Raw genomic sequence first — 71,398 nt, forward strand, 5'->3', positions numbered from 1 at the left:
GTCACCCAGGTGCCCCTGGAAAATAGTGTTCAACTTTTCAGCCTTGACAGTAGAAGAGACTGGAATGGATACTGACGGCCAATTCACCATATCTACTCTAATTTACCATTTGACCTTTTAGGGATCTAAACATGCTCCCTAAATGGTGTATTCAAAGTCTCATTAGTTATGTATTCTTCCTGGGTGATGTTCATCCTCGTTCAGTCACAGTTCTACCTCAACAACCTAAGGCTTACGTGACTACCATGTTAGCAACAGTAACACACCTTATCATTCTGGGGGAAATGTGGGAGGAAGAGAAGAAATGGATTGATATTTATAAATGTATATATACTAGAGCAAGGAAAAATATGAAATGCTAAGATAGTCCTCAACTTTTCTCAACTTTTCATGAATTAGTTATTTATATTCATACATTTGTTTTAGAACTTTGCCTCTTGAATATGGTAGGGCTGGAATTAGCCCTGGAGGGTCCTTCAGGTTCCAGACATACCCCTTTTTGCCCCCCCCCCCCGAGCAAACCTATCACCCTCAATAATCAAGATCCATCTACCTAGCACAATCGCCCCCTTTTGGGCTGTTGGTTCAGTGGATGAGGATCCCAAATTGGTCAGAAAGTTCTCTGTTGAATGGACTCATTGTTGTGTGATCTGGTGGAAGTCTTTCTCCTCTGGGTACTGAGACTTCTAAACTAACAGACCAAAGTCACAGGGACAAGCAGCAAAACTTGTGAGTGGCTTATATATATTGGTCACTGTTTCAGAACATATACCTCATCCTCATCCTCAGCGACAGGACTTCAACCCCACAAGATGGTGTTTTCCAGTAGTCTTCAGTAAGCCACTGACTGTTGTCTAAGGCCATGGGTCTCAGGCCATTGGCCTTAGCGTACTTAGCTCACTTGATGAGAAGTGGTGTGCAGAAAACTACACGATGAGTAAGGCATTCAGTAAGTTCATGGATGATGATGATGGTGATAAGTGGAAACATTAGCCAATACATAGAGCTCTTACTACAGCCTGGGCACTATTCTATATATTCATGTAATCCTCAAGTCCCAAATCAAGAAATTGAGACAGAGAGGTTAAATGATTTGCCCAGGGTCATAAGCTACTTATGGTAGAGTTAGAAATTCCCATCCAGGCATTCTGCCTCTGGAGTCTATCCTCTTAACCACTATGTTTGTGAGAGTACAAGGGGGGAATGTCTTTGGTTTTGTAATAATTTAAATTTTATTTGAAGTTTCTTTGTGAATATTTTAGGTTTGACATTCATGGAAACAAGCCATATCTTGATTTTCCATTGAGGAAAATCCCTGTGTTCTCTGTGATGGAAGGGATCTGCTATTAAATGTGCAGCTTGTCTTCCCAGACCGTGAAGCAGGGCTCAGTAGTAAGCTAATAGCAGCTTCTCAAAAGAATGGGCGTTGCCCAAATTAGCACAACTGGACTCCAACATCTTAAGGCCTTGCACTGTGATTCTCTTATGGAAGTCTGCTGGTGTATATGTATACCATGTCATTTACCAAGGAATTTGCACACCAGTGGATTTACTGAAACATAAAACCCACACTGCTTACACTGCAGCCTATACCAACTGGTGACCATTCGTTTTTTTCTTGGCCCATTGAAGTTGGTCCCCATTTACTTGGTAAACAGGTCAGCACGGCATAACCAAATGGGATATATTACCTCTGATATCAAAAGGGATCAAATTCTCAGGGTATTTCTCAGTGGTGGCAGGTGTACAAGGCAATAGCTTATCTTTCACTGTAGATATCCTACCATGTTCCACGCTACTGCTCTAGTTTCCTAAAAACTTCATGGAGGTGGAAGCGCCCTTAATCTCCACAGGGATTATCTCCTAGCCTCTAGAACACATGTGCTTTACCAAGGCATTTAGACACCTGCTACTTCCTATTCGGTCCCAAACCATGATTTTATCACATGTAGAGTGGTGTTTGGGGAAATGAGATGATTTAAATGCCTACAGATTGGATCTCAACAGAGCTGGCAGGGTGATACAACCCAGATGTGGGCCAGTTGACCCTGACAGGGGAAAGTAATCTACTTTTGATGTTTTCTGCTCAAAGGGCTAGAAGAGAAGCAAGCATCTTTCAGGTCAACAGTTGCATGTCTTCGGGTGCTGCGGCGGGTGCAGACTTGCTTCATGAAGAGATTATATCTGAAATAACAGCTGCAAGTCAAGTCCCGGGCAAGCAAATAACTTTAAATGTGGGAAAGATAGAGATCAGCCAGCACTCCTCGACTTCTCCGTCTTTGGCGGTGGCGGCAGTATCTGTCATGCCCTCAGGGATGTACTACTGCTTTTGAATTATGATTCTGGTAGGGAGGGACAATTCCAGGGACTTTATCCTGCTCTTCTTACCACAACAGCTTTAGCTCTATGGGGCGATGTGAAGATTCTGCCAGTTGCCAAGTATGTCTATAATACCTGTGTCTACTGGAACTGGGAAGCAACCACAGGACTTTAAGTTACTTGATCCCCAGGATGCCTGGGTGGCTCAGTCAGTTAAGTGTCTGACTCTTGATTTCTGTTCAGGTCGTGGTCTCAGGTTGTGAGGTCGACCCCCGTGTCTGGCTCTGCGTTGTTAGCAAAGAGCCTGCTTGAAATTCTCTCTCTCCCTTTTTTTCTGCCTCCCTTTCTCTCAAAATAGACATTAAAAAATTATTTGATCCCCATATATTAATTTGCTAGATATGCTATAACAAGTACTACAAACTGGGTGGCTTAAACAACACAATTTTATTGGGCTGGAAGTCTGAGATCAAGGTGTGGGCAGGCTTGGCTCCTCTGAGGGCTGAGGGAGAGCCTCTCCCAGGCCTCTCCCCTGGTCTCTGGTAGTTTGCTGACAGTCTTTGCAATTCCTTTGCTTCTGCTGCATCATCTCGATCTCTGGCTTCATCTTCACATGACGTTCCGGTTTTGGATCTCTGTGTCCAAATTTTTCCTTTTCATAGGACACCAATCAGATTGGATTAGGGGCCTACCTACTCCAGAATGACCTCATTTTATGTAATTATATCTGCAATAGCCCTATTTCCAAATAAGGTCATATTCTGAGGTATTAGGGGTTAGGGCTCCAGCACATAAATTTTGGAGGACACAATTCAACCCTAATATCCCATAAACTTCTATTCTAACTAGTGAACCACAGGCCTTTTAGGTCCCTTAGGATTAGTTAGCATAGGGCTAGTTTTTAAGTACTCCCTAAAGGCCTGTGTATTTCCATTCCCCTAAGCACAGGAACATAGATCAATGGCTTAAGATTCCCTTGGGGAACACTGAGAGATTTACAAGTACATTGACGGTGATATTGTTGGGTACTCCACACCCAAGGGCCTTGGGTCTGAGAATTTAGTGAGAGTTTATAACTTTCCATTTTGGTGACTCAAAACAGGTCTCTTTTGGCCAGATCTGGAGTCTTGCTTTGGGTTATATAAACCAAACAGGACCTTGGAAGGTTGTATTTCATCACTCTGGCTCTGTTGCCTTGGTACTACCCCTTGGCTCCTCACTCCAGGACCCCATCATCCCTACTGGGGATTCCATTTCAATGGCAGCATCTCAGCTTCATTCCCAGCCTATGGAGGATATAAACTACCACACTTTTCACGATAAGGTGTTCCCCTTATCTATGTGCTTTCCAGTTCCTTGGTGAAAGGAATATCCTCTGAGCACTTCTGGAGGACAAAATTAAATGAGTAAGTCACACAGATGACAATCTGCATCATTTCTATCTTCATGTTTTTGGATTTATCTTTTAATGCTATGCTATTTTTTGCTTTTCAATTTGAGTGTTCACCGTGTTCGGTCCAGGTTTCATTTAACCAATCAGCTAAGAGCCACTCTTAGCTGCTAAAGCCAATATGTTGAATCCAGAATCTCTAGAATTCCCATATCAATAAATTCAACCCAAATGAAAATAAAATTATGCTCTTTTCTTCCTGGTCTAATTTAAACCTTTAAAATCCAGTTTTCTGCTGATTTAAATTAATCAAATCTTGTAATTCTTCTGTAAGCCTTCCCTCAGATCAGACTTTGTGTTCGCCTTCCAGAAGCATACTGGGATGTAACTCTAGTTACAGATCGGGTGGCAATACGGGGTAGTGGGTTGGACATGAGCATTGGCATTCCCTTTCAAGGCAACTACCCAAGGGTCTCCAAGTAAGGCAGGACCAGCCACATGGGTGAGAGGAAGAAAGGCTGTTTCCGCTGGTAAGAGACACTAAATGGAATTTACCTAAATCCACTCAAATGTCCCCATTTCTCATTTCAGGGTCCTACTCTCTCCCAAACAATGCTCTAATTTTCACATAAGAGACATGGTAAGGCTAAGAATTTAACTTACACTGTAATCCTGTGACCCAGAATCTCCTCCTGATTTTCATGCACATCAGCCTTGCAGTTGCAAGAGATGAAATTCTTCTGGGGCTCTCCTATACATGCCTTGAGCTGAAAATTTAAAGCTCTGGAGTCTCTTTTTGTTTTTGTTTTTTCCTTTACTTCTTTAGCATAGCCATCACCATCTAGGCCCTCATTTCTTACATGATGGTCTGTAGTGGCAGCCATTTGGTCTGCCTAAGTCTTCCGAAAGACATTCCATTTCAAGTGAAACACGGATACAAGTAATCTTCATCTACTATTTTCCAATGGCAAGTTTATCCTCATTTCCTTCAAATCCAACATAATCATAACTAATCTAAGAGTGCCATCTTTGAGGGCTTACTGCTATCTATAACCACTTTCGGAACCAAATAGGGTTATCAGAGTTTAGTAGTTGCAAGAAACAAAACCCTTCCACTTCAGTAGAAAAGGATTCAAAACAAGTACATTTGGTGCTTGCAAGAACTGGAAAGCCTGAGCCGTGGGCTCTAGACTGGATCTCCAGGTCCACCCTGGTAGCGTTCCCTCTGCCACCATCAAGATGAGGAATCATCAGGACACCACAGGCGGACTACGAGAACATACATCACAGTTGTTTACGGATCAGGAAGCCCTTCAACACTCACAAAACTAAGGATGGGTATTGGATACTGTTGAACAGAAACTCAAGGTCTCTATATCCTTGCAGCAGCAACAAAGTAGCTGAAGATGGCCCCACAATCACTTCCTCCTTCCACATCTTGTTTGCACATTTAATTGGCACAATTTAAATTATATTCAGAACCTTGGTTTAAGGAAGTTTAAAACACGCAGCTTTTAGCTTTCCTGCCTCTAGAGTACAGGTATACTAGAAAGGGTGAGAATGAATGAGTACCCATTTACCGTATCCACGCGTTTCTTTCCATTAGCCCATTCAAGTGGGACTGGAGACCAGGTACACTCTCCCAGTTTTAGCCCCTTTGAAAGTGGACTGCAAGCCTCCCATCTGTCTAGCTTTGAAGCTCGCTAACCTCTCTTCCTGGACTCAGAGAAACTTAAGATTTCCTGGTCTTCAGAGTTGTTTTGTTAATCTATACAATCTCATCCCCAGCTACCTCTTCAACCTCCTTGGTCCACATAGTTCCAGCCAAATAGGTCTCTAAAGTTGTGTATGTGTATGTGTGTGTGTGTGTGTGTGTGTGTGAGAGAGAGAGAGAGAGAGAGAAACAGGCTAAGGATGCTCCACCAAAGGGCTTTTGTACTTTATTCCTAATAAAGTCTGTGTCTGTGTTCTTCCCCTAGATATCCACTTGGGTCTTTCTCACACCCCTTAGGATTCTGGTACCTTTATCAAAGACACCTACACTGCCCATCTGAAGTAGCACCATCTACCACTCTGTCTTTACTCCCCCTACTTTGTTTTCTCCAGTGCACTTCTCCTCATCCAGATTACCTATCTGATCGTCTTTCCCCACTAGAGCGGAAGTTCCACGGGGACGATTTTGTTTCCTTCATTGCTGCTTTCTACACTTGAAGTGTAGCAGCATTTCAAAACGAATGAATGCGTGTGCACAGAGGAAGTTAAACGGTCCCCATTTAAAGGCAGAACCAACTTTTCCAATGCTTTACTCCTGGTCTCCTCCAGGTGGTGCTGAAGGGCCTTTTCATCCGCTAATATCTAGGATCTACAACAGCGGTGTTGTAAAGGATTAGAATAAGCTTAGTGTTTCATAGCCTCTGGTCTAGAGTTCTGGGCTTTTCTTAGATGACTCCCATAATCTCCCATAACTTATTTCTTCTTATTCCTGCAGGAGGAAAACACAGGAGTCTTTACCAAAAGCATTCCAGTACACCATCTCACTTAATTTTTACAACCCCATAATTAAGGATTATTTTCCCCATTTTGGCTAACTGAAAGCAGACTCAGAGGCAACTGCCCAAGTCTCACAGCGGGAAGAAGCAGAGCTTAGAGAAGAACACGGGTCTTGCTGCCAGTTCTTGCCTCTGCAAAAGACTTCTTTCAGTTTATCAAAGTTAACTGTTGTCCTGGTAAGGCTTCAAGGGAATTGCCATCTTGAGCTGATGGTTTGCAATTTCGCAGATCTGCAGGCTGTTTGCCCCCTTTCCCAACAGGTCCCCTTTTTCACATGAGGACACCCTCTAGGGCATTTCTTCCAGAGACCCAAAGTCCACTAAGAGCATTTCCTGTCTCAGGTGCAGGGAAATGTGCTCAGTCTGGCTGCAGTGCCCAAGAGATACGAGTCTTCCAAGTGGTCTGTTGTCCAGACTCATCCTCCTCATTGCGGTAAAGCACAGGCCAGGAAGATAAGGAGCAGGTGCATCTGTGAAAGGAAACAGAAAACCATCTGGTCCTTAGGGAAAGGATGTTTTCAATTCTTCCTCTGAGCCCAGGGCTAAGGTGGGGAAATTAAGGGCACGAGAGAGAAACGGACTCACAGTCACACAGTAAGTTACTGCCAGATTTAGAATCTTACATCAGGTTTCATGAATCTTTCAGTTTTTCTGCTACACTATGTATGAGCTCTCATTTCTAAGGCCAAAACCCAAAGTAGTACTAATAGCTCAATTCTGACAAATTTTTAAGAGCAGATAAAATCAAACGTTGAGATTTTGATGGCATGTCTCATCTCTTTTCATTACGAGTTTTAGTCACAGTCCTTAGTCCCTCTTCCTTAAACTACATTGGCAAAACTAAGAAAGCTTTTCAGAACAGGGAATGCACGCCTGGGAATGTTAACAAACACGCGGGTTATTGCTTGGTAATTATGCAAAACCGGTCCCTTTCCTCCTTCAGTAAGAATACTCTGTCCCCGACTCATAACCCCTCACCGTTCACTGGGACTCGCTGAAGAGTCACTTGAACAGCCGCCCCTTCCCCTCCTCTGAAGCACATTTCCACTGGTGACTATAATGCAGAAAAGCAGAAGTAAGGCTTGAACAGAAAAACTGCAGAGCTGCCTCTAGAGGGCAAACAAGATTCATTTTAATCTACAGCTTCTCCATACGGCTGACTCAGCTAATTCTTCAGTCTGACTACACAGTCCAAAACAAGCCAAGCTTTGCTTCCTGTCAGGCTAGGAGTCGGTGGTTTATAGAGGACTCCATTGCAGTCTAACTAGAATACAATCTTTCTTCCCTGGGATTAGGAAAACTCCTATCTAGAGACTGTTAAAGACGTTAAGTGGTCTATTCAATCAAACACTTGGCTCTGTAGCACTACCCAAGCCAAGGAAAATGAGAGGAGCTGAATTACGACAGAAATCTTTATTAAAATGTGTTTCTTTCAGTAATATGTTAGCATACGTACAATATACACACATACATCTGTACACTCTTTGACACACCTCATGGATTGCCACTTTCAGTTTAACCAATAAATTAAAACTAAAACAAGGAGGGAAGGGGTTGGGGGTAGGACTAAGGGCAAAAATTTCCATGTTTTACCTGGTAAGAAATTGCAAATTTCTCAGAATTTCCCTGGGGAAAACCTGTGACCAGAGAATCTTTGAAATGAAATACATAAATTCCCACCCACCCCTCCACAAAAAAAATTCCAAAAGATGCAGTTACAAGTGTGCTTCTCAGAACAGGATCATTCATTCCACTTCATACTCTGTCTTCTGCACCTTCTGGCTTCAAGACAGTCTTCCCCTCGGCTGGGGCAGAAAGGTTCATATGGGCACTTGGGCTCGGTGCACCGTGGGCTCTGGGAGTGGAGGGGCAGGCTGCTGTATGGGAGCGAGGGGAGCCACACTCATCTGAGGTGATGTCCGGCACATCGTCCGACTGCGTGTCAGAGCTCTCCAGGTCACTGCGGATGCTCTCGGGCTGGGCCAGGCTGATGTCCCAAGGTTTGCTGGCCAGACAGTCTTTCTGTTCACAGCTTTGGTGTTTGCAGGAGGGGTCCTCTTCAGTGCTGACGCTGCCGCCGCCGCCGCCGCCACCACTCCCTTCTTCTTAATTCTCTGCCATCTGAGCATGAACATGGAGCGAGTCCTCTGTGCTGCTTCCACTCACCAGCTGATAGTGGCTTGGTTTGGCTTCAATGTCCACCTGGATTTCCATATTGTTGCATTCTCTGTGGAGACAAAATCCACGTTGCTGAGTCATGCATGGGTCATGCTACACCTGTTGGTACAAGCAGTTTGTGGGTTCAGGATTAGGAAGTCCAAAGCATAGTAGTCAGTAGACAAAAGCTCACTTTTAGTAAAATAAAAACTTAACCTAACTCTCAAGTTAGATGGAGAAGAACTAGATCTCTTTTGATGATTAAAAACACATACACACCTCCGCCAATTTCATTATACAACTAAAAAAGAGCTTTCAAAATTCAACTAAGGGTCGGACCCTCACACTATCTTACTCAAAATATGAAAGTGAAAGAAGATTCATAGTGTTTTGCTATGGTGTCACAATTGGAAGGAACCAGAACCTCTCCAGCAGGGGGTGCTGCAATCACACCATATCATTTACACTAGTTCCTCAAAAATAGAGAGAAATAGGCAACAGGAGTCACATCAAGCAAAGAGCATATGAGAACAGAAACCACAGACCCACAGACATCAGTGAACAGCAATCTAGCGCCTTAAGTTTCATATGAATAATTATACAATAGCCAAAATGACCCAAAAGGGGTGGGGGGGGGAGAAAAGGGGGAAAGAAAGAAATCCCTAAAAATCAAGTGCTAACAAGAAGAATCAATCAAGAGATCCCAAAGACTCCTAAACCAAGAACCTGCCTGGTGAACTCCTAGGGCGCACACTATACATCCCATCAATAGCACACGGGGCCCTAACACGAGGCGTTGAGCTTCTGAAGGCCTAGTACCCGACCACAAACTGCAACCTGTCCTGGGCATCTCTGACTGTTCACATACCTGTCCTGTGGGTTGTAGGAACTGATTATGGAACCGGCCATAGCACGAGTGCTTGCGTTGTCACTAATTGCACCAAGACTGGCTGTGTCTTTGGGGAAAATTTCCTTTTGGACATCGGCTTGAACTTCTAACCTGTGTAAAGAGGGGACGTTCATGTTAATATGAGACCTGGGTATTCCAAGACAGTCTGCTTCCTGGCACACATCTCTTCTATTTTTCCCTTGCAAACTGAGTTGGTCTGATCTTCTCCAATTGTCAAATAGCTCAAATAGATGCCCACATATTTTCTCTCTTGAATATCTACTGAAATCGTCCCCTCCTTTCTATCCCCACTGCTATTCCTTAACTGAAGGTGCTCAACATCTCCTCCTTGGAAAACTGCAGTTGGATTCTCTCTCCACCAGCCCTAAGTCCAAGTCCAACACCTTCCAGATCAGTGCCAGTGTGAACAAAGACCCGATCACTCAAAAGTCCTCTCTTGGTTCTCTACTGCCAATAGGCATGTGAGGTCTTCCTGGTCTGCCTCCAAGCTCTCTCTCCAGTTCCGTCTCTCACCATAGGTCCTAAATCATAATCACTCTGAATCTTTCTTTCCTTACACACCTATATACGTTGTATACTCCATGACTTGGCACATACTATTCCCTCACTCTGGAAGTTTCCTTTCTTTATGTGACAAACTCATATTCAGTCCTTAACAGCAAAGGAGGTATCATCTCCCTTCACTCTCCCAGCAAACCAGTCATTTCCTGTTAAATGCTCCCACAGCACCTACCTACTTATTAAATCAATCTGTGCATCTCTCCTCCAATCATCTGTGAGCTCCAAAAAAAGGAGAGACCACTTCTCATTTACATTACATCTTGTACATAGGAACTCAAACTTAGCCATCAAATTACCTCCAGGCTATGAGATTAAAAGACACAGAGGATCCGATCTCCCATAAGAGCAGCAAACTTTCCCAATGGTGTCTCAAAGTTGAGAACCCATAACTATTTCCCTTCTTGGCTTTAACACCAGTTTGCTGTACACCTAAGTATTTCCTCTTAATAGGTTTCACAGTCAAACCCATCTGACTCATTCACTTCCTATAAAAGGCTTTCACAGAACTGGAACAGCTAGACTGGCTAAGCAGCAGTTTCAGCAAGTCTGTCTCCAATGAGGTCTGTCTGCTTATTCACAAGGGTGAAGGTTTTAAGAAAGCCCAGCAGTGAATTCTCTGGCATGTGGGGGCGGGATCCCCTAACAAGAGACGACCAGAGTCATGAGACACAGACAGGTCAGCAGCAGCCTTCAGCTGCACATTCAAGCAACCTCCATCCTGCTGCCTATGCCTTTGCTCTGTGGCTCCAGCCTCGGATACCCTTCAAGCATGTGCCACAGCCCAGGAAAATGAAGCAGTGCGATGTAAAGTGTGTCGAATCACAGACCTAGGTTCTATTTTTAGCTCTTCCACAGATTCTAAGAACCGGAAGAGACTTTCCACAAGCACCATCCACTTAGGTGCTTCCCAGATAGCAGCTTGTACAGTGACTGTGCTGGAATCACCTACGGAGCCTTTGCAAAACATAGATCCCCAGGTTCTACGCCAGGAGATTCAATTTATTCATGTTGGGATAGGGCCCCGAAATCTATTTTTAAGAGGCTCCCAGGTGACTGACAGGCACTCAGGTGTGGGATCCAGTCCATCTGTCATCTGTTGCTTGACTCTTTAGCCAAAAGGCCTAATAGCCAAATGGCCATTTGGTCTTACTTTAAACAGTTCCAGGGATAGGCAGCTCAGTATTTTCAAGGTAATCCAATCCAAGCCTTCTTTGGATTTCTATACAGATTTTTCCTATATTCTCTAAACAAAATTAGTTTCCCTCTAGCTTCTGCTAAGTTGCCTTAATCTACCTCTTGGCATGAGCCAGAATCCTTTTTTCCAATTCAAGGCCCTTCAGACATCTGAAGGCGACCATTTCTCCTACCTCCTCACCTTGTTCTGTCCCACCCACAGGCCTCTCTTCTCCAGTGCACTCAACTAACTGCTTCTCATATAACATCTGTAATGTTTCTCAGAATATGTTCTGGCTTATCTAACTGGTAAAATGACTGAACAGGTCAAAACATTTTTACTCATAAAGCTTTACGTATTCTCAACACATGTTCATAGAATTGATTTTCCTTATCTATCAAATGGGAATAAGAATAAGAATGTAATAAGGATCACAGCACCAATAAGCCAACAACAGACAGCATGAACGTTGTTCAACTGAAAGTCAGTGACAACCCTAATGGGGAGTGCAGTCTAGGGATTTCCACAAAAATGTGTGCTTTCCCTTCCAGAAGCAGGCAGCCTAATGTAGCAGAGCGAAGACCTGAAGTCAGGATTGCTCTTTAGGTGGAGCCACTATGGTGCAGTGGAAAGAACATCAAACTCTGTAAGTCACTTAACATTTCTGAGCCTGTTTTCTCACTGCAAAGTAAAAAAAGAAAACAACCCCTCCCACACACACTGATGATTACATCAAAATGAGATGATACATGAGATGTGCCTAGCACAGAGAAATGACTCAATACAGGTATTTTACTTCTTATAATTCCAACTGGTTCTGTCAGCAATTATCTATTTGCTCACCTGCTATATTTTCCCTTGCCACTGGAAAGAATGCCACCACTCAGCGTGCCCCCTGAGAGGGCTGCAAAGCTGGCTGTTTCGCTGTATGGACCCTGCATAACACTGAGTCCATCTGTAGGGCTTCCGCTGGTGCTCAACACACTAGTCAGACCTTCAATGCTGCTTTCCCCAATGCTGGGGTTCTTAAGGGCTCTCCAGGCATCTGCCACTGGGGAAGGAACCAAACATCTCAATTTAAGATAACACAGCATCAAAACAGAGTCTGTTATTTTCCTGTAATGACCCTTCAGAGTAATAGAGTCTATTCCTGTAGAAGAATACCCATATATCCACCTAATGAACATCTACTCCATGTAGCCACTACACGTCAAGTGCTTGAACATATATTAATAGTTAATCTTCCCAATAACTAGGCAATAAGAGGCCCAGTTTCAGATGAGGCTTAGAACTAAATGACTTGTCCCAGTCATGGCTGGTCGCACAAAACTACACTTTGAATTCTAAGTCCACTATTCTGTCCATTATACCATAGATGCCGTCTAATCAAATATGCAGATTTCAAAATATGTTCAGGTCACATGTTGATTCTAGTAGGAAGCTTAAAAAACTTGTGGGATTCTCTGTGCCTTAGCTTAGTTAATATGGTAAAGTGAATGGGCGCCGGGGTGGCTCAGTCAGTTAAGTGTCCGACTTCAGCTCAGGTCATGATCTCATGGTTCGTGGGTTCGAGCCCTGCGTCGGGCTCTGTGCTGACGGCTAGCTCAGAGCCTGGAGCCTGTTTCAGATTCTGTGTCTCCCTCTCTCTCTGATCCTCCCCTGCTCACTCTCTCTCTCTCTTAGAAATAAATAAAACATTAAAAAATGTTTAAAAATATGGTAAAGTGAAAACATCAAAGTAGAAGTTGGGGGATGGGGTGGGCGGGGAAGAAGTCGAAAGACTTGCTCTAGTCCCAGCTCTGCAGAAGCTCTTAAACCCATTTAACAGATGTCGAGACAAAAGTTTAAAGAGTTCCCATTAAATGGGGATGATAATAGCACCTGCTTTTCCTATTCAGAGAGCTGCTATAAAAACCAGGTGAGATAATAACTGCGTAAAGTCCTCTGAAAATTATAAAGTACTGTGCAGATGTAAGACTTTATTATAATCACTACTATTACCAGCATACTTGGAGTTACTTGGAATCCTACTAGTTTGTACCTGTCACACAGAGCCAAGTACCAGAGGAATTAACCTAATAACTCTGGAACAAAGAAATGAAAAGCTAAAAATACTTTACCCCCTACAAAGCTCATTATCCAAAGTAATCCAATGACAATCTCTCTGTAAAATGTACTGAATTCTGATTTTTATCTTCTGTCCCATAAATTCAAAGGGAAATTAAAATTCTCCTTTTACCTGTGATTGGACCATCGTCTTCATCAAACTCAATTTTCACCCCCTTTCCATTGGCTGTGCTAACTCCACAGCCACCTCCACGACAGAGAGAAATGGGCACAACCCCATAGACATAAGCCAGCATAATGGGGACACCAATACCTGGGGGAGGAGGAAACAAGTCAGCAGGCCGTCAGGTTTCAGCCGCCCTAATTCTCCTTCCCGGCCCGAGCACAGACAAACCACTTTATAAAGGCCAAAGAAAGACAGAAGATGGTTATCCTAAAGAGGTAGCTGGGTCTAACAGATGATAACTGGACTTGGAATTAGGTCTGGATTAGAATTCTGGCTCCAATTTACTAGCTGTATAACCTTGGACATAGCTTCCTGGGGTTGTCAATGACCGTAAGAAAAGTATGTACAGCGCCCAGCACAGTGAGTACATGTTGCTTTCATTTTCCCTCTTCCATCACTGCTGACACGCTAGTCCAAGAAACAATCAATAATCAAACATAAAATAAGTGGGGGTTGAGGATCCCCACCCCCACAGAGTGTTAATTCCAAAATCTTACTGCTGTGTGAGGCAGAATGGCTTAGATAAGAGCACAGGCTCTGAGGTCAGACTGCCTTGATTCATGTCCCAGCTAAGTGACCTTGGCAAATTACTGCACCTTTCTATTACAAGTGTGCTGCTGTGAGGATCAAATGAATTTATACATGCAAATCACTTGGAACTGCTCCTGGCACATGGAGAGCCGTAATAAATGTCGGTTATATATTTTTATTCTAAAACAAACCCTCATGCCTCCTAAAATACTGTGAGGCATTAAGCAAATCAAAATAAAAGTAATTTTATTTTGCGGGTTCCCTGGCAGAGAGGAAAGGTGTAAAACTAGGCCTTAAAGTAAGATTGTTTAATTCAACCTTTCCCATGTGCCAGATGGGAGTTCTAAGCATGAACTCCCATGAAAGATTAAAGATTAAGAATGAAAGATTCCAAAGTCTGACAATTTAGTGCAGCTGATAATAATAATAGTGATTAATAGAGGTAACGCTCAGGTTGGGTTTGGCATAAAATGTAGGAGCCTCCAAGGTGAAGCATCAGGCCAGCGGGCTAAACTGCTATAGTTGGAAAGCTAGAGGTGGGGAGGGGGGTGGTGGAAGAAAAGAGAGCGGGGGAAGGAGAAGAATCGCGGTCTTGGCTAGCTTACCCACACTAACTGCAGCAATGACTGGGGATGCAATGACTGACAAAGTCACTCCTCCTGTGATAGCCAAATTCCTCTTGTGTTTGGAGGTTTTCCTTCCCTCATATCTGCTGTGAATCTAAGAATAAGAAATAAAATTCAGGTCAGCAGGTTAGGATATCAATCTTTTTGCCAGGGTGAAAGAAGACCAAGTGAATATTCTAACTATATTAAAATATATCCCCCACCCACCAAGAGGCCATCTTTCTCAAATTTTAACCTAATTCAGACCAGGGTGACATAAACTAACACAGAAAAAGTTAATCCAAGAAGAGACAAAATAACTCAGGAGAGTGAGGCAAAGTATTTCACCTTTAAGTCCCCGAGATGAACCAGGCCCAGGATGCTAATAAGAACTTCCAGATCTCTTGGGGTTTATGAAAATCCATTTAAGAAATTAAGGTTATTTTTATCCAAGAACCAGCTGGTTTTCAGGAAGCTCTAAAATATAAGCTCCTCCCTATTTCCTTCAAATCTTTACCAACAAACCTGGGTATGGAACATACACAGAACTCCGTGTGTCTTACCTTCCTGCCAACATAAACAGGAATGCCGATGACCATGGCAGGAATGGCAATGCCAGCAATGAGGGATATCCCCACTGGAGCACCAATCAGTGTGCCCAGCTGCCAAAGAATTTTCTTCTTACGGCTCCACGGCTTCTTGCCCCAGAATGTGCAGCCAGAGGGGCTGCAGAGAAAACATGCTAAAGTTAATGGTAATATTACAAATGCAGCTATTGTTACCAGAGGGCTTAATAAGAGCAAGAGCCTTCTTTTTCAACAGGAATGATTAACAGTTACAAGAGGTTACAGGAAATGAATATACTATATGAGGGGGAGTAAAAGACAAGGTCAGATTCCTAGAGCTCTGCGCTCTTTACTTTTTGTAAAGGTATCCTTCCAGACTTGAAACCTCTTTTCCTTTCTTTTCTGTTGAACTCTGTCCTCCCTAACCTGCCAACACTGATCCAGCTTCCTTGACTGATATACTACTTCAGATCCTGCACAACCTACACACTGGACACTGTATCCGAAAGCACTGTGCCCTGCTAATAAACACTGATTTGCATAGTTGTCGTGGCATCTGCCCTACCCATATCCAATAGATAGTGTAAACCACGTTCCTGGGAAAAAAATAAGACTTTGTTCACACCCTGTACGTCAGTTTCATATTCTGAGCTTGGGTACTTTTACATTCAATTCTTATTTGTTCAACCATTTTTGCTCACTCCCTTTGTCTCATCTTCTTGACTAGATACGATAAGCAATTCCGAAAGTAGGGATCATGTCTTACACACTCGTGTTCCTGGTAATCGGTATAGTGTAAGTACTCAATGTTTGTCATATTGGAGATGAAAATGGTTCATGCACACCACAATGAATATGAAGTTGGTAAATATTAACTCCTTCAGGATAATATTTTAATATTTACTCTGAATCTTTTAGAAAATCATTACATGTAAGAAACTGTAAAAAGGTAACTTTGACCTTAATAAATTTATGCTGTTCAGCAAAATTAGACTTGTATATGAAGCAAAAGTAGTGACTTTGATAAAGAAACATTTAAGGAATGCCAATACAGAAGAATGAGGCAGAAAAAGCTGGGGAAGGCATCATAGACGAAATGGCATTTAAGTGACCCCTGAAGGATGAATAAAAACTGAACAGGTCGAGATAAAAAGAGGTTGCTAAGAGGGTGATGTGATCAGAAAGCATTCTGAGCAAAGCAAAGAACATAAACAATTATGAAAGAATACCAGCAAGTAAGACAGCACAGAGAAGACACAGGGAATAGCAAGCCCAGGTCACTTGTAATATAGCGTGTATAAAAGCAACATGGAAAAAGCCAGAAAAGTAGATGAGGGCCAAACAGTGGAAAGACTTAAAAGCCATTCTAGGGAAACTGAACTCTATTTGGAAGGTAACGAAGACAGTCCCTGGAAGTTGCTGAACTCGAAAAAAACATGGTCACAGGAGTGCTTCAGAAGATCTTTTTATAGCCTCCTTATTCTATATTGAGAGGACAGACAACTATGTCTCTTTGGCCTCCTTTCCCCTAAATCAGTAACAGAATAAGATTATGAAATAATGGACACATTTGCCATCTCACCTGAGGTAATGCAAGTCTGAGATCTCTTTCATACAAAGCCAACAGAATTCACAGCCACACACCGCACAGGTCATATGATTACAGCTCCCATCATTCATCTTGATAATGTAAGCACTGCATCGTGGGCATGGCTTGATGTCATCTGAGGGGGGAGGGGTGGGGGGAAGAAGATTGGGTAGAAAAATACCTCCAGTTAAACCTAGTTTGATTTATTATTCCTAGGAATATATATATAAAAAGTGAGGAGGCAGTCAAAAATTCTTGACTAAGAATTCCAAATTGTGCAACCCACTTCACTGGAAGGTTGGCTATGTCTATACCTAAGGAATTTTCATAAAATGGATCCTGTCTCATACTGAGCTGCCTAGCCCTCAAACTGGCATCTTATACAGCACTTAAGCCGCACTCTGAGCAAGAATACTTCCCTAGAGAGGAAGATCGTTCCAAGAAAAATGGAATGCCATCAGCCAATAGGCAGGCAGAATTCAAAGCAGAGTCCTGCAGGAGAAACAGTCTGCAAAAAAACTTTAGCTCAGGAAACTCATTTCTCAGTCTCAGTAAGTATCACTGTGATTTGCTGTTAACGCAACCCACAGACCCTTCCCATGATACTTTCAAACTCGAAACCTAAAAATAAGTGGGTATGCTATGTAGCATACACCTAGTAATTTTCACAGCAAGCTAGGAACTATCCTATTAAAATGACAATTTAGGAGATTATGCTGTGCCAGGAAAAAGTAATGGTAAAATCTTTCCTACCAGCCTCTCCCAAATGACATCAGTGAAATAAAATACATTTATAAAAGGCAATAAACCCACTGACATTTTTAAGTAGGTTTACTCTGACTTGCCAAGGTTCCTCCTTTTAAGGTTAATCATTAATCCATACTAATATCATTTCCTATTCGTAACTCTGTACCCTACTTCCAAAAGTGGTGATACATTTAAAGCTGGCAGGAAAATAATAGAGGTTTAATACTAATTAAATGTGTTTCTGCTCACAGTGAAGGTTTCGAAAAAGTCCCTAGCAAAAGGACCTAATTACTTTCCAATACAAGACATATTACTAAGAAGGCTGAATCTAGAGAATTATAATTTTGTTGCATCCCAAGTTTACCAATTTATAGGTTGGAGAGAAGCTACATATCAAATAACAATACTGAAGGTGTAACCAAATATTTTCTGTTCTCTGATCCTAGGAAATACTTGGTTGTACAGTAAGATAATCTCTCCCAGCTTTAGGCTCACATTATGAAATATCAAATAAAGAGAAAAATGAGAAAATGCCAATGTATACCTGGTCCAGATTCTTGCCCATAACTGAGACCTGACGTGTGCTTGGTCCGTACCCGCAAAGTCTGTGCCCTCTGCTGCCGGGCCATATCGCATGTCTGATTTGGATGCCATATTTGCTTGCAGTGGTAGCAAAACTCCGTTTGGCAGCCTTCCCTCTCACAGGTCAGCTTTGGGCAGCTGGCACAGCCATAGGCAATAACAGCATAACTGGATGAGGACACAGGAAGAGATATATCAGTAAGGTAAGAAAGATCAGAACAAGACAGACATTATTCATCAGTGTTGTGGGGAGGGGGGAGGGGGACACTGACACTCCTCACCACTACACATGACACAGAGAGAAAAGAGTACACACATAACACATAACACACACACACACAAGCCTGCCGATCAAACTGTAAAATATATTCTGTGTAAGAAAGTAAATTTCTTCTTGAGATTCTAAAAAAACACAAATCACTTATTTGCTGAAAAAAAGAAGGAAAAATACCACAGTTAGACTGAATTCTAGCACATCTTCAGTCACAGTTCAAGCTGCTTTGGAAGCAGTTTCCCACAGCAAGTTTCATAAATAACAGGGTACAAAACTATATCCTTTTGATGGCTTACTATATTTAGAGAGATTAGAATTTGTTTACATTAAAGGACAGAACATTTGTAAAACAAGGCATAGCAAAAACTAAAGAAAACTTTTTCATTCTTAAGTTCCACAGTGAAGCTGGCCTGACCACACACAGCCTGAGACAAGGGCCATAGATGGATTCATGACCGGCTTCTCCTATTGAAAGCTCATTTTATCTTTCAAACTTTTTTTTTTTTAAACTCAAATCTATACCTTGAAACATCTACTTCCTTGACAGTCTCCAGAGTCCAAGAATATCATTCCTCTACCTTAGTAATTAATACAGAATAAGGTTATAATCTCCCTCCCTTTCCTTCTCTCTTCTGACACATAGGTCTTAGTAAAGATCGGCAATTCAGAATCTATCTGCACCAACATCAACTGTTTCTTGTAATTCACATTTATTTTCCAGGAATTCTCTCTCTCAAACAATCCAAAATATTTATAACTATTAGCCCGAAACTAAATGTTCAGATTACCCTAACAAGTGAAGGCTTGTTTAAAGTAAAAAAAATTTTTAAAGTAATTTAAAGAAACAAAGAAGGGGAAATGGCAGTTGTGAAAGTTCAAACAATTTTTAAGCAGGTCAATGACTGCAGGCTTAGGTGTTGCCATCGGGCTTTGCTGTCCTCTATTCCACTTTCCCCTCCAATTGCCAAAGACCTCAAACAACTTTTACAGAAGGCTAATAAGGTTTTCTTGGATTTCTTCTAGTTTGTAAATTTGAATGGATGTTCATAAAAGCAACCCAAGTTCTCAGGTTTATTTGAGAATGACACTGAAAGTATCGATGTCATATCATCCGTTATATAACACAGTCTGTATTAAATCTCTTCTCAGAAACAGCAAAGTGGGAATAGGTCAATGCATGAATGCAAATGATTCATATCCTGTAGGAGTTCTGAGCAAATTTACCCCACCTAGCTGCAAAATAACTGTTATAGATAAACAATGTTTCTCCTGAAGAAAGTGACTTCCTTACTATTCTGTTTTAGGAAAGGTACTGGATGGCCTCTGAAAAGTAGTCAACTTCTGATGATACAAATTACACAGTCAGTCAGGAAGCCCTGATCATTTCCTGATCCATTCCTACCTCTCACAAGGTGGGAGTAAATATTTACTAACATTTTTTTCTTTTCTTTTTTCAAAGAACATTTGACAAGATTGATAATGTCAATCTTGGGTGTGGAATTTGGTTCCAAGGAAGTAAAATCACCCCAAATACTCACACGAACGCACAGCAATCTATTACCATGACACAGAATTACTCAGGGCACGAGACTTGGCATTCCTGTTTTTGGGCGCCTGGTCTGGGCTCCTTGCCTCTGACTCATACTGCATGACACTGAGGTAATTTAAATCTCCAAGCCTTAACCTCTACCCCAAAAATGGAGGTATAGGTGCCTGCCACCTTTAAGTGGAACTACATATATTCTAAAATTGTATTGGAGATCATCCCCTGAAAGGTATGGTATAAAAATAGAGCACATTTTATCCTATCCTTCGCATAATCTACTTCTCCTGCCTAGAAATGTTCTTTCCTTTCTTCTTCTTGCCCTGGCAAGTACTTTATCCATTTAAGAACCAGCTCAGGGGCGCCTGGGTGGCTCAGTCGGTTAGGTGTCCGACTTCAGCTCAGGTTATGATTACAGTTTGTGGGTTTGAGCCCCACATCGGGTCCTGTGCTGATGGCTAGCTCAGAGCCTGAAGCCTGCTTCGGATTCTGTATCTCCCTCTCTCTCGGACCCTCCCCTGCTCACGCTGTCTCTCTTTCTCTTTCAGAAATCAATAAAACATTAAAAAAAAAAAAAAAAGAACCAGCTCCAATTTCATCTCCCCTATAAAACCCACTTAATCTCTCCAGGCGGCTGGTTGCCTACTTTATGCCTATGTACAATTACTTCATATTGCTTTTCACATTATGTTATAATTATTTGTTTATACATGTGCTTCCCCAACCAGACTATACTCAAGGAAAAGGATCATCCACTTTTTAACCTTTAGGGTCTAGCATACTGATTCATGCTTAAAATGTTTAATGTTCAATGAATGATAGAGACCCTTTCCTGCTTAGTTTCTTTACTTTCCCCAGGCCATCCTAATTCTTCTCTTGGACCATTACTCTGTCCTAAAGCAATCTTTAAACTTTATCCATGTATCTATTGGTTTACTATATGCCAGGTACTATCACTTAGTCCTAAAACTCTGTCGAAGCCCATTTTAGGAGTAAACTCCTAAATTCTGGAGGGTAATCTTTTTTTCCCCAGGTGTTGAAAAATACGTCATCCTTGAGACCAAGTCCACCTTGACGATCTTGTTCCTTCTCTTCCATGTCCCACACTGGAGCCTCTCTCCCAGCCTGCTCTTAGCTTAACCAAGCTAATTAGAAGCTAAATGGGGGTGGAGAAGGAGAAGCAGCAGCTAAATAGAAGGTGTTGGAAATTACATACTGCTAAGAAAACAGATGTATCCTTCTCTCTCCTCTTAATTTCATACAAATTTACTAATTTTGTTCATTTCCTAAGTCTTCAGAAATACAATGTGTGACAAGCTGGACCACAGCATTACCTAACTTCAGCCCAGGAGGAAAAAAAAAATCCCACTATTACTAGATTATGCTCCAACAGACCCCAGTAGTTAAAGAAACGCGTTCCTATGTTATGTCTGCACTTTCTAGCTCCAGGCCACTAGACCTGAGCATGTGCAAGAGTAGCAGACAGGCGACAAGTTGTCATGAGTTGTACTCTATCTTTCCCCCTCCCTTTTTTTCTCCCCTTGTTTAAACTCATGTCACCTCTAGGCCAGACAACTGCAAAAGAGTCTACTATCTAGTCTCCTTATTCCCCACTCCAATCCAAATTCCAATTCCAGAAAAGTTATCTATCATGATGTTACTCTTTTACGTAAAAATCCTTCAACAAAAAAAGTCTTTCTTTCTTTTTTAAATATTAAATTATTTTTGAGAGAGAGCGTGAGCGGGGAAGAGGTAGAGAGAGGGAGACACAGAATCCAAAGCAGGCTCACAGGCTCTGAGCCGTCAGCACAGAGCCCAACTCGGGGCTCAAATTCACAAACTGCAAGACCATGACCTGAGCCAAAAGTCAGATGCTTAAGCAACGGAGCCACTCAGGTGCCCCCTGAGTCTTTCAAACCTAAACTTTGCCTGGCTTAGATAGGGCTATCAACTTGAATCCAGTCTACGTTTTTCAGACTGACCTCTAGTTACTTTCCAGATCATGCTTTCCATGTTGTGCATCCAGAGGCTTACCAAACTAGCCTCCAGACTTAGTATTGCATTTTTATACCTCTATGTATTTGCTCATAACTCTCTGATTTAAGATGCTTTTTTTCCTACTTGCATCTTTGTTCACCCTGTATGAATTTCTACTCATACTCTTCAAGGCCCAGATCAACTATTAGCTGCTCTGCGAAGTCTTTTTTTTAATAACAATTTTTTAATGTTTATTTATTTTTGAGAGAGTGAGCACGCAGGGGAGGGGTAGAGAGAGAGGGAGACAGAGGATCTGAAGCCCCTGATGTGGGGCTCGAACCCATGAACTGTTAAGATCACAACCTGAGCTGAAGTCAGATACTTAACTGAGTGAGCCACCCAGGCGCCCCTTTCTTGATACCCTCACACAGAAATCTTTCATCTATCCTCTAGAAACATTTGTATTTTCTTTAGTATGTATTACACTGCGTTTTCTTTCTTCTTCCTTCTCTTTTTTCTTTTTCTTTCCTTCCTTCCTTCCTTTCTATCTACCTCCCTCCCTCCCTCCTTTATCAATTCTAACAGGCCAAACTCCCCGTCAAGAGGATCATGTCTAAGTCCTTTTTGTCATACCCAATACTTACCTAAGGTTCAGCACTTTATAATTCTCCAAAGTGTCTACTGCGTGATCATCTGTCCTCTTCTTACTACCCCCTCATTATCGGCTTCTTTTCCAAAAACTGTGCTATTCATGATCTTTATCTATCACTATCTAAATCCAACTATCCCATTCTTCTAGGATCTAATTGAAAAATTTTGTTCATAGAGTTGTGGAAAAAGTTGGAATATAGATATCCTAGTCCAGAGGAGCTCTCAATCTATTCAGAGTAGAAGGTTCATTGTTAAATAAGGACACTAAGAGAAGACAGAGTAACTATTAAAGGAGTTTGGAAAACTGCAAATAGTTACGGAAAGTCTGAGTTAAGGATGCCATTGAAAAAACAAAAACATGGGGAAATTACACCAGACTGAAGGTTCACATTGTTTATTACCATTAGCAAAATTCACAGTGTATATTAGCATGTTTAACAGGTCTAAAAAGCTCAGAAATAAATTTGTTTTGCTCAAGCCAATACTTCCCAAGCTTATTTGATCAAAAAAATTTTCCTTTCCAGTAATACATATAATATACATTGGGAAATACTGTTGTACGTGAAAAATAGAAAGTAAGATGAAAAGATGGTAGGAGACTATAATGGGGCTTACATTATAAGGGTAAATCATATAAATGATCAGTTCTTAAAGACATACGAAGTCATCTTATATGTCAGGTGAACAGGTTTATTTTAAATTTTTTAAGTTTACTTATTTAGAGAGAGACAGAGATAGTGTGAGTGGGGGAAGGGCAGAGAGGGAGGGAGACAGAGAATCCTAAGCAGACTGTGCTGCCAACACAGAGCCCTATGTGGGGCTCAAACCCAGGAAACCTTGAGATCATTCATGACTTGAGTTGAAACCAAGAATCAGAGGCTTAACCGACTGAGCCACCCAGGTGCCCCAGGTATGAAGAATTTTAAGCAGTGGAGTGATATAAGATGTTCTACTTTATAATGAGTACTTTGGCAAATGTGGGAAAGATATATGGAGCTGGAGGATGATGCGGGTGGACAAGAGAGGGGTGGGGAATAAGCAGACTGAAGAGTTGTGAAATAGAAGGCACAGAGATAAGAGAAGACATCCAGATCAACTTTACCTCAATTTTTTAAATGTCATACCAGAGAGAAAGGAGACAGAGAGAGACCAAAAGAGAGAGATAAAAGATTTCCAGGAAGGCTTCAGAGAGGAAAAAAATCCTCCCTCATTGACTGAAAATTTTGTCTTGCTCAGGAAGCTCGTTCTTCCCTCATCAATGTTCTAGAGATGAACAGAAGGTTCCTGTTTATGGGATGGTCCAGTCCAGTTCTCCAGGAAGACCAATAGCTGAAACTACCTGTTGGGGTCAGGAAGGAGGGGAGACTGAGAGAGAACCAGCAATGAGAGGCTGGAGCGGTGGACCTGCACAAAGAATCTAGGTCAAGACAGCCTTATCTCCTATTCATCTGTATGGAAGATCTGCCACTGTACACCAGGGAATTTTCTGTTGCCTCCTTTGCTCACCCTCACTCTTCCAGAGATTCTGAAAGGGTTTAAAGACTGGCAACACAGCACTTGAGAGGAAAACATTATATATTTACATGATGTGGGGTTTCTGAGACGACTTCATGCTTAAGCAGAGACTCTAAGGGGTTATAATCAACTGCACCATTTATTAGCACTGAGACATTGAAGCCCACGCTTAAACTTCTCTGGACTGGTTTCTCCTCTGTAAAATAAGTTTACCATAAAGAACTATAAAAATGTCAGTTTTTCGTATTTTGAGTTAATTTTATCTCATTAGAAAGTATGTTTTAAATACTACTGGTAATACTGTACTTAATATTAAATAATAAGGTAAATGTTTCCCCACTGAAATTTGTTCTCTTACTTATGAATAAAATAAAATCATATTCAAGTATGAGAAAAGAAAAATTCATGACTCTTTGCTCTACAAATATCTTGTAAACAAATTATTTTTAAAGGTTTATTTATGTAAGCAATCTTTATACCCGTCATGGGGCTCGACCCCCAAGATCAAGAGTCACACACTCTTCAGACTGAGTCAGCCAGGCATCCTATAAACAAATAATCTTTTAATATAGTGGTCTCATTATCATAATCACAGTGAAACTAATGATCAGAACTCTGTAAGATCACTTACATGCCTCCTTCAAACACACACATATACACACACAGAGCAAAGGGAGGACTTGATCAATCTGGCTGAAGAACTTGATCTGTGAGTAAAGATGGTCAGGTACAAAAAGAGAACTGAGGATTATGCTTCTCTTTAACTGCTCGAACAGGATTTTTACCAGACACAGAAGAATAGAACAGTTTGATTAAAACAAAACAAAAGAAGCTATTTTTCTCCTGGCATTAAAAAGCGGTATCAGGGCACCTGGGTGGCTCAGGCAGTTAAGTGGCTGACTCTTGATTTCGGCTCAGGTCATGATCTCACCATTTGTGAGTTCAGGCCCCACACTGGGCTCTGTGCTCACTGCACAAAGACTGCTTTGGATCTTCTATCTCCTTCTTTCTGCCCCTTTCCCATTGATGCTCTCTCTCTCAAAAATAAATAAACATTAAAAAATTTTTAATATAATAAAAAGAAGTGGCAAAACCACTGGCCACATCCCCAGGGAACCCAGACACCTGTTCAGGAAGTGACAGAATTTTAAAGTTACTATTTATCTAACACCTCCAACTGCAGACCTCATAACACTTAGCAAATATTAATTAATAAGCCTCTCAAGTCAGGAAAGGATTAGGCCTATTTCAGATAAGAAAAAGTAGATAAGAGGCTGTGCACAAGAAGAATCAGTAAAGAAACTAGGCTCTATAGCATCCTTTGGCTCTTTCAATGTTGTCCTTAGGCTACATTTGACAAAATGATCCAAATGGTAGCATCCCCAATAATGCCAACAATCTCATGCTTTTCAAAAAGAAAAAGCTGAGAGGAAAGAATATTGGCCTTGGCTGGAGTTAAGACAAGTGTTTCAAGCCTGATTCCACCACCCACTAGTTATATGACTCTGAACAAGTCACTCAATTTATTTAAATTTCAGTTTTCTCATCTATAAAACTAGATCAAATCTATCTGACAATCTTGTAAGGATCAAATTCTATTATGTATGCCTGGCACATGGGCATTCAGCTGCCAGCTTGCTTTCTTTCTCCCAACTTTACTTTCTTTAAACCCACAGATAACTCACATAAAAATAGCTATATAATTTTTTATAATTCTTTTAACTAATTAAAAAAAACTCTGGATGATACTAACCTAATACATGGCCTAAATAACAAGTGGCCTTAATTCTTTAATAACTTTCAGTAATGGTTTCCAGTTGTCACTATCAAAATCTTAAGTTAATTCCTGTCTATTTTTACTGTTGTGAGCAAAGGCAGCAATTGATTTCATGGAAAAAAGGGGGTTTTTCCGGAAAGATAATCAGTGATGCCACATTTCTCAGTTAAAATTCAAGAAAAGAGGTCTCATAAAAGTAGTTTAATACACTATTCCAAAATTAACTATGCAATGTTCTCTTAAGCAAATGTTCTTCTAGTTCAGAAAATAGATCACTAGTATCTATCAAACCAGCGCATCATAAGTCTATTAACCTCTAAAGGCCATTAAGATCACCAGACCACTAGAAATAAGAGCCTGCAAGGTTCTTTCCGGCACTTATTAATTGAAAGTGAAAGCGATCTACCACAGACACACAGCGTACCTCTGACTACAACCCTTCAAAGTAATTTAGAAACCCCATCTCCATGAGGTTAAATAACACACCCATCTCTAAACAAGTCTGGCAGAATAGAAAGACAGAAGTGAACTCTTCTTACTCTTCTAGAAAGGAAGACAGCTTCTGAAGGAGACAAATAGCAGCATCATGGAAATCTTAAAACAGCCTTGACACACAAGCTATAATTAAAAGCCCTTCTTAACTCCTTTGAAGCAAAGGGCCAAGCAGCTTTTTACTAGCATTACATTCACCCACTGCAAAGAGTCCCTAGCATTTTTCTGTCCCCAAAACATAACACACACGAATAAAATGATCTGCCCAAGGTCACAGAGTTGGTAAATGGCACAGTCTGACTCCCAACCACGTAGATAAGCTCCGCTGCATGCAACCGTTCACGGTTTGTACGAACAGTGACACACAGATTTGTTTTTTAAGTGGGGGGAGGGTGGAGCCCACTGAATACATAGTAAAATCTAGTGGAATTCTGTCTCTGAACATACTGCATATTTTCTCACTGACCTTAAAAATTCAGGATATATGGTGCGTTTAAAAGACTGTCATCAAGAACTCAAGATCAGAGGCTCTGGGTCACACATTTTCTCCTCCCGTATCAACCTCTGGGCATCCTTCTCAGTGCCCCGTTGCTTCTCTGGACAAAGAAAGGGTCGTCCACCCCTCATCCTGCCCAAGGCAGCAGTGTAAGACCACAGAGGGCCTCCCAACAGCTTAATACAGAAGGCACACAATGCCCGGGGTGCCCCAAAGCTGCCAGTGAGCTGTCCCTTCCCCCTTAGTGCCATTTCCATCATCTCCATTCCAACTTTCAGCAGCGGTGGGCAGGAAGAACACACCTCCTGCAATGCTGCGAAGTCTGCCCCTGGCCAAAGAGACACACCCCTCCGAATGTTGTGAGCCCCTCCGAATGATACGCTCATTCCGTCCTTTGCCAATTATCCCTTCCCAGCCCTCACCGAGACCTGCCTCTACACCCCGAGACAGAGGGGCGTTCACCCGACCAAAAAGCCTCTCCCGGCCTCCTGACTTGATGGACAGCTCCGTTCCCCTCACCGACGGCTCAGCCCCCACCGTGAGCCCTCGGGAAGGGCGGGTGATGGGTGCCTTCCCGCACCGGTCTGGGCTTGCGGACGGTGGCTGGTTACCAACCCGCCGCAGTTGCCGTCTTCTCCTTCCTCCCGCTGCTCACCCCTCACCTCTCCCTCGGAGCTGGGGGTCCGGTTCCCGGGCCCGGAGCCCCTCCGCCGCAGCCCCTGCCCGGGCGGCCACGCCCCCGCGCTCACCCGCAGTCCGGGGCCGGGCACCAGCGGCAGTCGGGGTCCGAGGCCAGGTAGCGGCGCAGCATGAACTCCTCGTACTTGTGCATGAGCGGCGGGTCTGCGAGCAGCAGGCGGATGTCGTGCGGGTTGAGTCGCTCGCTGCACTCGGGGCAGCTGATGGGCACCCGGCTCTCGCTGATCTCCAGGCGCAGGTAGTGGCGGAGGCANTCAACCCGCGCGGCGACCGCCGCCACCCCAGCCGCCCTCCCCGAGATAGAAGCCCGGCGGCCGCGTCGAAGTGGCTATAAAGCCTCCGCCCCGCGCGCCGCTGCCCACTGCGCAGGCGCTTCGCTGAGACACCTCACAACCCGCACCGCCCCCCCGGAGGGGGGCGCTGGGCGGGGCCGAGTGGGGTGGGGCCGCGCGTGCTGGGGCGGAGCTCCGCCTCCTCCCGGTCATGGGGCTCGGGGCAGCCATCTTGAGGAGGCACTAATCCAACTGGTTTTATTGGACCTTTCCCCAATTCCATGCCCTATACCGCCTTCATCCTCGAGGTGGAGTTTTTGGTGTGCCTTTCCTCGCGGATAGGCCGACTGCCAGTTCCAGCAAATGATACTTAGGTTACTTCATCTGTAAAACTCAGACAGGGATAGGTCCGGTGGTGATTCCCAACTGGTCCACCTTGCAACACTTGTTTTGTTAAGTTAACAGCATTAATTAATAAAGAATATGGTCATTCATAAAGCATCTACAAAGTGGAGGCATTACTAGATAAGACAGACAGGGTCTCCTATCCCCTAGGGATTTTCAGAATAGAGCCCGAATTCCTTAATCCAGCATTCAGTGCTCTCTGTGAGCTAATAAACTGTATTCCTAGGCCCTAGGCCCACCTCCCATCCTATCCTCCTGGTAGCTTGGTTACTTACAATTTATAGAAGGAGGCCCAGCATTTCTTTCCCCCTGGATGTGTCTTTTGTCTGCCATGCACAGGCGTCCTGGAGAGACTCCAGCATGCAGCTACAACAGCGTGGGGAATGACCAGTTAGGGTTAGGTTAGTTGCAAATAACAAAAGAAAAAACGATGACTTACAATAGAAATTTATTTCTTTCTTCATAGGAAAAGTCCAAAGGTAGGCAGCTCAGAGCTGCTCTGCTACACTCAGCACTTGGTTTCCAATCTTAAGTTTACTTCATTGTGTTACACCTTGGAAATATGCGGGAGAAAGGGTGGGAAAATGCACCCTTTTCATTTTAAGAGATTGCGCAGGAAGTCTCACACATTTTTGCTGATACCTCAGTGGCCAAAATATATGCCCATGGTTGCGCTGAGAAATGTAGTCTTTTAACTAGGCACAGTGTGCCCAGCTAAAATAGGGGCTCTGTGATTAATAGAGAATGGCAGGGTGAATACTGGAAGGTACCAGCTGCCATTCTCATGGGTGGCGTTAAAAACCATGAGAAAGGTCCCCAAGAATAAACCCTGAGAAACTTCAAAGTTTTGAGGTTAAAACAGTGGAAGAGGAGCCAACAAAGGAAAGTGAGAAGCAGGGGCTGTGAGAAGAGAAAAACCAGGCAAGTGTGATGTCATAGACACCAAGATAAAATGTTTTGGTGTTGGGGGGGGTAGTTAATTGTGACAAATGCTGCTGAGAAGTCAGGAAAGGAGAGAGAAGTGACCAATACTGTAAGCAGGGGGAATGTTTCCCCTCAGGTAAGGAGGTTTGCTACTGGATGGCTAAAACAACGATTAATTTTTTTATATTGGTCAGAATAGGCTAGGCTCTGCTATGGTAACAAACAACCCAAAGAGCTCAATGGTTTAACCCAAAAAAAGGTCTATTTTTCTCACTCATGCAAAGCCTGATATGAGTCAAGGCACTCTCCAAGATAGAGATCCTCCACTCCACTGGGTAACTCAGAGATCCAGGCCACTTCCATCCTGGGCTCTACCACGTCAACACAAGGCTTTCAGGATTGCCTCAATAAGGGAAATGTTGCTGGAAGGTTATGTACTGGCAATGAAATACTTCAGTCTGGTAATGGCACTCATTACATCCACTCAGACTATTAACCAGAACTGGTCACGCAAGCCAAATCTAACTGCAAGGGAGGCTGGGAATTGTAGGGAGAAGCTATGGACTATTTAGTAAGCAATATTAACAAAACCACAGCTCCCTATAGTTGTTTTTTCACTCTGTCCTCAGTGCCAAATGTCCCGATCAATTGCAGGGTCCCCTTCAAGAAGGTGTGTGTCTGTGGTGGGGATGAAGGGTAAGGGAGAGGTCTGCCTTGTTCCCTGGGTCAGATTGTGGCGAAGGAGGTGGGGATCCCTGATTCCAGGCAGACCCAGATGGCTTTTAGGTGTTTCTCCCCGCACAGCTGTCAGCATCCAAACTTGCTGAAAAGCTCAACACACTGAAGCTTTGCTTGTCTTGGTGCTGGTGTCCAAACAAACTCTGCCTCAGCTCAAAGCTGCCACCATCAGTGCTTTGGCAGAAAGCTGACCTCTGACAAATGCCACTGAATTTTGCAATGGCCCCATTCCTTTCCTACTGGTTTTCTTCCCTCCTGGATCCATCGCCCTTGAATCGAGGGACTAAAGCAATTCCTCCCACTTTTTTTTTTTTTTCCTCTCTCTCCATTTGGTAGAGACTGAGTAGTGACTCAGGGGGGTGGCATGAGAGAAAGAAGGATTCTTACTCACTTTTCACTCATCGAGTAAACATTGCCCTAGGTTGTTTATGGGACACTAGGGTCACGGAGATGAAAAACAGAGCCTAATGAGGGTTGCAGACAAGAAAGCAGGTCATTGGGATACTAGGTGACAAAGACATGGACAAGCCAGAGGAGGTCATGACAAGCCTGGCTCGGGGTGGCCAGGGGTGGCTTTCTGAGAAAGAGCCCTGTGAGCTGGGTCTCAAAGGATGAGTAGGAGTTGACATTTGTCAGTAGGGGAAAGGGCAGAGGGAGTCTGGAGGAAAGGCATAGGAATACGGGCACAGGATCAGTCGGAGGAAGTGTGGAAGCAGGTGTGACAGGAGTGGAGAATGTCTGAAAGGATGCAAGAGACAGGAGAGAAATGGAAAGACTCTGTGTTATGACTCCATTGGACGCAAGGAAGAGAAACCCAGCATGAACTAGCCGATACTAAAAGAGGAAGTCGACTCAGGCAATCCTTGGAGACAAGAAGTATAGCAACGGGTCCCAAGGACAACCACATCCAGGGAGCCATCTGCACTCCTCCATCATTCATCTTTGCTTCTCTGCCTGGCAGCTCCTCTTCCTTCTCTTCCACTTCCTCCTCCTTTTAATTGTGGTAAGGTATACATTGCATAAAATCTACCATTTTTCCAATTTTTTAATGTTTATTTTTGAGAGAGAGCGAGCACAGGGGAGGGTAAGAGAGAGAGGGAGACAGAGGATCCAAAGGGGGCTCCAGGATGACAGCACAGAGCCCGATGAGGGGCTCATACTCTCAAACTGTGAGATCATGACCTGAGCCGAAGTCAGACACTTAATGGACTAAGCCACCCAGACTCCTCACATTTTTTTAAAACCAATTTTAAGTGTGCTGTTTAGTGACATTAAGTATATTCACATTGTTTGTGCCACTTTCGTTACCACGCATCTTCAGCACTTTTATCTCTCTCATTCTGAAACCCTGTACTTATTAAACAATAGCCCTCTCAACTCCCTACTGTGGGTTTTCAGTTGACTTTCCTCTCCAGGCTGGAACTGTGCCCAGCAGCAATCCCCAGCTCACGCCTTCTAGCTTCCTTACCAGAGAGATGAGAAATTCTCTTTCCTTTGTTCCAAATCCCCAGAATCCCACACGAGGATTCTGACTGACCAGGGTTGGTCACGTGCTCACTCACACGCTTGATCGTAGGGGATGGGATGCCATAATTGATAGTCCCCACGTGGACCATATGTTGGGCCAGGAGAGGAGCCATTCTTATTTTCAGAAGGAGGGAGGGGCCAAAAGTGACCAGGTGAAATGTGAAACATTCACCAGAGATAGGTTGGGGCCAGGTCACCAGAAGCCTCGAACACCAGGCTGAGGAGCTCAGCTTTTATTCCGTTAGGCAGTAGGCACTATGGGGCCATTTTGATCAAGAAGAGTGATATGTACAATGAAGTTGGTCTACAAAATCAGCTCTTTCTTTACTTGAGGCTCTATTTTGAGCCTTCTCTTGCCTTTAAAGGTTGCTCTGAAAGGTAATTTTAATCAGATGTCACCTGAATACTGACTGGGCTCCAGCTTCTTCCTCTGGCCTCAGAACTGACCTCTACCTCTTATGACCCCTACTTTTGACAGTCCGATCTGGGTCACCTTCTGTCTCCTGAGTTTCCTGGCCCTTCTTTCCCACCTGCTTCAGTGAATGGCCTCTCCATTCCCCCAGAAGTTCTCCTGCCCCTGATCTGTCCTCCAACCCCCTACCTCCAAGTCCAGTTTACCTCTAAAGTGTTTATAGAAACTCACTTGGCTTCAGGCCTCGTTATGTCTGTTGCCTGGGCTTTAGCCTCAGCTCCTCAATTGGACTCTTTTGTGAAGCTACCACTCATGTCAGTCCCTCTACAGTTCCCACCGCCAGCCTCATCTCCTTCCACGCCTCTTAGAATTGAACTTTTGGCCTTTTTAAAACATTTCCTAAGTAATCTCTACACCCAACGTGGGACTGAAACTCACAACCCAGAGACCAAGAGTCACATGCTTTACTGACTGAGCCAGCCAGGCACCCCTTAAAAATATGGGAGGCTTCATGAATTTTGTATGTCGTCCTTGTGCAAGGGGCCACGCTGATCTTCTCTGTGCCATTCCAATTTTAGTATATGTGCTGCCAAAGTGAGCACCACTCAGCCTTCTTGATGTTATCTAAACATGCCCAGAATTACCAAGTTGTGTTTCCTTTGCAGATGCTAGTCCGTTTGCCTCTTATGCCCTTCCTATCTCTCTTTACTTGGTGTAATAACATGCATACTGCCAGGCTCATTTCCATGGGTCACATGGGGGTCACAGCCCCCTTTTCTACAGTCAGCCCCACCACCCTCCCACCTTTGTGTCCCCAGGGCACAATGTAGATAACTCTAGTGTCACACCTATTACCAGGATGACCACATAATTTACTGTCTAAACCCAGGACACTTTTGAGAATGAATGGGAACACTATTTTTTTAAAATTTAATGTTTATTCATTTTTGAGACAGAGAGAGTGCATGCAAGCAGGGGCAGGGAGGAGCAGAGAGAAAGGGGAGCAGAGGATCGGAATCTGGCTCTGTGCTGACAGCAGAGAGCCTGACGCAGGGCTTGAACTCACAAACCACGAGATCATGACCTGAGCCGAAATCAGATGCTTAACCAACTGAGCCTCCCAGGAGCCCCAGCAATGCTATTTTTAAAAGATGTTTATTTATTTCTGAGAGAGAGAGAGAGCATGAGTAGGGGAGCGGCAGAGAGGGAAACACAGAATCTGAGGCCTCCAGGCTCTGAGCTGTCAGCATAGAGCCTGATGTGCGGCTCGAACTCACGAATCATGAGATCATGAACTGAGCTAAGTCAGCTCAGCCGAGCCACCCACGTGCCCCCAGGAATGCTATTATTAATTAATTGCCCTGGTTCAACAGGTATCAACTGGTCTCTTTTAGGCAAAGTAGGAAGTATAGTCACCTACCTACACCCAACATTGTTGTAAAACCTAGCACTTAGTGTTTTCATTTGTCTTGTTCATGTTTTTTAGATAGTATTGTCATACCCCATTTTTAAGATGAAAGGATGGAGCCTCAGAGAGAGAAGAGACTTGTGGTCACACAGCCAGAAGGAGACAAAGGTGGCCAGGGAAGCCAGACCATTAGCTTCCAAACCCTGGGCTCTTCTGATTCTAGAAGTCATTATATTACCACCACACCTGACCCCTCCAATACCAGAGTCTTATTGTCGTTTAGGTTGATCATGTGTGGTCCCCCGAGATGAAGGGGGAAGGTAGAAATGGTGTCTTATTACATCTTTTGCGCTGGCCTAGTACAGAGAAGGCTTCAGGCCACATATGTTACATAGATGACTTCTTGAGGAAAGAACTCTTTGTCTTAACCTTAAATTCTGCTGTCCTTTCCACAGCTACTACCTAGCAGAAGACTTGCCATGCATCTATTCATTTAATAAAAATTTATTAAGCACCTACTATGTGCTGGTACTGTGTTGGTGATACAGTGATGAGCAAAATGACAAGGTCCTTGTTCTCATGGAGCTTATTGTTCAAAAACAATCACACAAATAAACATATAGTGTAAACTGGGATACATCCTAAGGGCAAGTACTGGGTACTGAGGTTTAAGAAATACTTTGGAGGTAAATTGAATAGGTTCTGGTCATAGATTTGATTGAGGATAGCAAGATGGACATGGCTATCGGCTTCTTGCTTAAAACGGATGGAGAAACAAAGAAGGAGCAGTTCGGGAGGGGCTGTGGTCACTTTGGATGTGCGGGGCTTGAGGTATCTGTGGGATTTCTGTTTGGCTCTTCCCCACCTCCAGCCAGGTTAACTGACTCGCCCAAAGCTGCAACACTGTGGCAAGTAACACAAACCCCATTCAGCCAGTCTTCACGAAGCTGGCCTCCAGGCAGCACGGTAGGCAAAGGGGCAGATGAGAGAGAAGAGAGAAGACGGGATGGGAGAGAAGCAGCGACGGGATGTGTTCACCGAGACCATCATCAGACCTCCCAAGCTGCAGTGAGGATCCCGGCGAGAAGCCAGGCTACCTGGCAGCGGTTGACAGGACGGAGAGAGCTCGGCCCCCCGCCCTACCCGGCTCTGCGCTGGGCCAGCACATCCCCTGCGCGCCCGGACACGCGGGAGGGGCTGCTGCGTGCCTGGAAACCCGAGCGGCCGGGCAGGCTCGGCTGCGGGGCGGCCAATCCGGCAGCGCCTGGTGGCGGCGCCACGTGACCGGCCTCCTTCCCCACCCCCTTCTCGGGCCTTCCAGGGAAGACGGGCATCCCCGCCACCCCGCCGCCCCCGCCCCTCGCGTGCCGCAGTGGCGCGGGAGGCGGGGGCGGGGGGGACAGACGGGCGCGTTGGCAGCCGCGGCGCCTGCAGTGTTTTCCGTCAAGGTCAAGCGTACCGATTCCCGCGCAAGGCTGTCTCCAGAGTCCCTCCCTTGCCATCCTCCCAGCCATTCCCACCCGACCGCAGCGTCCCGAAGCCTCCTAGACCACGGCTTCAGCCTCTCGCTGGGCTTTCTGGGGGGCCATTCGGGGGGATGGGAGGGTTTCAGTCCATCCAGCCCGCGAGCTTCCCAGCCCCATTTTCTCAGATGCACACCCCACGCTGTGTCCCTGCTCTCAACCCCAAACTGGCTCTCAGGGCCCCGTGAGACAGCATTAAGGCTCTTCAGAACCAGGCCCCAGTTTAACCCTTTACAGTCCCCTCGCCCCCTTGCACCAGAGACCCAGTCCCTCCGGACGCCTTGTCCTTCCAGAAACAGTCACCGATTGCATACTTAAGTGACTACTGTTGCTGTATCTTCCGCCGAGGGTGCCCTTTGCGAACCTGGCAAATTCAAAGACCCAACTTGATTGTAATAACGCAGTGAAGGGTGGAAACCGGCGCCGAAATGCCCTTTGGCAAAGGTCACAGAGTTGAAAGCCTGCACGGATCAAGCAGGAGAAGTAAGGCCATTGGGCAACCTCACAAGAAAAACCTGTCTAAAGGGCAGAGACTCTGCTCTCCATTTAGGCCAACAGGCTGCTTGGGAGGAATGTGGGCCCTGTAATGACGGATATTATGCGTTTACAAGAAAAGCCACAAATCCAGAATTTCATGTGTAATCTCTGAAATTTTAAATGCTGATTCAATTTCTTAAGAACATCCTGTGGACCAGCTGCAGCTCATAGATCCTCAGCATGTGACCTTCTGTCCTAGAGAAGAGGATAGCTTTGGTTGGGAAAATACTTTGAAAAACCGTTGAAGGTGAAGGTTTGCTCTTGAAGCTCTGAGACGCAGCTGCTGTGAAGGCCACAAGAAAGTGGACTAGGATTTGAATTTTTTCCTAAAAGGACATTGGATGTTTGAAGCTACGGAGCACTCCAGAGAATCTACCAGAAACTGGAGGACTGGGTTTTGAAAATGGGGAAGGCAGGGCAGCAGCCAGCAGTAGCCAGGGTCACCCACCCACCAGCATCAACTACCAGGAATGATGGCAAACATTTTTTCCCATCCTGTGGGGGCAAAGAGAAGGTGTGTAGGGGTGGCGTGGGTGGCTGAGGATGGAGGAGGTAGGAGGGAGAGCCAACTCTCCCAACCTCTTCTTCACACAATGGGATAATGCCTGGAATGGAAATTGGAGAGCTTCTTAGGAAGAGGGAATTGGACACAATAGCCAAACTATGGCAGCTGTCCCAAGGCTGAGGGGCTGGGGACAACAGAAGAGGAAGCAGAAGAGAAGGCTGAGGCCATCTTGGGAACCAAGGTATTTTTAGTTCACCCTGAGGGTTTTTTTTTTTTAAACTGATGTGATCCTCTTCTCTGTCTCCCATCCCTGGAAACCTTCAAAAAAGCCTCCTATACTCACTGAGGCTGCCTAGATTGGGGTGTTGTGGAAATAGTGGAAAGGGCCAAGTTTTACATCTATTTTGGTACAGTGTTGACCAAAGACAGTTCTGGCTGAAGCAGGAGCTGGATCAGGAGAAATCAGATCTCCCAGGAATTTGCAGTAATCTTGGAAAGGGTTTTGCAGTGGGTGCTTGAGCTCATCTTGTGATGATCTCAAGGGGCCAGGCGGCCCCTCGCTGACATCAAGGTTGCAATAATGAAGAACCAGCTATAATCCACTGAGTTCTTCCGTGCATCAGACGCTGTGCCACACGTATACGTTATCTCGGTTATCCCTGCACTGACTGTGTGAGAGAGTCATACTCTCCTATATGAGACACTCATCATGCTCTCCATTTTACAGACGAAGAAATGAAGGCCCAGAGAAGTGAAGGGACTTGCCCAAAGCCACAGAGATTAAAAAAAAAAAAGTGGACTGGAGCTGCTCTCCAACCGATTGCCCCCAACAAGAGAAATTGTCATCTTGTCTGGGGTTTTCACACTGGGGCACACTGGTCATGCAGAGTTATAAGTGCTGTTTTGCCTGGCATGCCTGTCCTCTCCGCTCATCTGTGAGGGGGCAGGAGCCATGCTGCTAATTGAAGTGCCTGCCACACGGTGGGTACTGAGTACCTGTTAAATCAGTTCCTTTAAGGAAGGTCAGAAGCAGCGCCCTCAGGTCTCAGATCTCTGTGTCCTTGAGCAAGTCACACACCCTCTCTAGGCCTGAGTTCGTCTGTGGAATAGGAATTATTATACAGACCTCACAGGATTATTGGTGGATTTACGGGAGACCAAGTCATAGAATTTTCTGGAAATTGCCATACAACCGGCAGCTGCTGTTGCTGCTAATGAAGATGATGACGGTGGTGACCGAGGAAGGAGCAGGGAAGGAAACCAATATCTAGCACTGTATCAGCCCAGACGGGAAATTCTCAGGAGGAAATTCCCAGTGTGCAGTTTCCAAGACTACTGTGTCTTTGTACGTTCGTCATTGTTGGGAGACCTACTATGTGCCAATGCTTGATCTCATTTCAATAAAAACTCCGTTTTTCAGGGTGCTCTCAGCTGGGGCGGCTACCCAGAGGAAGAGGCCATCCCACCTGCAGGTACAGGGCAGGCATGACTCCAGGGAGCTACTTCTGGTGTGGCTCCCGGTGCTGGCAGTGGGTGGCACTGTGAATGTCTACTGGCCTGGCCACAGAATGTGTGCCATCAGGGCTCCTAGTGGACCCGAGGCTTTTGTGTAGCAGATGTACCAACCCTTCGTCACCACCTGTCACAGTACTGAGCCTGCAGCATCTACTGGACCGTCTACAGGACTGCCTACTGCCTCCACCAGGCTTTGCCGTGCCTGCTGCCCTGGCTGGAAGAGGCCCAGCAGTTGCCCCAGGGTCTGTGGAGCAGCCATATGCCAGCCACCAAGGCAGAACGGGGGGGACTGTGTCCAGCCAGGCTGCTGTCAACACCCCGCAGGATGGCAAGGCGACACCTGCCAGACAGACGTGGATGAATGCGGTGCTGAAAGGGGCACCTGTCCCCCATGGTGTGTCAACACCGTGGGTAGTTACTGGTGCCAGTGTTGCGAAGGGCACAGCCCATCAGCAGATGGTGTGCTCTGCTTGCCCAAGAGAGGGGCCCTCAGGGTAGCCCTGAACCCCACAACAGGACTGGACGGTGTGGTAGAGGAGGAGGTGGTGCAGCGTCTTTGGTCAAGGGTGCATGTGCTGGAGCGGAAGCTGTAGCTGTTGCTGGCCCCACTGTACAGCCTGGCCTCGAGGGCCCTGGGGCACAGGCTGCCTGACCCCGGCGGCTTCCTGGCTCACTCCTTCCAGCAGCTGGACCGCATCGACTCTCTAAGTGAGCAGACCTCCTTCCTAGAGGAGCAGCTGGGATCCTATTCCAACAAGAAGGAGCTGTGACAGGCCTGGCCCAGGTCCCCGGCTCTGGCTACTGAGAGCCCGTGCCCACTGTGCTGGCCAGCACTCCTGCACCCCCGCCCATGGACCCACGGCTGAGGGACCGTACGAAGGCCCTGCCGGGGAGTAGTTCTGATCTGTATCAGAGTAAAAGGATGGTTCAATGAGGGGGGAGGGGGAAGAACCCCTCTGTTTTATAAAGAACAGATACTCAATTATTTTCCTTTTACAAGTGAGAAAATGAGGTTAGAGAGAGGATGTGACGTCCCCAAAGGGAGCACAGCTGGAAAGTGGCAGAGGCAGGATTTGAACTTGGATCTGTGTGGCTCCAACACCTTGTTCTTTCTGTTTTCTATTCAGTCTTTCCTCTGTTCACCAGAACATCTCTCAAGCATCAGCTAAGTGCTATGCCTTCTGCAGGGGCAGGGGATATAGGTCAAGTTGGGAGGCAGACAACTTAGCAGACACCCACAATTCAGCATGATAACCTCCTACTGGGGGGTGCGGTGATAGAAGAGGGGCTGTTGCCTTAGACTTGCCTTTCTCTGGCCCATGGACCCCCGAGGCACGAACTTGCCAAGCGGTCTCCACGTCCCTCTACCCTAAAGTGAGGAGGAGACACACCTTCATCCCCTCTCTCTGGGTAGAAGGGATTGTTGCAGTGGGGACCAGACAGTAATCACACAGCCCTGTCCAAAAGAAATCCTCCCAACCAGCCTCTCTGTCTGTGTCTGTGTCTGTGTCTGTTACTGTCTGTCTCTCTCTCTCTCTTTCTCCCTAACACAAACACACTCCACAATGACAAGAGGTGGGTGATGGGTTAATGCGGGTGGAACCGGTTTCTCCATCCTTCTGGCATGCCCTGCCTGGGTGGTCCTTGGCATTTGTTGCCTCCGCTCTAAAGGCTAAAATGACAGGAAACTTGCATTTAACACCCGGTGATACATGCATTAAAAAGAAATCAGGAAGGAAAGTCACCCAACCACTGATACTGATTATCTCTGGGTAAAGTTACATGTAATCTCTATTTTCTTCTTTTTACTTATTTGCTTAAAATGTTTCTTTCTTTTCTTTCTTTTTTTTTTTTTACCATGGACTATTTTTTTTTGTTTTGTTTTGTTTTCTTTTGTTTTTTGTTTTTTTAAATATTTTTTTATTTATTTCCAGGAGAGAGAGAGACAGCGTGAGCAGGGGAGGGTCAGAGAGAGAGGGAGACACAGAATCTGAAACAGGCTCCAGGCTCTGAGCTGGCAGTCAGCACAGAGCCCGACGCGGGGCTCGAACCCACAAACCGCGAGATCATGACCTAAACGAAAGTCGGACGCTTAACCGACTAAGCCACCCAGGCACCCCACCATGGACTATTTTTGTAATCGGCAAAAAGAAAAAGAAAAATTATCCTCCATTTTAGCAATTATGTGTGGCCCCACAGGTGTGGGAGAGGGTCTATGAGAAGCAATCGGACAAGGGGTTTTGCCCCGAGCACAACCAGAGCTGAACAAGACAGCGAAGAGGGCAGCCGGGAGCAAGTGAGGGGTCGCTGAGGACTAAAAACCAGCTACAGTTCCTGAGACCTTGCTCTGAGCCTAGGTCCTTCCTGGCTCTTGGTGTGCGTGGCTCATTTAACCCTCAAAGCCAGATTAGGAGATAAGCTAGTATTTCACAGCGGAGGACACCAGGGATCCATTTTATAGGAAAAGAAACCAAGGCTCAGAGAGGCTCCATTCCTTGCCCAGGGACACACGACTAGAAAGTGATAGAGGCAGGATTTGAACCCAGATCTGTGTATTTTCACCTTCTGGAATTTGAAGCCATTCCAAGCCCTCCCAGTGGCATAGTGCTTTCATATTTCATGTTTCCAGCATTCCACACAAACACACACACACTCACATGTGCACACACATTCATGCTAATCCTGTGCAGAGAAGCAAGTGAGTTGAAGATCATTGTCCCATGTTCCATGTGAGAAAATTAAGGCCAGAGAACGGGCTTGCTCAGTGGAGTCAGCTGAGAAGTGGGTGCACTCCTAGAAACCAGGCCTCCTTCCTCTTTTATGGCAGTCCTCCTCCTCGTACCTTCTGCCAATTGCGGAGGCTTCCTTCTTGAAACAAATGACTCAAGGTAAATTGCTGACCGGACTTCCCCTTTCTCAAAACACAGGAAGCCTCTGTTGTTTGTAATTGTGGGAGAACAATTTCAGGTCAGTTACAAAGTGGGCGGGGCCACATAGAAGATTAGCTCCTGCAGGGGCGGGGCTCCCTGCTACCTGAGCTGCCAAGCGATGCCCGAGTTTTTCTTTAGCAGGGCTCATGTCAGTGTGTCTGCCAAAATTAGGTCTGAAGTCCCACCTCAAGAAGCTGACTGAACTATTATTTAGAAAGATGACCCCAGTGGGGGCCTAGGTGGCTCAGTCAGTAAGGTGTACGACCACGGCTCAGGGCATGATCTCATGGCCGGAGCGCCATATGGGACTCTCTGCTGTCAGCATGGAAACCCTCTTCATATCCTCTGCCCCTCCATCCCTCCCCGCTCTCTGTCTCAAAAATAAACAGTTAAAAAAAAAAGAAAAAAAGGAAAAGAAAAATGAACCCAGGAGGACAGGGGGCATTAATAATAATAATAATAATAATAATAATAACGGTGATGATGATGATAGCTCAGGTTCATGGTGCATTTGCCTTTGGACCAGGCACTCTAAGTAGTTGACACACGTGATTCTATAGCTTTGGAACAAACAAAATTCGATTCAAATCCCAGCCACGCTGCTTCCCAGCTGTGTGACCTCGGAGGCATTATTTACATTCATTCGACAAATATTTTTGAGCACCTACACTCACTACGCTATGTGCTACACACCATTCAGTGAACAGAACAAGGATCCCTGCTCTCGTGCTTCTATTCTACAAGGGGAAGCAGATAAACTGTAAACACGAAGTTTTGTTAGAAGGTTATAAGGGCTGAGTAGGGTAAGGATAAGGAGTGCAGATGGGTGTAGGGGTGGAGAGGGGATCCAGTGTTAAACAGTGGTGTCAGGGAAGCCTCACCAAGAGATGATATTTATGCAAAGCGTTAAGGAGGTGAGGGAGTTAGCCACGTAGATGACCGGGGACAATCTTTTCTAAACAGAAGCTATGGCCAATGCAAAAGCTCCAAGTGTGCCTGGTGGTTTCAAAGAGCAGCGTGAAGGCCAATGTGGCTGGAACAGAAGGAGCCAGGGAGAGAGTCCTCAGACCCCCCAATAATGACCCCGTCACTCTTTCTCATACCATGCTTTGTATGTCCTTCCATCTCTCTCTATTATTTTTTTTTAAATATTTTTATTTATTTCTAGGAGAGAGAGAGAGAGACAGCGTGAGCAGGGGAGGGTCAGAGAGAGAGGGAGATACAGACTCCGAAATAGGCTCCAGGCTCCGAGCTGGCAGTCAGCACAGAGCCCGACGCGGGGCTCGAACCCACGAACCGTGAGATCAGGACCTAAGCGAAAGTCGGACGCTTAACCAACTAAGCCACCCAGGCGCCCCCATCTCTCTCTATTATTAACGTTTATTTATTTTGAGAGAGAGAGAGAGAGCACAAGTAGGGGGCATGGGAGCGGCAGAGAGAGAGGGAGAGAGAGAATCTCAAGCAGGCTTCACACTGTCAGCGTGGAACCCGACACGGGGCTCGAACCCACAAACTGTGAGATCATGACCTGAGCTGAAACAAAGAGATGCTTAACCGACTGAGCCACCCAGGCGACCCCATCATCTCTTATCATAATTTGTGATTGTTTTATTTATTTGGGTGTTTGCCTACTTCTTGTGTGTTTCTTCACTAGCGCTAAGCTCCTTAATAAGCAGACATGTTAGTCTTGTTCAGTGCTCATCACAGAGAACATAGAGAGTGCTCAATTCTAGCTGAATTAATGAATTAAATCCACTCATCCATCCATCTAATCATATTTATGATAGAAGCTCCCCATCACATATAAGACTATTTCTCGGGGGTACCTCGTTCTGAGTTCCAGTTCAGAATATTAGGGCAGAGGTAGCAGTTAAGAGCATAGGCTCTGAAGCCGGGCTGCCTGGCCATTCCAGGTTTCACTCCTTACTTGCTGTGTGATCTCAGGCAAGTTAGGGAAGTCTCTCTGTGCCTCAGTTTCCAAACCTGGAAACTGGCATCGTAATAGTATCTCTCTCCAAGACTTGTAAGCATTCTAAGGAGTACCAGGTGTATAGTGCTTACATATGTGCTGGATATTGGTCTTTTCCTTTTTTGCCCCATACCAGATCCCCAAAGGAAAGTGAGAAGGGCGGGGGGGGGGGGGGGGNAGTTCCTTACTGTATAGCCACCCAGAGTGATTCTCTGGCCCTTTTCTGCTAGACAATCTAGAGTGGACTCTTGTTTATAATGGAGCAAGCGAACTGATACAGATATCAATATTGAGTACCTACTTCTGTGCCTGGTCCTTTACATTTCTTATTTCATTCGCTCCTTAGACAGACCTGAGAGGTAGTTATTAATAATCCTATTTTTCAGATGAGGCAACCAACTCAGAGAGGTGAAGTGACTTGACAAAGGTCGGGTAGCCCCAGTGAGTGGCAGAGCCAGGGCTGGCATGTGACTCCACACTGCTGTCTCTCCACATTGCTCTGGCACGATTTTCTCCTCCAGCACTTGCCGCTGTCTGTGAAGACAGCCCACAGCTCAGCTCTGCCTAGACAGAAGAAATGATGAGAGTCTGTCCCTAAGCCAGAAAGACAGACAGGTCTGGGCTGCCTGGGAGGAGCCCCAGGACCTGGACGGGGACTGATGTTTCTTGCCTGGGTCTGTACTTCAACAGGAGAAGCCGTCCTCTCCATTGCCCTGAAACACAGAAGCATTTTCTCGCTGAGGTCTGAGCCCAACTGTCACTGGGTGGCCTGATTCCCATGGAAATGTGGAGATGGAAAACATCTGGGAGTGCTGCAGATGCCAGGCAACAACCAGCCACTCACTCACTTCGACAGAGTCAAGGAGGTCGTGTTGACGCTGTCAGAGATTCTTGGATCTGATGCCTGGAGGCCTTGATTCTGGTTCTGATTTGCAGTGTGACATCGGGTAAGTCCCTGCCCCTTTCTGGGACCCAGTTTCCCATCCCTTGTTTAAAGAGGGGTCATACTGTGTCAGCCACAATATGAGTAGACACTAGATAGTTGGGATCGGTGACGGCAGGGCAGGGCCAGAGCCTCAGGGGCCGCGGTCACGGGTGAGAGCAGACAGTATTCTCCTTCTGTCTGTCCTGTGCTAGCCTGCCTTGGCCCTGGGTGCCAGCTGAGGGCAAGGGACGTTTCCTCCCCCCACCTCCCCAGCCCCCGCCAAGCTAATTCAGGCCAGCCAGACTCTACCTCAGCCTCACTCTCCCAGCTCAGTCTGGGAACCATCTTTGGAATCCCAAGTTAGGCAGATTCAGTGCAGCTACCGCCTACCCGGAGTAGGGAGTTTCCTCTGTTCCTGCCAAAATGAAGCTACCCAGCTCTGGGAGTTTCCCTGAACATCCATCAGAGGACCTTCTGATGCTGTTTGCAGAGATTGCATGGATGGTAACCCCTGAGGCTGGTGTGTTCTGTAGCAATCAGCAGAGTCAACACGTTCCATTTTACAACCAGTACAAAAAATGACAGCAGTTGCCAAGCCCAGCAACATATGCTTTATGTCCGTGATCTCATTTAATCCTCATACAGTCCAGAGGGATGGGAACAAAGGCCCGTGTTTTACAGATGAAGAAATGGGGCTTCAGAGAGGTGAAATGACTTGCCCACGGTCCCAGTAAGTGACGGAGTCAGGACTCATACTCAGAGCTAGTGCCATGGTCTGGGGTTTCGAACCACAGTCCCAGAGGGGGCTGTGTCAGAGCTGGAAGGGCTCAACCTACCCCAAGCCCCATTTTACAGGTGGGCAAATCAAGGCCCCCAGAGAAGCCATTGGCCCAAGGTCACATAGCAAGCCAATGTGAGAGCAGATTCTAGGACCAGTTTTGCCAAAGTCTCACCTCACCATTCCAGGAAATGGCAAGTGCCTCAGGCATAAACAAGAAATTCCACCTTAAGGAATCCCCAACATTTCCTGGGAAGTAGAACAGTGCCTAGGGTTTGAAGACCAGGATACCCTGACATCTCAGGATTAGGGCTGAGAGTCCTAGCATCCCTCTAGGCAGCAAGGCGGCTGGCGGTGTCACTCTTTGGGGCCAAAGTGTAATTTTGAATGCTATGCCCTTTCCACCTGAGGGCTGACTTTATAGAGGTAAACTTCCTTTGGAGATAGCCCTCACCAAGTGAGAGAGTATTGAATTTCTGGCTCCTTCTTTCACTCCTAGCCTAGACCAGAAACCCCGTGAGGATCTGTCTGGGTCCATCTCTCTGTACCCATATCCAGCACCATGCTGGACACAGAGCAGGTAGGCAGGAAGTGGCTCAAGGGGATGAATCACATTTGCTCACTTGTGGAAATAAGCCCAGCAGTGTGGTCTGTGTGGGTCTAGGTGACGAGAGGCGCTCCCCAAGACTGGAAGCCACTTAAACATCGATTTGCACTCACTCCCCTGCATTCATAAGGCCAGAAGCAGTGTGAGTGTGCATGGGTGTGTATTTGTGCAGACCCTTATGTGAAAAGCAGAGGCAATTACATTTGAATCAACTTCCTATTGCTTCGGTCACAAATTACCATAAATTTAGTGGCTTAAAACAATGACAGTTTTATTGTCTTACGTGGAGGTAAGAACTCAAAGCAGGTCGCACAGGGTCTATAATCAAGGTGATGGCAGAGCTTCGCATTTCTTCTGGAGACTCTTGGGAAGAATCTGTGTCTTCGCCTTTTTAGCTTCTAGAGCTGCATTCCTGGGCTGTGGCCCTTCCTCCATCAGCAAAGCCAGCGGCACGGTACCTTCAGACCTCTCTGTGCTTCTGTCTTCACACATTGCCTTCTCTCTCACAAGGACCCTGTGATTACAACAGCCCCTCCCTAATAATCCAGGGTGGTCTCCCCATTCTTAAGATCCTTAATTTAACCACATCTGCAAAATCACTTTTGCCATGTAAGGTCATGTTCACAGGTTCTGGGGGTTAGGATCTGATATCTTTGGTTGGCCGTTACTCAGCCTAACTCGGGCAGTTGAGCAAGACATTGAGTACACATTGGGTGAATTGCATCATAAGAAAGGGAAGAATACTGCGCTAGCGGAGAGCATGAGATCCCAGAGCTGCAAGAACTGAGAAAACCTGGGCATAGTATAAACCAAAGCCCCTCCAGTGAGGCATTACCCCCACCTCCCCCAAGGCATTGCTGTTGTTCTGTCCCTGGAATACTGGTGACTCCTGCCCCAGCCTCGTCTCATCACCATTTTTGTTCTTATTTTATACCATGAATAGACAGCTTATAAATCTGTTACCAAAAGACAGAATCTTGATTTCTAGTGATCAATTAATTGAGCAGAAGAACTGTTTCAGTTAAGCATGAACTTATCTGGAATCTGGAACCTGGATTCAAACCTAGGCTCTGCCACTTACTAGCTGTAAACAATAATTTTAGGGGTTCCCTGGGTGGCTCAGTGGGTTGAGTGTCCAACTTCGGCTCAGGTCAGGATCTCGCAGGTCATGGGTTCGAGCCCCACATTGGCCTCTGTGCTGACAGCTCAGAGCCTTGAACCTGTTTTGGACTCTGTGTCTCCCTCTCTCTCTGCCCTTCTCCCACTCGTACTCTGTGTCTCAAAAAATAAATAAATAACCATAACCCCCCTCCAACCCCCCAGTAATTTTACTTCTGGGAGAAGACTCAGATGATGTATATTGTTTTGCTTGTTTTTTGATCTGTAAAATGGGGATAATAACAGAACCTCCACTGTAAGGTAGTTGTGACAAATAAATAAGATAATGTATAATGTAATGTGGTTTTCAAAGTGTGGTTCCCAGACCAGCTCCATAAATATTGCCCACCCCTGGTGTATTGAATCAGAGACTCTTCAGATGGGGTGTGGCAATCTATGTTGCAACAATCCTTCCAGAGAATTCTAGTGTAGCTCAAGCTTGAAAGTCATTTGTGTATATGTCTTCATGCCTTGCCTATATATATGGCTATATGTAATTACATTATGTATCGTATGACATACCATATGTTATGTATACATTTAATGTGATTAATATGCTATATATTGTATTACATATAATATGCTAGGAGGAGGGAGCCTGGCACACAAGAAGTACCCAACAAATGGTTCTCATAATTGTTTTTTTAATGTTTATTTATTTTTGAAAGAGACAGCATGAGTGGCACAGGGGCAGAGAGAGGGAGACACAGAATCCGAAGCAGGCTCCAGGCTCTGAGCGGTCAGCACAGAGCCCCACGCAGGGCTCAAACCCATGAACGGTGAGATCATGACCTGAGCCGAGGTCAGCAGCTTAACTGACTGAGCCACCCAGGTGCCCGGTTCTCGTTATTACTATCACCAGTGCTTACTCTTGATAGTTCCAGCACATTCCCTCTGAGATGTTGAGTTGGGCGTGTATCTCTCCCCTTCATATCCTACAAACACTGTCCATGTTAGGGAGGTCTCCTGATGCAACCTCTCACCCTCACAGCTGCCCTACCATGAGGTGGTCTTCCTGCCTGTCCTTGCTCGCTATTTCTCCAGACAGGTTAAGCCACCTGGTCAAGCCCTTCCCATACCTGCATGCCCACTGTGCATGTGCGGTAGAGACCTTCCCCCAGGGGACTCTTCTCCAAGGTTCCCCTCAGCTGTGCTCGGGCTCTCTAGCATGTCTGAGCCTCAGAGGAGGGCTCCAGGGAAGTCTCCTTTTCTAACCTGGGACCTATGTTTCCACTTGTCTGTCTAGCTTGGCAGCTCCTTCATCCTGCTGACTCAACCCTGCTCTGAGGTTGACCAAAACCCTCAGGCATTTTTCTCAGGGACTGTCTGAGCTCCGCTGGGTTGGGAATCATCCCAGTCCTTGACTCGTGCAATTTATTTCTTAAAAATAACATTTACTTTGTTGTTGTTGTTGTTGTTTTTTAAATATTTTTATTTATTTCTAGGAGAGAGAGAGAGAGACAGCGTGAGCAGGGGAGGGTCAGAGAGAGAGGGAGACACAGACTCTGAAATAGGCTCCAGGCTCTGAGCTGGCAGTCAGCACAGAGCCCGACGCGGGGCTCGAACCCACGAACTGCAAGATCATGACCTAAGTGAAAGTCGGACGCTTAACTGACTAAGCCACCCAGGTGCCCCAAAAATAACATTTACTTTTGAATGACAAGAGTAATACATCCTTGATGCAGTAATTTAGCAAAGAGAAAGGGGAAAAAAATCACTGTTGATGGTCATTTTTATATGGACTGATTTTTATCAAATCGTTTTTATATGGACTGATCAAAAATATATGATTCTATATTTTTGCAATCAAGAAAAGAAAACTCCACACTTAAGCAACTTTCATTTCTGGGGGAAGAAAAAGAATTGGAGAAAACAAAACTAGTGTACATGGGATAACTGTGAATCTTAGCATATATAGATATCTCTGGTCTAATATGTAATTCACACATATGTCAGTATATAACAATGTCAGCTCATCTCCCAGTGACTACCGTTGCTAATATTTGGGGCATAGCCTCCAGGACTTTAGAGTTAACATCCTTTATGTTTTTTTAAAATATTTGTTTGTTCATTAAAAAATTTTTTTTAAAAATTTACGTCCAAGTTAGTTAGCATATAGTGTAACAATGATTTCAGGAGTAGATTCCTTAATGCCCCTGACCCATTTAGCCTATCCCCCCTTNATTTTTCTCTGATTGACTAATTTCGCTTAGCATAATACCCTCTAGTTCCAACCGCATAGTTGCAAATGGAAAGATTTCGTATTTTTTGATTGCTGAGTAATACGTGTGTGTGTGTGTGTGTGAATATATATATGTATATATGTATATGTATGTATATATACATATATATGTATATATATATATACACATACCACATCTTCTTTTAATTTTTTTTGTTTTTGTAATTTATTTTTGAGACAGAGAGAAACAGAGCACAAGTAGGGGCGGGGCAGAGAGAGAGGGAGACAGAATCCTAAACAGGCTCCAGACTCTGAGCTGTCAGCACAGAACCCGATGTGGGGCTCGAACCCACGAACAGTGAGATCATGACCTGAGCTGAAGCCCGACGCTTAACCGACTGAGCCACCCAAGTGCCCCGTACCACATCTTCTTTATCCATTCATCCATCAATGGACATTTGGGTTGTTTCCATACTTTGACTATTGTCGATAGCCCTGCTATAAACATTGGGGTGCATGTGCCGCTTTGAAACAGCACACCTGTATCCCTTGGATAAATACCTAGTAGAGTAATTGCTGGGTTGTAGGGTAGTTCTATTTTTAATTTTTTGAGAACATCCTGTATGTTTAAACTTAAACTTAGGTCTAAACTTAGCACTGGATTTGGAGATAGACCTGGTTCAAATTTTGGCTCCTGTATTGATTGGTTATATCACTTGGGACAATTTATTAAACCTCTTAGAGTCTCAGCTTCCTCTTCTGTAAAATGGAGGTAATGATATCCGTTCCCCAGGACTGTGGTCAACATGAAAATTAGTGGAAATAAAGCACACAGTAAGAGCCTGCAAAGAGCTTACATTGGGGTTGTTACTATTATTAACTGTTCACCTGGCCAACTGCTGTTCCCTTCCAGATCCAGGTCAGTTGCCGCTTTTCTTTCTAGTCTTCCCAGGCTGCTCCCACACCTCCCACTTCCTTTGTCTTGCTGCTGTCCCGTGTCCGTCCCTCTGCTATGGTCTCAGACACACAATGCTGTGCTCTCTACACTCTTAAGCTCCTCCAGGGAAAAGGCTTTATTCACCTTGTTCATTTCCGAGTCCCTAGGGCAGGGTCCAGCAGAAGGCTTGTCCCAGAGTGGCTGTCAGGATGCATCAAATGAGAGAATTAGAAGGGGCTGGATCAGGGGCACCTGGGTGGCTCAGCCTGTTGAGTGTGGGACTCTTGGTTTTGTCTCAGGTCATGATCCCAGGGTCCCTGAATTGAGCTGCACCTTGGGCTCGGCACTGAGCATGGAGTCTGCTTAAGATTCTCTCTCTCTCTCTCTCTCTCTCTCTCTCTCTCTGTCTCTCTGTCTCTGTCTCTCAGGGTGCCTGGGTGGCTCAGTCCATTAAGCACCTGACTCTGGCTCAGGTCATGATCTCACTGCTCATGAGTTCATGAGTTCGAACTGAGGTCAGGCTCCACACTGTCAGTTCCCCTGCTTGGGATTCCGTGTCTCCCTCTCTCTCTGCCCCTCCCCTCCCCTGCTCTCTCTCTCAAAATGAATAAACATTAAGATTTTCTCTCTCTCCCTCTGCCCTTCTCCCCCTGGCTCGTGCACTCGCTCTAAGATTAAATTAAAAAACAAAGAATTTTTTAAAAAAGAAGGGGATGTTTAAGAATGTTAGAGAATGGATGCATAAACATGGGGAGACCGAATGCATGAATGGAAGAAGGTATGAATGAGTCAGGAGCCATAGGCGTCGGCCAGCAGCCCAACCCTCTTCTCCAGCAAGGGGAGCGAAACCCCTTCTCTTGGGTGGGTCTCTTCAGATGGGGCGCGGGGCTCCTGCCTGGCCCCGTCTGCGGCTCACAGCGGGAGCGTCTCTGNCCCCCACACTCTGCGGCCCCACCCGAGGAGTGCGCTCTGGGCGAGCCCCCGCCTAGACGGCTGAGAACCTGAGGCCCCAGGGGTGGGAGGCGGCAGCCGGGCCAAGTCCGCCCCCAAGAGCCCGCTAGTTCACTGGCTGTGTGCCCTTCGCCGGCCCGAGTCTCCGTTCCCGCTCCTCTGTCCCCATCCTGGGAACCCCTTCCCGCGAGGGCGTGATTAACTCTTTCGCAGGCAACCTCCACAGAAATCTCCGAAAGCGAAAGCAAAATCGAAACCTGATACCTGACGCCACCGAGTAGACCCTTAGGAGGAGCGGAGAGCTGAGTCACACGCCGGGGGGGCGGGGGAAGCCGCCCTTGCCCCTGGCTCCTTCCCCGCCTTCAGTTTCCCATCCATAAGCGGGCCGGCTGTCCTCAGTAACCGTCCCGCGCCCACAGGACCGCGGTGAGGACCCAGGGGCTGTCGTGTGTGAACGGCTCGCAAGCGTTGGGAGCCAGTTACTCTCACTCTCGGAGGCCCCGCCCTTCCTGAGGTCCGCACCGCACCCCCGTCCCGCCTTGGCTTGTGGCGGGGGCAGGGTAAGAGGGCTTCCGGGNCAGCTCCAGAAGCTAGTCTGGGTCCTTCGTGCAGGCCTCAGGCCTGCGGGGGAAGGCAGTTTTTAGAGAAGGAAATGCTTGCGGTGAGACGGAGTGATGGAGTAACTTGGCGGGGGGTCGGGCGAAAAGCTCCCTGCTCTGTGTGGGTCCTTGTGGTGGACGTCGGGAGGGCGCTGTCACCCCAGCCGGTCCCCACTGCGGTCGGAAGGTACCCGGTGTTCACCAGGTGCTTCACCGGGCCGCAGCAAAGCCGCAGGCCAGCCCCCTAGCCGTCCCCGGGCCTCAGAGCCTCTCTCTCATCCGTTTCCCAAGGTCTCCCAGAGGCGGGTCCGCCAGCCACGCCTCTCTTCTGCTCCTCCGAAGGCGGCCCGGGAGAATGGCCTTGGGAGTTAGCTCCTGACTTGCGCGGTGACATGGGAGGTTGTTTCTCCTCTCTGGATCTCAGTACTGAGTGACAGTGACTTGCATCTGGCTCTGCAGTGGCATCATCTTGAACCAGGATCCTGTGGCCAAGATGGGTATTTCTGTCCACTCTGGGGTTGGGGACAGTAGAAAGGCCCAGCCCCGTGGACAGATGAAAAGGCACCCAGGATAGTTGGAGGGCTTGATCACTATTCAGTGAATGGCTTGGAGAAAACCCGGCCTTCCTGTATTTCTACTTCCTTATCGGCAGAAGGCAGAATGGGACATTCCCTTTTAGGTCTCTCCTTCCTTTTCTATAAAACAGGAGGGGGATGGGCTCCAAGCGTCTTGGGTACTGTGATTCTGCTTCCTAGCTGTGACCCTAGGCAAGCCACTTCACCTCTCCATCTTAGAAATGTCTTAGTTTCAGGGCGCCTAGGTGACTCAGTCGGTTAAGCGTCCGACTTTGGCGCAGGTCATGATCTTGCTGTTCGGGAGTTCCAGCCCTGCATCAGGCTCTGTGCTGACAGCCTGCTTGGGATTCTGTGTCTCCCTTTCTCTCTGCCCCTCCCTCGCTCATGTTCTGTCTCTCTCTGACTCTCAAAAATAAATAAAATGTTAACAAAAAAAATCTTAGTTTCTCCATCTGCCCAATGGGTGGTTTACCCCTCCCTACTCGCAGGGTTACGGAGTTCGAATAGGGTGAACAGGACAGAGTCACAGCCCAGCTTCATCTCCCCCCACTTCCTGAGGAATCCGGGGTGTGCTGTTCCCATGGTGCTGGCTGGAAGCGAGTGACCTTTGGGATTCATGCCCCTGAGGTCCCGCTGAAAGACCTCCAGTGGCTCTCTGCCCAAATGGGATCAAGCGCCAACCTCAGCCTCCATTCAAAACCCTCTCCCACTCGGATCTAATTCTCCTCCCTCTCCAACGTACACCAGTAACTTCCTCAAGCAAACCTTCCTCCCTCAGACCTATACTTGTGATGTCAGGGTCCCAACTGTACCTGTCATCAAGATCTGCTCTTCTTCTACCTGTTCTCGAAATTAGACAAGGCTATCCCCACACACCCAGGAGCCGAAGCCCAGAATCTGGGGCATATTATCCTCAACTCCTTTTTCTCACCACCCACGTTTATACTAGCCCGCGTCAGGAAGATTCTGTTCTCTGGGAGTCCATCCTATGTACCCCGGGACCTTGTAGAACATGTGGGGACATTACTGAATAGGCACACACCTTCCCTGTGCTCACACTGGAGGCAGAGAGGCGGGTCAGCCTTTATCCTTAGGGGCCCCTGGCTGGTGGGGAGAGGGTCACATAACCATACTCCCGGACTCGCCTATTCAATCTCTTTACATTTTAAGCCCCCTACCTGGGAGAACATAGTGATGGCCACAAACATGGGTCAAGAGAACCGGACTGACTGAGTGACCCCGAGGAAGCCACCTCCCTTTCTGGACCTGTGCTTTGCCATTTACAGAACAGTGTGGAATTGATTTGAAGAAAGGATGGTTGGGGGCTTTTCCAGCTCCAACAATTTTGAAAGCAACAACTCTCCGGGCCAGACTGTAGGAGGGTAAGACAGAGGCGGGGCTGCTCAGATGCCTGACTGAGGATGACTTCACGGCTCCTGCCAGGCATTCCCTTGGAAGCCCCACTCCCTTGCCCTCACCTCTCCCCCCAAGGTGGTGTAAAGCCATTGTAAAGCCTGGCCTACAACAGAGAAGCTTCTGGGTACTTCCTTCCGAAGCCCTGCTGGGCTATCTGACTGGCCCACAGCCCAGCCTGGCTGGTGACTGGCTACTTCTCTCCAGCGGGCATGGGGCTGGAGTCCAGGCTAGGAAAGGAGAGCCCCGATCTCTGCTGCCTGCTGCAGCGGAGGGTTTGTGAGTTCCAGGCCCGGGTTCGAACCCCAGCTCTGCCATTTTTTAGCTATGAGCCTGTTATAGTTAATGTTCTGTGCCAACTTGGCCCACTCACAGGAACTCAGGCTTGGACCGGCACTATGCGGATAGAGGCTTTGGGCAGCTTGCTGGCTTGCTTGGAGCCTCTATTTTGAAATTTGTAAAAAATGGAAACCATGATTCCTTGCACAAGCACCACGCCTTCCTTTAGAAGTCCCACTCTTTGTGGAAAAGAGCTCCGAATCTTCATTGCAAGCGTGTCCACACTCTCCTCCACCCTGCCCTGGGCTGCCTTGCCAAGATGTGTTTCCCCATCCCTGGCTGGAAGCGCTAGCTGGACCCCATTCCCTTCCCACCCCCACGGCTCTGCACCAGCTGCTGCTCCGTCCCGTGGAACACATGCCGCGTCTCATCTTCTATCTACTTGGTAACCTCTCATACATCCCTCAGGGGCCACCTCTGAGGTGCCCTCCCCGCGCCTTCCCCGACTCCCTTAGGAGCTGTCTCACAGTGCCTGGCACACCGCTCGGCTGTAGCATTATTCGTGTCATGTTGGGGTTGTGCGTCTGTGTCTGTCTCCCCAGACTATGAGCTCTTGTCTCTGCGTGACAGAAGGGTGGCTTCCCTTTCTCTGCGTTGCTGCAGTGTTTTTCAGAAGTACTTTTTCAGAGGCACGATTTCACTTGAACTTGCAGCAATGTGGGGAAGGAGGCAGAGCCAGGATTAGGGCTCCCAGTTCATTCCCAGACAGGGGTTTTTCAGAAAGGAAAACTTGGATGGGGGGTGGTGGTGAGGGGAGCAGGGGTTGGTTCTCTGGCTTCTAAGGCCTGCAGCTCAGCACAGGCTAGAAAGGCAAGGCCGGGTTGAATTGGGGAGGGTGGGCCCCAGGCTAGCTGAGGGTGCAAGGGCAGACGGAGACCACAGGAGAGGGTCAGATCTGATTCCAGATGTGTCCCCTCTCTGTGCGTTCCCGGGCAGCTCTCCTCATTTCTCCATCTTTAATCTTTAGCTCCACACAGCGTTGCTTGGAAGGCCAATGTGGAAGGCACAAGATAGTCATGGGTGAGTACTCTGGGAAGGGGTGGCACTGAGGAATGCGACAGGCACAGGAAATACGTGCACTCAGATTGACTCAGGTACTCTAGCTCTTCCTGTCTTTCTCCTAACTCATCTGTTATTGTGAGATCCCCCTTCCCTGGGGCCAGAGTATCCAAAGACTGCCTTATCAGAACCCCAAAATCCTCTCTGTAAGGGCCGAGAGACTTTCCCACTGGGCCCAAAGGGACCCACCCCAGTTCAGAGCCTGAGGGTCCAGTGCTCAAGGGCTTAGAACTTCCTACAGTTTATAGGCCTTTCTGATGGTGGTGTCCACATCTCCTGGGGAGCACTTTGTGTGGGGCTCGTGCTCCATTTCATTCAATAACAGTCCTGCTTTTGCACCCCCAAGGGCAGAAAGAACCACAGTGCAAGTGTCTGCTCTGAGCTCTGGGTTGCCAGCAAGGCTGGGAAATCTGCTTGGGGTTCCTAGGCACCCTCAGGCTCAGCACAGGGCTGTCCTCAAGTCAAAAATCTCTCTTGAGTCATCCTTATGTCCCTCCAGGAAGTTCTTTTCTAGGAAAGTCCCTTGGATGTCTGTCATCCCAGGGAAAGCCTGGCCCAAGGCAAAGCCAAGAAAGACAGTGGTGATTTTACCATGTAGCTCAGAGGCCAGAAATGTGGGTTCTGGTGCTCGTTCTGACTTGCAGTGTGGACATGGGTGAGTCATTTGGACCTCCTAGGTTTCAGTTTGCCTTTGAGTGTGGATTGTGGGCCCCATGTCACAGAGGATCCGGTAAGATCAAAGATGTGGCCATTCTTTGCTGTTGACAGGTGAATGATGGGAGAGGGCTGGCCGTGAGGCGGTGGGCCGGAAGTCAGATCCCCCTTACAGCCAGGTGACCGCGGACGAATCATCTTGGACTTGGGCACACTCTTTCCCTCCCCTGGTTCACTGAGGAAGCCGCTCCTCCACATTTCAGGGTTGAACTGCAACATCACTTCCTTAGGAATAATGTCTTTCCCATCTGCCCAGAGAGATGAGCTTCCTGTCAAAGCTCCCCAGCTACCTATATTTTTCAAAACAATCGAAATAATCGCAAATACTTCATTATCGGCATGCTGACATGTTTAGCGTCTGTCCTTCCTCCCAGCCAGACTGTGGGCTCCTTGCAGCAATCCTGTCTGACCTGTTCTCCAGAGGTCAACACGGGGCCTGACCCATAGGTGTTCAATCACTCTTTCTGTATCACCTGGCAGGTTCTTTGAGTCTTAGCTGCCTCACTGGGCTGCTGGAGAAACCCAGAAGGTCAAGGATGCAGTTATCTGGGTGGATGGGTTGCTCTGTGAAGGTCCTTTTCTGAGACTAGAGGGAGGGAGTGCCCTCACCAGGAGGTAGTGTGGCTTTGGCATTGGGGGAAGGGAGGAGGTGGTGTGGGCAAGCTGAGATTCCAGAAGCTTGGCACCCTGCTGCCCCCAGACGCCTGGGACGCCTGGGGATGGGCCCTGCTCTTTCTAACCTAGGAACCTTCAGATGTGGCTTGCCACCCGGTGCTCAACCCAGCCCCTTGCTGCCTCTTGCCTGCTTCTTCAGGCCATCTCCTTGCACTGACACCCACTCCCCACCAACCAGCATCTGCCATGGGGAGCATGCATCTTCCTCCACAGGCCTGGTCCTTTCCCCCGCTAGGCCTTTGCATACATTGTTCCCTCAATGGCAGTGTATACCCCTTCTCTGCCTGGAAGGTGCAGGACACACTAGGCTCCATGTTCTTCCCGTTGGGAAGCCTTGTGGGCCACCGCAGGCAGTCAGCTGCTCCTGCCTTGGACCCCGTCACCCCTTCGGTATTTTTCTCTCTATGCAGTACAGCACCTACCACACTGGGCTGTGATTGGTTTCCTATCTGTCCTCAGCCTCACAACTGACTGGGAAATGCGTGAAGGCAGGGACCAGCTCAGCTTCTCACCGCAGTCCCCATGCACAGCACAGCATCTGGCACGGAGGCAGAGCCTGGGGAACCAGGCAGGAGAGACTACTTTGTGGGATCTACGGTAGCCCACCATCAGGCACCGCGTGGGAAGAAGATCAAGGACCAAGGACAAGGGCAACCTCATTCATCCACCCGCTAGGAAACTGAGGCTCATGAAGGCGTAGGGATTTGCCCAACATCCCATAGCACATCAGTGACCAAGCTAGGCCCCACACCCAAGGGTCCCGAGGCTCGGTCCCCAGCTCTGGGCAACCTCGTACAGTGTTCCGGCATCAAGCCAGGGTACCCGGAGGCCCCAGGGGCCCAGGCCCCGCAGCTGCTCGTTCCACACTGGCTCAGCCCTTCTGGCCGGGCTCTCAGCCAGCTGTAGCACGAGGCTGTGTCTGGCTGCCCCTGCCAAAAGGTCGCTGTCAGCAACTTCCCACTGGGTGGTTCAGACACAGCAAGGCCTGGAACAGTGTCTCCACTGGACTCTGGGCTCTGGGGCTGGCCCGTCAGCTGCATTGTGTCCTCCTTGCCAACCTGATTAAGACTGAGATAAGTCTGAAGTACACAGAGCAGAGCCCAGCATGTAATATGCACTCAACAGACATTCGTTGGCATCGCATCATCATCATTACTGTGATAACGAGAACCTCTGTGGCACAGGGACTAAAAGCACACACCCTGAAGTGTGCGGCTGGGAGGCATACCCAGGTTCCCCTACCTACAGAGTGAAGCAAGGTACTTAGCTTCCTTAGGCCTCCTTTTTAAAATCTTTGCTTTTGTTTTATTTTTATTTTTGTTGTTTATTTACTGTTGAGAGAGAGACAGAGTGTGAGCGGGGGGAAAGGCAGAGAGAGAGGGAGACACAGAAGCAAAGCAGGCTCCAGGCTCTGAGCTGTCAGCACAGAGCCCGATGCAGGGCTTGAACTCACGAGCTGTGAGATCGTGACCTGAGCTGAAGTCAGACCCCCAACCGACTGAGCCACTCAGGCGCCCCTTATTATTATTTTTTAAGTAGGCTTCATGCCCAACGTGGGGCTTCAACTCTTGGCTCTGAGATCAAGAGTCAGATCCTGTACCGACTGAGCCAGCCAGGGGCCCCCTCATGTTTTTAATCTTGAAAATAGGATTGTGGGGGAATTAACTCGGTGAATATGCAAAAGGTAATTAGAACAGGGCCCGTACAGAGTGATCACTGAGGAAGTGTTAACTGTTGTTAAGTGGCCCAAATCCCTGGACTGATAGAGCGGCTTCCTCCCTGGCCTCTTTAACCCCTCTCCTCAACATTAAAACACAAACTGACCCCATCAGCCCTTCCCCGGTAAACAGTTCCAATAAATGGGCTCAAGACAGGGGTCCACAAACACCTTGGCATGAGGGTGCCGTCTGCTCCTCCTTTGCTCCCTGCTGCCCCCTCCCCTCTTCTCCCAGCCTCCCCCCCCTCCCCCCCCACCCATNAGGCTCTGAGCTGTCAGCACAGAGCCCGATGCAGGGCTTGAACTCACGAGCTGTGAGATCGTGACCTGAGCTGAAGTCAGACCCCCAACCGACTGAGCCACTCAGGCGCCCCTTATTATTATTTTTTAAGTAGGCTTCATGCCCAACGTGGGGCTTCAACTCTTGGCTCTGAGATCAAGAGTCAGATCCTGTACCGACTGAGCCAGCCAGGGGCCCCCTCATGTTTTTAATCTTGAAAATAGGATTGTGGGGGAATTAACTCGGTGAATATGCAAAAGGTAATTAGAACAGGGCCCGTACAGAGTGATCACTGAGGAAGTGTTAACTGTTGTTAAGTGGCCCAAATCCCTGGACTGATAGAGCGGCTTCCTCCCTGGCCTCTTTAACCCCTCTCCTCAACATTAAAACACAAACTGACCCCATCAGCCCTTCCCCGGTAAACAGTTCCAATAAATGGGCTCAAGACAGGGGTCCACAAACACCTTGGCATGAGGGTGCCGTCTGCTCCTCCTTTGCTCCCTGCTGCCCCCTCCCCTCTTCTCCCAGCCTCCCCCCCCTCCCCCCCCACCCATAANTACAAGCCTTTCTTTCCTTCACCCCCCAGAAAGCCCCTGCTTGACTCTCCAGGCCCAGAGGGGATGGTGACTCGGCAAACTTTCCCTGCTGTGCCCAGCTTTAGTAGTTGCTCTGTCCTGTTCTATATCACCCAACACTTTGCACTTGTCTTTGTGCCTGGCTCAGCACCAGCAGGCTGGAGCAGCGGCTCCGTGTGTGGAAGGCGGGGAGGACTTCCAAGCATCCATCCAGATGCAGCTCTGGGCCAGTCCCTGTGCTGGGCACTGGGGGTGCAGGTGGGGGCAGAGGCTGCCCTGGAAGGAGCGCCAGTCACCTGGGGAGGTAGAGGCCAAGTCTGTGTATCTACAAATAGAAGAGTGCCAGGTGGCTTGAGTCGGGCATGGGCCCAATCGCAGTTCCAAGAGATAAACTGGAGGTTGCCAGGTAGGTTTCGGGAGACCCAGGGAGGAGAAATGGTGGAGTTGATTTCTTAGACTGCTAAGTGGTTCCATTTTCCCAGAGCGTAACATGTAAAGGGGACACAGAGCCTGCCAGGCTTGTGTGTGGCTGGCTAGTGAGTTCAGACTTCGGCCGGCAAGTGACATCCCTCCCCTGTGCCCTCTTCGAGGCACTTTTGGCCTGGCGAGGGGTTTCTAGGGCATTTCTTGGTTTCCCACAGGAGCAATGTGTGCTCAGGTAGGAGCCTAGCAGAAAAAGGCAGCCCAGTTGATAAAACAGGTTTATTTGACACAAAAACTCTCTCCCCACTGTCTGCCTGGCAAAATCCTCAGCATCCTTCAAACTGTGGCTCAGAAATCAACTCTTCTCTGAGGCCGTCCCCAACCCGCCTGAGCTAGGTTCCTCACTCCCTGCTGTGTTCTTCCCACTCTGTGTCTCTGATTTCACATGTGTCTCCCCTACTAGACAGGAGCCTGGAGCTCCTGGATGGCAGGCACTGTCTCATTCATCTTTGTTTCTGGACCCAAAGGGCCTGGCACAGACAAAAGGAACTTTTTGTAAGTCTAAGGTGTACAGCATGATGGTCTAACGACCCAGGACTGAGCCCAGGTGTGGGGAGTCCATCTGGTGGGGAAAGAAGGCACGGCTTCAGATGGCAAAGGTCAGAGCTGGGTGTACTTTCAAAGGAACCACCCCTCAGTTCTGATCCCTGGTGCCTTGCCGATGGCATGCCTGAGAGAGAAGAGAAGAGACACATACTGGGCACCTATCGTGTGAAGACCTAGCATGGACAGTCTCATATACAGAATTCTATTTAATTCTGAAAAAGGTATCACGATCCTCAATATACAAGGGAGGAAGCGAGGCTCACGGGAGGGAAGTGACATCTCCACCATCTCCCAGTCAAGGAGAAGCAGAGCCACGATCTGAACTCCAGGCTCGGTGCCTCCACACCTGGGGCTCAGGGGCTCACACAAACAGGAGTGGGGGCCGGGTGGGAACTCTCAAACGGGGAAGACTGTGTAGTTCTGGGTGGGACTGGGACCCCCTCCTGGGAAAGGGCCCTGCAACCTGGGCACCTGACCAGTGCTCTCTGTCCCTTGTGCTGATCTCCTGGTCTCCCTGGTCACGCGAGGGTCTGCACTGCTGCTGCTGCGGCCCTGGCCCAGCGCCAGCCTGAGCCCGTCTAGCTCAGCGGCTTCCCCACACCTGCGCCAGCCAAGTGACTTGCTCAGGGCACACAGCTAGGGCACAGAGAAGCTGGGGTTTGAGCTCATCTGGCTCCGGGGTGAACCGCATCATTTCTGGAGTCCAGATTCCTGAGTGCTAGGCTCAATTGCATTCTTGGGCAAGTCCCAACCTCTCTGGGCCTCAGTTTCTCCTCCTATAAAGCCAGAAGATCAGACAAGGTTAATCTCTAACATCTTGCCTCTCTATGCTGTCCTTAGAAGAGACAGCCCTTAGGAGGTCACCATAGCAACGGTAAAGGGAGGTGTCAAGCCACCAAACACAAAGATAAAGCACAGTTTTTGTGAGGAGCCCATGAAGTCTCGCGGGAAGATGGTTGGCCACACAAAGCCCTAATGCTAGGCATTATGTGCTGTGCTATGGGGCTCAGACCTTGAACTGGGCCATGAAGAGCTAGGGTTTGGACAGTGGCTGGAAAAAGAATTCCAGTTAGAGGACACAGGCTGGGAGGGGAGACTCTGGAAGCTGGCTTCCACTTTTCACTACCTTAGGCCACCCCTCTGGTGCACAGACTTTCTGGGCAACAAGTGGCCTTCTTCACTCACTAGCACTGGAGCTCCAGAGCCAGACAAGCTGGGTCCAAGTCCCATTTTCGACATCTACCGTGAGATCTGTGTTTGTTTCCTGTCTGTGAAACGGATATGATGAGGACAGCGACCTTGCAGGTCACTGTGAGGATTCATCGAGATGATACATAAAAAGTTTAGCATGACATCTGGCGCGTGGCAAATGTTCAACACATCGCTGTGGGATGCCATTCCCTCCTCTCCACACACCCCTACTCCCCACTGCCTCAGTCTCCCCTCCTGCTCCATGAAGCCGCTCTTCTGACTGCTGCACCCCTCCCTCACTGCCTTCTCCTCCTCCTGGGGCCCTTGTCTGTGCCGTGTAAGTTGGCCTATCCGATTGAGTTGGATCCCTGTTGGTCACCTCCCCAGGGTCTCGACTGCTCTCCATTCTTCAATCTCCATTCTCACAGTTTCAGGGAAGCTGATTCTACTCCCGGTGAGGCACGTGCTCTGAGCTAAGCCACGAAACAACCTCTGCGCCTAAGGGTTAAGCCACAGGTGGGCTGGTGAATTTATGCAACGCACAGGGAATCTTAGGACCTGCTGGGAGTTCTGGGACACAGATTCTCTTTTCTCTGTGGCTCCACATGGTGTGCAGTGCAGATGTGAGGTCTGGAACTGCTGCAGCCATTTTGCGATCATGAGAGAAGCCAGCCTGAGGATGATACTGAGGGCCCAGAGGCAGGCGAGTAGCAGAGAAATGGGGTTCTGATCAAACCGTGCTCGGTTGCCTGGCTCCAACTAGACTTTTTGGTTGCATGAAACAACAAACTTCCTTTGCTGTTAAGTTGATTTTCTATTACTTGCAACCAAAACCATCCTGACTTAAACACTCTCCAGCTAAACAATTTTGTTTACCAACAGATATGTCTATTCACTTATATACTGAGGTCTCTGCTCTACACCAAGTATGATGCGCTGATGTGGTCCTATCCTCCTCAAAGAGCTTACAGTCTGATGGGAAGAACCAGGGATCAAAATGCCTCTTTTGACCTGGGTGGCTCGGTCTGTTAAGCGTCCATCTCAATTTTAGCTCAGGTCATGATCTCACAGTGCGTGAGTTTGAGCCCTGCTTTGGGTTCTGCGCTGATAACACAGACAGAGCCTGCTTGGGATTCTCTGCCCACCCACCCCCTGCCCCTCCCTCTGCTCATGCGTGCTCCCTCTCAAAATAAATAAATAAACTTTAAAAATAAAATAAAATAGGGATGCCTGGGTGGCTCGGTCGGTTAAGCGTCCGACTTGGGCTCAGGTCATGATCTCACAGTTCGTGGGTTCGGGCCCCGCGTCGGGCTCTGTGCTGACTGCCAGCTCAGAGCCCGGAGGCTGTTTCAGGTTCTGTCTCCTTCTCTCTCTGACCCTCCCCTGCTCATGCTGTCTCTCTCTCTCTCTCAGAAATAAATAAAAAACATTAAAAATAAAAAAAAAAAACTATTGTAAAAAATAAAATAAAATGCCTGTTTTGGGGGCTGGCTCTGATATGTGTAACCTGCTCAGCATTCATCCTCTCTCCTTTCATCCCTTCCTAGCAGAGCCCTGACTTCTCTTTGGATGTCGTGTAAAGGCCTAGCCAACTGACCACAGCAGCTCATTCAGTGATGGGCACAGAGAGGCAGCCCTGCGACTGCCAGCTTTAAAAACAGGTCCTGTACTCCTGCTGACGGTTGCTAATCTGGGGAAACATAAGGCTGGGGTTTCCTCGAGCTGAAAGAGTGCTAAGACTAGTTAATCTCTGAGAGATGGTAGCAATAAACTTCTCTGGCTTCACGCCTTCATCCAACCAGATGCCAGTGCCTCCTCCCATAGCGGACCCTGTGCTGTAAGATGGGGAAGGAGGGGGGAGGCAGACATGGCCCTTCCTTTCGAGCTCAGTCTAAAGAGGACACATGAGTAAGTAAGCCACACCACAGCACAGCCATACTAGGAGTCATCAGCTCAGCCTGAAGGCATTCATTTTTGTTGTTGTTGTTGTTAATTATGTGACATGTTATACACAGTAAAAATTAGAAGGCCCAAGAAAAACTTAAAAATAAAAATTTCCTGGGCACCTGGCTGGCTCAGTTGGTGAAGTGTGTGGCTCTTGATCTCACGGTCATGAGTTTGAGCCCCACACTAGGTGGAGAGATGACCTAAATAAGTAAACTTTAAGAAAATAAAGGCAAATAAAAATCTCCCTTAGTTCCATGACTCAGCTATGATCATGGTTAAAATTTTTGCCTATAACCTTCCAGATGCCTTTCTATGTACTACACTTAAAAAAAAAAAACCCACCCAAATAAATGCAGCGTGGTATAGAGTTGGATCCTGGAACAGAAGGGCACTAGTAGAAGAAACGGTAAAAACCAAATAAAGCCAGAGTCTAGAAACATCCTGACGTTCATCTCAGTTTTGGTAAATACCATGATTATGTTAATCGTAGGGGAAGCTGGGTGACGTGTATGTAGAAACTCTCTGTACTATCTTTGGAACTTCCTGTAAACTGAAAATTATTCCAAAATAAAAAGTTTACTTTACAAAACGAACTCATTCTCTATTGTTCTGTACTCTGTGTTTATCCACTCAATAGTTTATCTTGAAATTCTTGTCGTAAGAGAATTTATTTCATGATCACATACTATTCCTCGAATGAATCAGCACAGCCTATCTCCTCTATTGTTGGAAATTTAGGTTGTTTCCAATTCTTAGGGTAATAAAAAAGTGCTGCACATCCTTAGTCATTTCCTTAGGGTACATTAACCAAGTGGAACTGCTGAGCCAGAGCTGCCAGATGGGAGACAACATACTGAGCACCACAGGCCGTCAGGGTCCTCCAGTCCCGGGTATACGTGAACTTAAGTGCTGACAGGCACACCAAGAAAGAGGTACTGCTCTCCTTCCTTTATTATAGGACAATTGTCAGGGGGTTTCAAAGGATGAGCCAACACATTCTCACCAAAGATTCTCTCAGCCCACGGCGGCCCCTCGCTGGTGTCACATCCAGCTCAAGCACACACGGCTCTGTCCCGTGCTGCAGTGCCCTTCCGTGCCCCCGCCCGTGGCGGCCTCAGGCAGGGCACCCCCTGAAGGCAGCCACAGGAGTGGTCGGTGGAATCAGAGCAGGTCCCGCTGGCCCAAAGTGTGGTTTCCACAACAGCTCCTGTTTCCATCTTCAGCGAAAGAACGTCCTCCTCTCGGTGACTTTTGGGTATTGAGGGTACCATGGCCGTCAATACCCGGCAGGCCACCATGTTAGGACACATGGCTTCCTGTCCGCACCCCTGGGGAAGAGACTCGGACTCCCAGCCCCACCCGGGGGCACATCTAGCAGCTCAGGAAACACCCCAGTGAAAAGCAACCTGTTCTGGTCTGGTGCAGCATTCCAGGGGGATGGGTGTGGCGCTGGGGAACAGGGACAAAGATACACAGCCTGAAACACCTGGCAGCCCCAGCAGGGTCTTTTCCTTGGCAAGGAGCCATAGTTAAAAAGATTAAAAAAAAAGGACTACTTATTGGGCTGCTATTTTTCAATTCGGATAGACTGTGCCACCCACAGATGGGTGCTATAACTGTCCCTTTCACAGAGGAGTTCATTCAGGCTTGGAGGTTAAGTGGTTCCCCAAGCCTGCGTCAGTGGCAAGGTCTAACCACAGGTCATCTCTGTCACCAGCACCCGTGCCCACATCACTAGACAAATGACGGAACCTAGAGCTGACAAGAAAACCGAGAGACTCCCTTCTTTTCAGTCCCATAGCAAAGGGTCACCCAACTCACGGTCAAAGCACTGATGCCACATGCTTAGGAGTGGCGGGAAGGATGTCATGTGGACCAGGCTGAAAGTGGTCATCAACTCTGTGCACGTATCCTTGTCTCTGGCTCTTCTGGGGTCTTGAGCAGAAAAACTTCCCTTCTGATGTCCCTATGCTTTGTTTGAAAAATATGATCTCCAACCAAACGCAGATTTCTCAAGTACCCTAGGCGTTTACTACATAAGAGCAGCCCTCAGTGCCAATGGCCTCTGCCTGGAATGCCCTACCCTCTACGCAGAGCCACCCCAGTCCCACCTCCTCCTCGGAGCTACGTGACCCTCTTCTCTGCAGCCTCACCTCCTGTATCACATAAGCAGACCTTTCTTCACTCCCCGCTTCTTTTCCAAAATAGACCCAAGGCAGTTTGGAAGGACTCAAGACAGGTCCAAGCACATTAACACCAAACAAAATGGCTGACATCGGGTGAGGCGGGTAAGAATTTTATTACAAAACCCTGACGGAGGAAAAGCATGGTATCAAACAGAAGGGGTCTCCTCACAACCAGGGCAAAGAGAAAAACAGCAGAAAATGCAGCATGTCTCACCAGTAGAAGAATGCACACCAACTAAATAGGAAGCTAAGTGATCTCCTAGCTCCAAGCTCAGAGGAATTTGTCCCCAAGGCCTTTCTCTGAGGGACCCCATACAATGTAACGATTTGCCCCCTAGTGATCTTACCCCCAAAGTGCATACCTATTCAATCTGGGGATTCTCTGCACAGGATCTGGTTGTGCCCTTACCGCCCCATTGCCCCACATGACCCTAAGCCACATTCCTGAGATGTCAGCAGGACAGTGGTCCTTTGAGGTTACGAATCACGCAACGCCACTAGCTGTGTGGAGCCGCGGTCTGAAAGGAATGACCGTGACATGGAGCCAGTACAGGCGGCTCGTTCCAGAAGGTATTGGCCAGGAAGACAGGCTCCTCTCTCCCCCAGGAACTTGCTCTTCTGGCCTTCTGGAAGAGGACTGGTTCCTAGAGTTCTACAAATCCAGTGCACTGGGGCTTCAGCACCCACAGCAGGGAAGCGAGAGAAGGACCAAATAGAAAATTGTCTTACCTGAAGCAGCACTGGCCAATGGCCTCAACTTTCTTCTCCTTTCATTTGGATGCATGGCTCGTCAACTCCTCTGCATCATGAGTGCTTGGCGAGTCTTTCCCTGCTCCCAGCAACGTGTCAAAGCAACGGCGCGGTGGTAAGAGGCCGGGCTGTGGAGCCGAAGATGGGCTCACTCTCGGCTTCTGCTACTCCTAGGTGTGCGGACCTCACAATGCACAGACACCGCGTGGAAATCACAGCAGTGCTCACTCCCACAGGGTTACTGAGGAGTGAGACAGTGTATGCAGACCCTGTCACACTGTAAGCATTAAGTAGACGTTAAACCATGAGAAATTATGAGAATACGAAAATATGGAAATCTGCATGTTTTCCCGGCTCATGGACTTCTAGGGGATCCTAGGTTAAGAGTCCTTGGCCTGGTTCCTGAAAGTCAGGAAGACAACAGCAGTCGCCAATGCTGGCATTTTCTCTGAACTCCATCATCACGTCCTGGTAATGTGCTGTGTACCGGGAATCCGGGTCACCAGTGTTGCCAGCACACTTGAAGGGCAAGGGTCATTTCTGGTTTACTGACATGGAGATAACTCACCGAGGGCTCGCGGCAGAGGAGTGTCCTCATTTAGTGGTCTTTCTACGAAAAACTGGTGAGGCTTCCTGAAGGCCAAGGGCCAATGCTCTTCATTGCGTTCTGTTCCGTCTGCAACGTTCGGTGCCCACAGGAGAGCCTAAGACACAGGCCCCGGGTCCTCCGACCGGCAGCGAGCGTCCATGGACAAGAACTCACCCCGAGGGGCCCGTCTTGTAGAGCGCTGCACAAGTCACTAAATCACTTCAGCAACAAGGTCAAGGGCACAGACTGCGGCGTCAAGGACTGCTTTTCATGTGCCAACTTGACCTCCTCTGTGCGACCCTGCTGCTCCAGAGTCTTGGTTTCCTCCCCTTAAAATAGGAAAACAACAGTTCCGACCGCCCCACATGCTCCAGGAGGGCCAAGCGAGGTGCTCCAGGCAGGGGAGCGGTTCCCTTGTCCAAATGGTTTTCAGATGAGGAGACCCAGCCCAAAGACGTGGTCTTCTCTCAGGCCATTCTTCTCAACGATACCACGCGGCCTCCTGGGCTTGTTCCACAAATATTTCCCCCAGTCTGTTCCACGTTGATCAAGGAAGGGAAGAATCTTTTCTTCGTAGGGCATTTACATAGCTCAGGGAACGCAAAGATCAGAGCACGAAAGTCGTGTTGGCACCTGAATTGATTGCACAGGTGGGGATGTGGTGAAGCAGAGGGAGGAGCTGGCTCAAGAGGCAGGATTTACTATGCCTGTGGCCACTCTGGATCTCTCCGGAACAAGAACGCCTGAAGAATGGCGGTGCTCCCAGCCCAGCTTCCTCTGATTTGGGGAACAGCAGGCATTTCTCAGAAACCTCACTGGCAGGGGCGTGTGGGTTGGCTAAGCTTCCGACTCTTGATTTTTGGCTCAGGTCACAGCCTTGTAGTCCGTGAGTTTGAGCTCCGTGTTGGGCTCTGCGCTGACAGCACAGAGCAGCCTGCTTGGGATCCTCTCTCTCTGCTCCTCCCCCCTCATGCTCTTTCTCAAAAACAAATAAACTTAAAAAAAGAAAGAAAGAAACCTCACTGGCAAAGGCAGCCCTTCCAAAGAGTGCGAGGCGCGAGAGCTTCGGTTTGGTACTTTTGCTGAGGAAGAAATGGATTTACAAAGCAGGCAGGAGTGTTAAAGAGGCAGCTGGAGAGGCAGCCGAAACTCTGGCTAGGAATTAGAAGCACTGGCTTTCTAGGCTGCGGGCAACTGTCCACTCAACAATTATCTAGCCCGGCACGAAGCAGATATTTTTGTATCTACTCAGATCCAACTAACATTTATCAAGTGTGTGCTGTGTGCCAGGCACCAAGCACAAAGCTTCTTTTTATAAACTTCGTCTAATGCCAACAAGTCTGAGAAGGTGGCATCACGCCTCTTTCTTCAGACAAGGAAACAGGAGCAGAGGGAACGACTGGCCGGGATTCGCGGCACATCCTCCGAGCTCCAGGCACAGTGCTGTCCCCGCTACGCCAAGCTGCCTTGTCCTCTGGTGCAAGAAAAGCCTGCATCTGAATGGAGGCTCAAGCGGGTGCGGTTCATCTAAAGAGCACACGCTTGGACCTTCATGACCCCTAGTGACAAGAAGGGGCTTCCAAGCTAGATTTAGAATTCAAGGCCATCTTTCTAGTCCAGATCCTCTCAAAAAATGCCACAACATGGGATACAAATTTTTAACATACTTTATTGAGTGGCCAAACAAGGCAGCATTTGGTCAATTAAGAAAGGCACCTCATTGAAAATAATACATCACAGTGCTGACGAGTGATCCCAGTCACAGGATTTGAGGATGGCAAGGACAGTCTTTGGATGGTGTTGCTTAGGACACTTGTTCGTTTATCAACAAGAGTCCCTTCACACATTGTGGATGGAAGATGGCAAGAATGTAGGGAAGCTGGGTGGCTGCTGAGAGCTGACCCATGAGAACGGGTGGACTGGTAAACAGTGGTGTATCCTTAAGGAGGGAGACCAGCCCTGCCTCCCCCACAACTCGAGTCAACTCGACTGGCTGAGCACCCTGCCGCCATGAACCCCATACCCCCACCCCTACCCCGTCTCTTTCCACTGTGGAGATAATCTTCTGATCTTGTGGTGTGGGGGACCAGGGTCAGGGTCGGTAGTCGAACCCTGTCTTTTCCAAGCTTTAGGAAAGACAGAACAGTTTAATCTCCCGCATTCCTAGCCTGGAGACCCATGAGGTTCTGAGATAAAAGCTGAGGTCTTAGAGCATTGGCTTTAAAAAAAAATTCACCAATCCACAGTAAATCAAACTTTCAATTCCTTAGAAACAATACTGTACTTCCCTATTTCTACTTACACACTCTAATCAGTTTGTTTTAATTAATTTCCCCATTCCCCTGTACTCTTTCAGACCCCTCTATCATGTGTGAGAGAGATGGCCTCACTGCCACATGGCTGGTCTTTGTTACCCCTTTGGGGCCCTCACCACTCTTCCCTCTCCATCCTCACCCTGACCACCCCTCCCCTCTGCCCAGCACCTAAGAGCAGGGATCACGCCGCGGGGTGATGAGCAGTGGTGCAGTCTCGCCTGGCCTTCTGTTACTAGGCTGAAATAGAGAGGAAACAAGAGAGAAGAAAACGGGGTTTTAAAAACCAAGTAAATATCAGGGAAGGCATGCACGCCCCAGCAACCAAATGCATCAAACACCGGACATATTTCTCTGTCAGGAGAAAGCTCTCATGCCTGCCGCGGTTAAGGCTCTGTAATCAAAAGAAGCAAAAATCTAAATCCTACCCACCCCCAAAAGGGCATACACGTCCCACAGGATCTAGTGTCATCACAGCCCAAATATGCACATGTGAATGTATACGGGTGGGTGACAAATATTTGAGCAAGGATCATGCACATTCAATTAGCAAACATTCAAAGACTTCAGCTTTGAGGCTGAGGGCCTGCCCCTGACCCCGGTGAAAGGGGAATCAGCTCCCAAGGCCTAGGGGGCCACCCTCACCCAGAGGACTCCAGGCCCCTTGCAGACACACACAGCTCATAGTTTTGGTTTCACTCCTCTTCCTTGAAGTCATGTGCTTCCCAGAAATGCCCCACGACAGACTAGGTTTCCGTTCAGAATGGGTGGGGTTAGCTGACAGCCAGGGACACAAGGCAGAACACAGCTGGCAGGCACTCACTGGAGCCACACAAAAGGGAAGCAAGATGGCCACATACCCATGCCCAGCTTCCACATGGACAAGCCCTCTGACAGTTCCACAGACAGCAGGAGACTCAGGTCAGATGGGGACTGGGACTCTAGAGCCCAGTGCACCAAGTCAGCAGATTATGCGGGGACAGGTGGCATTATTTACTGGACCCGCCACTGGTTTTCCAGTGGCTTTTCCTGAGGCCACTGCTTTGTGGCTCCTAACAGTCTATTAATTCATCTGTTTGCCACAAATCAAACCAGAAATCAAAAGGCACCACATGGACCTCAGGAAATGCTTAACAGTTGAGGAGCTGAAGTTAGGAATACAGGCTGGTTACGGTCATAGGTGATCTTATTTTTGGGTGATCTTTTCTTGGGGAGTCTGTGGCTACTACCACATGAAGTCAGGGGTGAAGGATTGGATCTGAAGGGGAGAGAGTTTGAGTTTAAAAGGGACACATCTGATTTGGGTTTCATATTTTGGAGAGACTGGGTTTGAGTAAATTCTAATAAAAACGAGGCCAAGAATAGATCACCTCCAAAGCACTGTTCTGTTCATACTTGGAAACTGAGGCAAAGATGAAACATGAAAACAAACAAACCTACCCTGGTCTCTCTTTGGGAGGTGAACTGGCTGTTCTCAGATGCCCAGCCTGGATGTTCAGAAGACAGTCTGAGTTCAAAAGGACCGTCTGCTTGGTTTAATTCTTTGGCAACAATTCCGTTTTCAAACACAGGTCCCAAATGATCCCTACTTTACAGCACTGTGATACAGATCACAAAACTATTCCAGCTTGGCTTGGATCTTTCTATGGTGATATCCTCTCCCAGTAACTTCAGGAATCTGTAACGTAAATGCCTTTTTTCTTCCATTTAGGGGCAAAATTAATGATCCGCATCCACACACTGACTCAGGTGGCTTTTCGTTGTGGGCTGGAGAGCAAGTGGAACTCCTGCCAACAATCTGCCATAGGGAACTTCGGCCCTGCATTACTTTATGTGATCCTAGACTTCTACTCAGTTGCTGGAGATGGGATAAATACCATGAGGTTTTAGAACTAGGGTGCCTGGTAGATAGCCGACTTAGGTTACTTTGGTTAAAAAAAAAAAAATCAGGGGCGCCTGGGTGGCTTAGTCGGTTAAGCGTCCGACTTTTGCTTAGGTCATGATCTCGTAGTTCGCGGGTTCGAGCCCCACGTCGGGCTCTGTGCTGACTGCCAGCTCAGAGCCTGGAGCCTGTTTCAGAGTCTGTGACTCCCTCTCTCTCTGACCCTCCCCTACTCACGCTGTCTCTCTCTCTCCTAGAAATAAATAAAACATTAAAAAAAAAATCAAATGAAGAGCATGGCTAAAGGAGTGAACAGCTGATAAAGCAACCTTGTCTGTATCTTAGAAAGAAAGAAGAGTGTACACGTACCTAAAACCAGCGCACACACATACACACAACAGATGAGATGAGAGTTGCACACACGCTAAAGATACATCAAGCAAGTGCTTTTTTAATCAATACAACAAATGGTATTCTTTCTGGCCTCAGGAAGCTTCTCTCTGCCTGCTCTGCAGTCCCCACCACTCCCTCAACAGGGACAGGAAGAAGACAGAAACTCCTTTTTTGGACCCAACGTTAGATAAACATAACCAAGTCTTTACATGTGGCTTTGGAGAAGGCCGCTAGGATGCTGGCGAACACGACATCGGGGGTCTGGGTGGCGTCGATGGTGGAGTGGATCCCTCGTTTGCTGTAGTACTCCACCAGTGGGGTGGTCTGAGTGTGGTAGGCCTCCAGGCGGATTTTCAAGGCCTTCTCATTATCATCTGATCGGCGGATCAAGGGTTCCCCTGTGATCTGAGAACAGGAAGAGAACAATGAAAGTCTGGGACCGTTAGCAAGGTTTCCTTCTCTGATGCCAGATGCGGATTTGTGACGCTGCCTGATCCCAAAGTCCATCAGAGAGAAAGACAATCTAGACTCCCCTCCGCTAAAAAACCGCAAAGAACGTTGCTACTCCTGGCAAGCTGGTCCCAAGAACAGACCGGCCGATCCAGAGAAGTCGGCGAGCCTGAGACAGCAAGCGCGAGGAAAGGGGTTGGAGGGAGGAAGATGGACAAGGCCTGTCTCTCACAGCTTCTGCTCGGGCTGTTTACCCTCAAGGTAAACTTCTAGGATCAGAGGCAGAAAGACAGAGGCCCCCAGGACCAGGAGAATATGCAATTGTAACTTTAGTCACTGAAGTCGTTGCTGTTTTTACTAGGGTGTCGGCCATCACCATTCTAAGCGGCAGGTGAAGCGAGAAAGATGGAATTCCCAACCTGGTGAGATGTGACTGAACTGACGTTATGGCTTTGAATCCTGTATGACCTGACGAACTAGTCTCAAGTGACAAAGGCAGGGGCGCCTGGGTGGCTCAGTCGGATGAGTGTCCGACTTCAGCTCAGGTCATGATCTCTCAACTTGTGAGTTTGAGTCCTGCATCGGGCTCTGTGCTGACAGCTCAGATCCTGGAGCCTGCTTCAGATTCTGTGTCTCTCTCTCTTGGGGCCCCTCCCCTGCTTGCGCTTTGTCTCTCTCTGTCTCTCCAAAATAAGTAAACATTAAAAAAAAAAGGCAAACCCAGAAAATTCTTCCTACTGCATGTTCTTAAAACAGACGAATTGGACTCTTTATGGCAAATGTTACCGTGAACATGTTCGAGCCCCTCCCTTTTACATCTTTAAGCAATTGAAGACTGTTGTAAGAACTCGGCAACATTAATCCAGGCAAAATAGTCTGATTCTGTAGGACACAGCAGAGTCACCAAAGAGAAAGGACATTCTTCTGAAGTAGGATCAGTCAACACATTTCTCTTCAGTACTGTTCTCCCAGCTTGGCTCTACTTCTGAGCTTCCAAACAGCCTTCTCCTGAGACTAGTTGGCCATTTAGGTCACCGTAATGCCAGAGAGGGACTGCTCTGGACAAAAAACAGGCATAAACCAGGCACTGTGAAGTAGCTGGTGCTGGTATCTACCTCAAGGTC

General features: G+C 47.3%; 2 protein-coding genes, 1 non-coding gene and 1 pseudogene across 6 annotated transcripts in view; 1 reads left to right on the top strand and 3 right to left on the bottom strand.

Annotated features, from left to right (window-relative positions):
* Nucleotides 1–7,652: 7,652 nt before the first annotated feature.
* On the bottom strand, nt 7,653–27,951 carry RNF19B (ring finger protein 19B). Its single transcript, XM_077769443.1, has 10 exons — nt 27,797–27,951; nt 27,447–27,686; nt 17,935–18,140; nt 16,638–16,779; nt 15,053–15,215; nt 14,490–14,604; nt 13,300–13,440; nt 11,904–12,111; nt 9,284–9,415; nt 7,653–8,485 (listed from the first exon to the last, which is right to left on the bottom strand). The coding sequence occupies exons 1-10, from the start codon at nt 27,949–27,951 to the stop codon at nt 8,365–8,367; spliced, it is 1,623 nt and encodes a 540-aa protein (XP_077625569.1). The 3' UTR covers nt 7,653–8,364.
* Nucleotides 27,952–32,167: 4,216 nt separating this feature from the next.
* LOC144235890 (U6 spliceosomal RNA) lies at nt 32,168–32,276 on the bottom strand. The gene has a single exon (XR_013336345.1). It is a non-coding gene; the product is annotated as a U6 spliceosomal RNA (small nuclear RNA).
* Nucleotides 32,277–34,088: 1,812 nt separating this feature from the next.
* LOC144235862 (epidermal growth factor-like protein 7 pseudogene) lies at nt 34,089–37,932 on the top strand (annotated as a pseudogene).
* Nucleotides 37,933–66,886: 28,954 nt separating this feature from the next.
* The window catches only part of AK2 (adenylate kinase 2), a 19,991-nt gene continuing 15,479 nt past the window's right edge, over nt 66,887–71,398 (bottom strand). Inside the window, exons 6-7 of one of the 4 annotated variants that reach the window (XM_077769456.1) lie at nt 70,034–70,229; nt 66,887–67,789 (exon numbers count right to left, since the gene is read on the bottom strand). In XM_077769456.1, coding sequence (XP_077625582.1) covers nt 67,785–67,789; nt 70,034–70,229 — 201 coding nt within the window. In that variant the 3' untranslated portion in view covers nt 66,887–67,784. The other 3 variants (XM_077769458.1, XM_077769455.1, XM_077769457.1) reach the window with 3 other exon arrangements.

The sequence above is a fragment of the Crocuta crocuta genome, unplaced genomic scaffold (genome assembly GCF_008692635.1).
Source record: "Crocuta crocuta isolate KB4526 unplaced genomic scaffold, BGI_CrCroc_1.0 scaffold351, whole genome shotgun sequence".
In the NCBI taxonomy this organism is placed as follows: domain Eukaryota; kingdom Metazoa; phylum Chordata; class Mammalia; order Carnivora; family Hyaenidae; genus Crocuta; species Crocuta crocuta.